Here is a 72,089-nt window from a genome sequence, read left to right on the forward strand (position 1 = left end):
ATGTTCCAAGATTTCAGGAGGAATTAAATTCCTGTGATGTATACACTGGCCCATTTTCAGTCTTTATGGTCCAGAGGACACCAAGGACCAGCATGGCTGATTTAATTGCCTTTATCACATTACTAGCTTTTTCTCCAGATTGGGCTGTTGCAAATACAGCCTTTGAATAAGTATCTACCACCACATGGACAAACTTAAGTTTACCAAAGGAGTTAATGTGGGTGACGTCCACTTGCCATAGCTTATTAGGAGCAAGGCCTCACGGGTTCACTCCTGCTTGTTGCAGTGGGCCTAACGGGGCGAGGGGTGCACAATTCTTGCAAGAGTGCACTAGGTGTTTGCATTGGCTCATTGTTAGCTCTGGGAAAAGCAATTTTATGCTGCTTGCTGACATATGAAATCTTTGGTGTAAAATACGGGCTTGTTCTAAGTGTCCAATGGAAGCTGTGTAGCAGGAGATAAGATGATCAACTTTTCTGTTGCCTCGGAAAATAAAGCCAGGTAACCCAGTATGTGATCGTACGTGTGATATATACCATGGGTATTTTCTGTTTTCAGTTAGCTCTTTAAGTGTTGTGAACATCTGGTCAATTGGCTTGTTGGTTGGGTTAAAGACTGCAAAAAGGATCGTCTTTGCTAACTGTACTGAGTATTTGCTGTCCAAAAATATATTTACCGGTCCATCTCGGCTAAGGAATAGAACCTTGACTATTGCTCTTATTTCTCCCAACTGTACTGATCCCCTGTGGGGTTCTACATGGATCTTATCTTTTCCTGTTAAAGATTTGATCACTATTCCAAAGAGTGACTTGTTGGCATCTGTAAACGCACATGGTGCCATGGGTATAGGTTGATTAGCAGGGAAAGCATGTTTTGGATAGTCTATTTCTAAGGTTTTTAGTGTCTGGAGTAGCCTGTCTGCTGGCAGGTGATTGTCAATCTGTCCTGGAAAATTTATCATTAAAGTTTGAAAGAGCGTGCTATTCTGCATCAATGTCGACAGTTCTAATTGTGCACAGAGGACAAGACTGGATACATATGAATATGGTAATGCTATTAATTCACCCAAGTCAGCAATGCGTTCTCTGTCTCCTTTCATTTATGAGGAGCACTGAGCCAATGATTGGTGGAGGAAACATTACAGAGCTCATGCATTTTATCCTCTTAGGATTCTCAGATTTTCCCAGAATCATAGAAGTGCTCTTTGTTATATTTCTCATTATCTATATTACAACTCTGCCCTGGAACTTATGCCTCATTGTTTTAATAAAGATGGATTCCAACTCTGTATACCCATGTCCTTTTCCCTCAGACATGTGTTATGCATAGACGTCTGCTGTGTCACATCCGAAGTCCCCAATATGCACTCCAGCCTCTTCCAGGAGCAGCACAGTATCTCCTTTATAGGTTGGATTATTCAGAACTTTCAACCTTGGGACTGATTGAGTCTTGCCTTATGAAAGCCATAGCTTATGACAGATATGCTGCCATTTGTAGCCCACTGCTCTGTTTGTCAGTCATGTCACCTAGCCTTTGTATTTGGATGGTGCTGACAGCTTTTGTGGCTGGACTCAGTGCTTCTGTATGTCAACTGTGTGCTTTGCATCAGCTCCACTTCTGTGAGCCTAATGTCATCAACCACTTCTTCTGTGACATGCCCTGTTAATCCTGTCCTGCCCTGAAATGTTCTTTGTGCTAGTCATGACTGCCATATTACCAATTATACTTGGCATAGTAAATGTCCTAGTAATCATGATATCCTTTGGCTACATCGTCATTTCCATCATGAAGATCACTTTGGCAAAAGGCAGGTCCAAGGTGTTCAATACCTGTGCTTCTCACCCGACAGTGGTTTCTCTCTTCTGTACTCCAGTGTCTTCATCTACTTGAGTTCTGGCTCTGGTGGTTCCTCCAGCATTGAAAGCTTTGCTTCAGTCTTCTACAGTGTGGTGGTTCCCATGTTGAATCCCTTGATTTACAGCCTGAAAACAAGGAAATCAAAGATTCCTTGAAGTGGTTGCAGAAGAGAAACCAGAACTACTGAGGTCACAGATACTGAGATTTCTGACAGATTTGACCTTTCAGAACCACCTTAACCCACAATAATATGCATATAAATGGAGTATTTAAAAACCCTACTGCCTTTGGACAAAGAAGACTTACTTTGATGTAGATTTTTATGCTAATACAGACCAACAACTGAGTTGATTCCATGGAAACACAGTATCTCTAAGTCATGTAGATTTACAATTTTCACACTACATCAGGGATGCCTCAGACAGTTATGAATATATTGAAACATATTGTGGGAAACAGCAAGGTCTGTGAATTTTTTTTCTTTTGGCTTCTGAGATTGAAGAGTGCTCAATTGTCCTTAGAAAAGAGATGCCTGGCAGAAATCCTGCCCCAGGATGCAGAAGCCTTGTCTCAAATATTCTGATGCAGCATAATAAATACATGGTGGCAAGCACTGATTATTCTGTGTTTATGAAGAGGTGTGAATGCACAGACAGAAGGGATCTGTGGTTGGAAAGAAATAGAGCTATACACTGGCCTGGTTGTGCTGCCTGAAAGTCTGAAACAGCTAAGTTTTGTCTTAGATCTCTTTCAGTGCTAATCATCTAATAATGTTTTGGGCATATCCTTGTCTGTAACATCTATAACCTAAAGAAGGAGGAGGTAATTTAAATCGTGAAGAGGGATGAAAAGGATATGGTCCCTTAAGTGTCGCTTACTGATTTATGATTGTGGATGATAGTCAACATGCAAGTTATAGGTAATACTTGATATTGTGAGACTGTGTCTCTCTTTTCCCCTCCATTAAACCCAGATGATTACATTTGGTTGACAGAGCCAGTGAAATCGCAGAATAATTTTTTTCCTGAGTTTTCAAGCATCCATTCAAGTTTGTTGTGGTGAGACTTATGTGAATTCATTTTAACAATAGAGTCACTGAATATTCAATGTGGCAGATGCTATTAACAAATATTAAGATTATTTATTTGAAAGGAAGAGTTACAGAGAGGTCGAGGCAGAGAGGGAGAGAGAGAGAGGGAGACAGAGAGAGAGAGAGAGAGAGAGGTTTTCCATCCACTGGCTCACTCCCCAGATGTCCACAATGGCTGGAGCTATGCCGATCTGAAGCCAGGAGCCGGGAGCTTCTGCCAGGTCTCCCACATGGGTGCAGGGGCAAAGGACTTAGGTCATCTTCTACTGCTTTCCCAGGCCATAGCAGAGAGCTGGATCAGAAGTGAAGCAGCTGGAACTTGAACTGGCACCCTTATGGGATGTCGGCACTGCAGGTGGCAGCTTTACCCACTACACCACAGTGCCAGTCTCATCTTTCTGATTGCCTATATTTAGGTGATTTGTTTCTCAAAGTTTCAGAGTTGTATGAAGTAATACAGTTGATGGAGTAGAAGTGTTACCATAATTCTGATATTTTCCAGGGAGCTCCAAGAACTAGCAGAGGAAATAGATAGTGATATGGACTGAACTCTCATTTCTGACTAGTTATCACCATATTGATGGGGTAAATAGAGCTTGTGGTTCTATCTCTGTGTTTATAAAGATGACCACAAAAAAATAGATGACCAAGATGAGTAACAACACTGACTACACATTTCTACTGATTTGCAGGGTTTCCTGGATTTGAATAAGCTGTGTGACTCTGGAGATTCATTAGATCCTTAATGTGTCTTGCAGTCTCAATTTTAATAAGAGCCACATTGATCTTCTGTTTAATTAAGGAATGTAAGTGAAGAGGTATCTGAAGGCCTTGCCAAATCTTCAATGAGTTTACAAATGGTTGGGAATAAAGATAAATGGGAATTATATTATTTCTGAGAGAATGTTAAGGTTTATTCAATGCCCAGGAAATTATGCAATATCAATAAGGGATAAGTGGCCCTTAATACAGGCATAGGTGTGTGTATGGTGGAATGAGAATGCCATGCCAAGATGGCTGCTTGCAATGGAAACTGCCTGGCAACAGGCTGTGATTGGTTAGGGCATAGACCACCCCTTGGCCAGATTGGCTGTCTTGGCTATTTAAGCTGCTGTACCAACTGAAATAAATGAGTCTGCAGGCTGCTCACATCTGGCCTGCTTTCACCCAACTCCCGGGGTCTGTGTGGTGACTCCGCGCCTCTTGCCCCCACCAAGCTCCTCCTCTCAGAATGAATCCACCTCAACGTCTGTGCTTTCAAGCACTGTTGATATAGATTGTGAAAGATGTTGTGTTTAAAGATGTGGCTAAAGATGTATGAGGAGGTTGCTCCTAAAAGGCTATGAAGGCTTCAGTATTAGACAAACCTGTGATAGGGCTAGGTTTCTATAATATTGCATAAATATACCTCTTAATTATCTCAGATACTCCATGGAAGTGATGAATAGAAGTTAAAAATAGGAATTTGAAATTTGCCCTCTGGAATGCGGATGGAAGTGTTTCCTGGAAATTGCTACCTTCTATGAACTGTCTTCTTGGGTTGCTATTGAAAACCATTATTTATAGGTACTAATGAGTGTTGTCATCAAAGTATCATTTTAAAGTACAAAACTGGGGAAAACAAAACATAGTTTTTCAGACTTATCTCTGAGTAGCATGTAGATCAATAGTCCAGATTTTTCTGTCAGCTGGGCCACATACTATAACCCAGGTCAGCATGTGGGACTGAAAAGACAGTTTAGCCCACCTAGGGCAATTGCACAGTGATTTGGCAATATGCTATATGCAGGTTAATAGTCAATCTGCCAGCCATCACTAAGGGTTTGTTAGGTAAAAGGATCAAGGTGGGTGGTAAGGATGAGAAGACAAATATAAAAGGGTTCCTGCTCTCATATCTAGTTATAGACAAACCATATATGGAATAGTAAATTCTATATGGGTAGTTCAGTGCAAGATGATTAAAAGAGGGAGGTGAGAAAAATTAAGAGCTCACTTGAATGCACAGGAATCATAGACAGTTCAGTTAAGAGAAGTTTGAGCTCATTTCTGTAGGATTAATTTGAGAAAGGAAAAATGCATTCCTAGTAGATGGGTAAGTAGCCAAGTTGAGTGAGCCTATGTACAAAGGAGTATCAGAGTTATGGAAAATAAGGATGGGATGTTGACCATGAATTAGTGTAACAATACAGAATTTCCCTTTGAATTTAGTGAGTAGCCAAAGATCCAGCATCACTGAGATCACAGAGGCCGATCATTTCTACTCATTCTCATACTGATTTTGACCCCAAGAATCTTCTTGAAACAGCCCTAACAGACTTTGTAAAGCACAGAATGCTTTTGTCTTATTAATGTACTTTTAATGATGTTTTGTTAATGTCTACAAAATAAGGGTTGAATCATTATTCATTAGGGTTATTTTAAGAAGACTTGTTTAGACCTTGAAATTAATTATGAGAATAGAAACTTGAGTCCCAAGGAAACCTGGTGTCATCTGATTTTGAAATCCTACTTTCTCACAAACTGCCAATTTGTATATAACAGAAATGGAGAAATAGAGTTTTAGGGAAGGTGGAACCCCTTTCAGACATGCATATCCTGCAGTTAATAGATCCCAATTCTGCAGGACTTTGGGTATTCCAGAAATATGTAGCTGACTCTGTGTACACTTAGATGAGAATTAAGCTTTACAGCCCTTGGGAGACTGGATGATTAAAATTGTGTTTTCTGCAATCCTACCAACATTGTAACTCATATTTTTTGAAGATGTTTAAATGAATATTTTTGGTAAGATTGTACATACTTTAATAGTTTATAATTTTGCAGAACTGAAAATACATTTAAGGATATATTTCTGGACAAGATAGCATATATTACTCTGGTGCCTTCTATATTTATAATTTCATTCCAAACAAAATGAAAATGATCTGTAAATGTTGCAAATAAGGAACAGTTGTTACTATCAATGAGGGATAGTGACAGTACAAATACTAGGAAATTTGAAACATTTTTAATGGCCTGTACTGATGATATTGGATTAAAGAGGCTTGTCTGGAAGTAAGTGAGGAGAAAACTTCATGATTCTTCATTTATCTAATATATTTAATGATGAAAGAGCACTACGTGGGTGAAAACTGAAGAGGAATCAGAAGAATTTGACAATAAAACTGAAACAAAACAAAACAATTAACAAATGCCATCCAAACAGAAAAAGGCACTAAAAGTGCAGAAGCAAAATGAGATGTAATAGTTAATATATTTAAGGTTAGGTGAGATCTCTGTGTTAGATTCACTACCAAGTAAACAAACAAAGCCATTGTCTCATTGAGTTAAAGACAAACCAACCCCGATGATATTCTGAATATTAGGAATGCTCCTAAGAGTAATGACTCAAAATAAGTGAATTTAAAGATGCTGGGGGAAATATAAATGCCATACAGACACAAAACCCAAATGAGTAGTAATATTAATGTGAATAAAGTAAGAGAAAGGGTGAACTGATCCTACTACCAACAAAGACCAAATTCATAATGATGCTGTAACAATCAAAAACCCACTGCATTGAATAGCAGCAAAAAATATGTGAAGCTAACTATAAAAAATAAAAAGTCTATACCTCTCTATAATAGTCTTGCAACAACATTGGCATGGATGGAGTATACTTCAGTACCTCTTCATCTTGAGCTTACCAGGTAACTTACTTTGGTTAATGGAAAGTTGGTAGAAGTGACTTACATCTAGTTCTGTGCCCAAGCTCTAAAAGACCTTAAGTGTTTACACTTTCCCACTTGTCCTGGATGACTACTGGTTCTAGGATGAGAATGAGAGACACTTGAGTCACATCTGTCTCAGCCAAGGTCAAATTATAGCAATTAATACACAGCAAAGTTACCAAAGTCATCCATTCACACCTAGTCTACATCAGCAAATAGCAGTGTACTCCTAGGTGACTGAATATGCCTGAGCGACTATAAATGAGTATTGCAGTCAACATTGAGTATTAGAGTTTGTTATGTAGTAATAATCACTAAAAAGGAAAACATTTCTTCTGAATCAAACTGCCTGGTTTCAAATCTAGGCTCTGCCACCCACTAGCTGCATGATGCTGGGAATCCTTCTGTGCCTCAGTTTTCTTGTCTGTAAAATGGGATTACTGTATATCTGTTTTGAGTTGGTTAGGATGACTATATGAATTGATCCTTGTCAAGCACTCAGAATAATTATTCTGCTGTATAAGAACTATATGTATTATTACTATTTACTGAGTGCTTTTGTGTTCAAAGAATTTTTAAAAAGATTTATTTATTTTACTTGAAAGAGTGACACAGAGAGAGGAGAGGCAGAGAGAGAGAGAGAGACAGGTCCTCCATCCAATGGTTCACTCCCCAATTGGCCACAACAGCTGGAGCTGTGCTGATTCGAAGCCAGGAGCCAGGAGTTTCTTCCAGGTCTCTCAAGCAGGTGCAAGGACCCAAGGACTTGGGCCATCTTCCACTGCTTTCCCAGGCCATAGCAGAGAGCTGAATGGGAAGTGGAGCAGCCGGGTCTTGAACCGGCACCCATATGGGATGCTGGCGCTTCAGGCCAGGGCATTAACCTGCTGCACCACAGTGCCAGCCCCTCAAAGAATTTTTTAAAATTTCATTTGTTATATGTATATTTGTTTAATATATTTCGTATATATACATTTAGGAATGTAGTGACACTTCCCTTCCTACCATCCCTCCAGCCCACACTCCAACCCTTCACCGTCCTTGGATTTCCACTCTTAATTTTTACAAAGATAATTTTTCAGTATACTTAATGATAGTATAGTTAACACTTCTCTAAGCAAAAGAGTTCAACAAATAGTATGAAGAGAAAAAGAAAAAAAACACTGTTTTTCAATGGAAGAGACAAGAGCTATAAACCATCATCGAAACTCAAATTGTCTATTTTACTCCAATACATTGCATTTCAGGTATTCTATTAGTTACCTAGGATCATGGAAACCATATGTTATCTGTCTTTTTGAGACTAGCTTATTTCACTAAGTATAATGGTTCCCAGTTGTATCCATCTTGTGGCAAAAGACAGGATTTCACTTTTTTTTTTTTTTTTTTACAACTGAGTAGTACTCCATAGTGTATATAGACCATAATTTCTTTATCTAGTCAACAGTTGATGGACATCTGGGTTGATTCCATATCTTTGCTATTGTGAATTGTGCTACAAAAACATGAGGGTACAAATAACACTTTCATGTGCTAATTTATTTTGCATTGTGGTCCAAGAAGACGCATGGTTTAATTTAGATTTTTTTTGAATTTGCTGAGACTTGTTTTATGTCCTAGCATGTGGTCAATTCTAGAGAAGGTTTCATTCATGCACAGGTGAGAAGAATGTGTATTCTGCAACCGTAGGATGAAAAGTTCTGTAGATTCTGATAGATCCATCTATACTGTCAAATAACTCTGCTGTTTGCTTGCTGATTTTTTGTCTGATTGATGTAATTCGTGGATTAAGCTGCACTTGCTATGCTGGCATCACATATCAGAGCACTAATTCAAGTCCTGTTTATCCTACTTCCAATCTAGCTCTCTGCTAATGCACCTGGTAAGGCAGTGGAGGATGACCCAAGTGCTTGGGCCCCTACTACCTACATAAGAAACATGATGGAGTTCCTGGCTGCTGGTTTTGGCTTGTCCCAACCCTGGAGATTTGGGGAGTGAAATAGTAGATGGAAGACTCTCTTATTCTGTTTGTCTGTCTCTTTTCAACTGCCTTTCAAATAATTAAATCTTTTTTTAAAAAAGCTGCATGACAAATGCTGAAGAAATAATTGTACCTGTAAAATAGCCTCAAAAATAGGAACATAAAAATGGATAAATTAAAATAATTATCACATTAGGAATAATAAAATTAATAATATATATTGAATATTTCAAGGCACTGAACACTGATGCCATAAACAAGAGTGTCAATTTGTTAAGTCAACAACAGGAGTCACTGTGTACTTACTTCTCATGTGGGATCTGTCCTTAATGTGTTGTTCAATGTGAAGTAATGCTATAACTAGTACTGAAACAGTATTTTTACACTTTGTGTTTCTGTGTGGGTGCAAACTGATGAAATCTTTTCTTAATATATACTGAATTGATCTTCTGTGTATAAAGATAATTGAAAATGAATCTTGATGCGAATGGAATGGGAGAGGGAGCAGGAGATGGGAGGGGTGCGAGTGGGAGGGAAATTACGGGGGGGGGGGAAGCCAATGTAATCCATAAACTGTACTTTGGAAATTTATATTTACTAAATAAAAAAAGAGAAATCTTTACTTAGCATAGAGTTGTTCCTCTGTATATAAAGTTAACCTAAAAATGAACCATAATGAAGAAGGGGGTGGGAGAGGGAGTAGGAGCTGGCTTGGGAGTCAAGGTGGGAGGACAGGTATGGGGGAAAGAACCACTATATTCCTTAAGTTTTACCTATGACAAATGCATTCATGAAATAAAAGCTTTAAAAATAATTAAAAGTCTGCAAAGAAAATTTGGAACTTTTTCCAATTAGGTCATGAGGGACATATTATTACAGTGAAGTAGAATCTACTGGGAACATTTCTCCATTTGTTTTCTCCATCCATCACTCTAGAGAATAATTACCTAAAAATAGTTCCTTCTGTTAATTGCTTCTTCTCTCTCCACACTAACCCTAAGGAAATATTTGAGAGAGTCTTCAGCTGGAAGCACCTCTGTTGCAGCAGTGGCCAGTAGCGGCCATGGCTCCAAGTACAGAGCCCACAGGGAAACTGAATGCTCAGGATATTTTTGTGGCTTCTACCTTCTGAAAGAATTCTGTGCACATTGGAGGACTTAGAACACTGACTAAGAAGACAGCTGTCGCTGCAGTACCTCCTAGATTTCACCAAGGGACACCATTAGGAGCTAAATACTGCAAGAATGCCTGGGTGGGTAAAATCGGAGGGAGGGTGATGTGGCTGTGCTTGAAACCAGTTCCTTTTTTTTTTTTAATTTTTTTCCTTTCTGTAACGTGGCTTTCTTTTCTTTTTCTTTTTCTTTTTTTTTTTTTTTTTACAGGCAGAGTTAGACAGTGAGAGAGAGAGAGACAAGAGAAAGGTCTTCCTTCCGTTTGTTCACCCCACCAAATGGCCGCTACGGCCGGCGCTGTGCCGATCGGAAGCCAGGAGCCAGTTATTTCCTCCTGGTCTCCCATGCAGGTGCAGGACCCAAGCACTTGGGCCATCCTCCACTGCCCTCCCGGGCCACAGCAGAGAGCTGAACTGGAAGAGGAGCAACGGGGACTAGAATCCGGAACCCCAACCAGGACTAGAACCCAGAGTGCAGGAGCCGCAGCGCTGGCCACGTGGCTTTCTTGTGCACTAGACTCAAAGACCTCATCCATTCACCTATGTTTATTTAAATTTTTTTTCATAAAATCATCCATGATTTCTCTTCCCTAATCCTACAAGATAATGTTAAATTTAATAGAATTTAAAATATTTGAGCTGAAAATTTTTAACATCAAATTTCAAACATTATAGAGGGTAACGTAAGGAATGACATAATCTAATTTGAAAGACAGAGTTACAGAGAGGCTGAGGTAGAGAGAGAGAAGGAGAGAGAGAGAGAGACTTCCAGTCTTCCATCTGATAATTCACTTCCCAATTGGCCACAATGGACACAGCTGTATTGATCTGAAGCCAGGAGCCAGGAGCTTCCTCCAGGTCTCCCACTTGGGTGCAGGGGCCCAAGGATTTGAGCCATCTTCTACCGCTTTCCCAGGCCATAGCAGGGAGCTGCATGAAAAGTGGAGCAGCTGGACTCCACCTGGCACCCATATGGGATGCTGGCACTGCAGGTGGCAGCTTTCTTTTTACCCACCACACCACAGCATCGGCGCCGTCATCGCATATTTCTGCACTTGATCTTAGCCAAAAGGCCGAGAAGCGATCATCATCGAATATTTCTGATAGCTTACCAACTGAACCATGGAATCTAATATTTTTACCATCAAATAATCACATTTTTCACTGTAAGATTTTCTGGTTATCTAAATTTCCTAAACATGGTATAATTATTATTCATATTAATATAACAGCTTTAATTTTTCATGAGTGTACTTGTTACTTTACATATTTTGCATGCCGTACTTATAAATAAACCCTCACTAAAGTTCTCTAATGTGATGATGATTCCTTCTTTACAGATGAAGAAATGGGGCACATAGAGATGAACAAATTTGCCAAAATCACAAAGTTAGTAAATAGTGGTACCAAATATACTCTGCCTCACAGTAATTAATTTAACTTCAGTTTTATTTACCAGAGATAAAACTTTGGTGTAGTTTGGAACAGAGTAGTGAAAGTGTTAGTGTAATTTTACTCCATTGCAATTTGATGGTATTATTTTGAATAAATATATAATTTTAATAGCTTTTTGGGATACCAGAATTGTCCTCTACTGTCATCATTACAGATCTAAGTAATATTAATCATTATATTAGTTAATGTAGGGGACAACTTTACCTACAATTTTATTGGGCCAATATGATCCTTTGACTTCACCTACTGTATCATGAAATTTTAACAACTTGTACATTAGTTAACTTAAATGGCATAATGCTAATGATTAGAAAAAAGAAGATGAAAAATATACAATCCCTATACATAAATTATAAAGACTGTAATTGTGAAATGCCTGAATCTGGAGTTATCTGAAAGAGTTTCCCCCTCTACATCTAATCGGCTTGAGACCATGGGAAAGTTGCATAACTACCTGTACTGTGGGGAGCAACTGGGAGCAACTCGGACTAGACTAAGTTACTGGAATTAAGACTTATTCAATGCATCTGCTTTCCCACAATATGGCGCTGAGAAGGGAAACAGCTTCTACACAGCTGCCTCCAGTTCAACCAATAAACTGTGGGACCTGCTCCTGATTGGAGGAGAGCAGCGTACTCGGCGTGTGGGTAGCAGAGTTGGGATTGGTGGAAGAGGACTATAAAGGAGGAGAGAGACGGCATGCACCAGGAACATCTAGGGGGAACATCTACCTGAAGGAACACCTGTGCAGCCCCCGAGAGAGCCGGCTGGCGGTGTGCCGCTCCCCCGCGGAAGTGGGGAAGGTGGCAGGGGGAACCGCCCTTCCACGGAGGTGGAAGGGACGGTAGCCAACCCGGGAAGAACCAGCAGCAAACCCGGGGAGGGCCGAGCAGACGAAAGAACAACGCAGAATCCTGTGTCGTTCCTCCACGAAGAGGGGGAGCGACATAATGGTGCCGTGACTCATATATGAAGCCTAGGCAGGGTTTAGTGTCGTTCCTCCATGAAGAGGGGGAGCGACACTGTACTTCATATTAAAATCGGGTTGCTGTGAGGATTAAATATGTGTGTTAGAAGGACTAGGAAGTAAGTGTTGAATACATATTATTATTATTTTTTATTGATGAAGACAGAAATGAAACAAAGGGTGGGAATATATGATGCTGTACTCTGAAAGTTACAGTTGATTTATCTGATGTTCAAAACCTGGCAGAATACAAACTCTAATGCATCCTTTTACAAAGCCTCCTTTTCTCCTCTATGGGGCCTGATTGATTAATAATAGGAATGGTAATTACCCTCTTTTACATGTGGGAAGGTTGATGCATAGAACCCTTGGTGATTATTTAGGGATAAGGATAACTGAACTATTTCCTCTGAAATGACTCGATATTTCAATTGGTTCTGTGCTCAGTGTGGACAGGAGATTTATTTCAATAAAAATTGAGATGACATTTGGTTTGGAGATTTATTCTCTTCTTTCCCTATAGATCCTAGGGTCACCAATACAATGACTGGAGAAAGGAACAGTACAACAGTTACGAAGTTCATTCTCTTGGGATTCTCCGAATTTCCAAAGCTCACCATTGTCCTCTTTTCAGTATTCCTAGGGATATATCTCATGACAGTGTCCTGGAATGTGAGCCTCATCACGCTCATCAGGATGGACTCCCATCTGTGCACACCCATGTACTTTTTCCTCAGTAATCTGTCCTTTCTGGACATCTGCTATGTTTCCACTATAGCCCCCAAGATGCTCTCAGACTTCTTGAAGAAGAATAAGTTCATCTCTTTTATGGGGTGCACCGTGCAGTACTTCTTCTTCTCTAGCCTTGGCCTGACAGAGTGCTGTCTTCTGGCAGCCATGGCTTATGACCGGTATGCTGCCATTTGTAACCCACTGCTCTACACATCCATCATGTCACCCACCCTCTGTGTGCAGATGGTGGCAGGATCTTGGATAACTGGATTCCTTGGCTCATCTATCCAACTGTGTGCTTTGCTCCAGCTCCATTTCTGTGGGCCAAATGTCATCGACAGTTTCTTCTGTGACCTGCCCAAACTGATAATCCTTTCCTGCTCTGACATCTTTTTCTTTCAAGTACTGATCTCTGTGCTCACAGTGATCTTTGGACTCGTATCTGTCTTGGTCATCATGGTATCTTACGGTTTTATTGTTGCCACCATTCTGAAGATCACTTCAGCAGAAGGCAGATCCAAAGCATTCAACACTTGTGCTTCTCACCTGACCGCAGTGACCCTTTTCTTTGGTTCAGGTATATTTGTTTATATGTTTCCAAACTCTAGTGACTCCCTGAGGCAAACCAAGCTGGCAACAGTCTTGTACACTATTATAATCCCCTTGTTAAATCCGTTGATCTATAGTCTGAGGAACAAGGAAATCAAAGATGCCCTAAACAGATGGAAGAAGAGATTTTTTTCCTGGTGTTACTAATTATGGAATTTATTTCAGATGCATAAACATCATAGGAAGAAGGGCATTTAAACATTTATCCTCAAGTCTCCAAATTATGGGAAAAACAACAGCTTCTATAAACTTCTAATGTTAACCCAAGACTGGCACAAAGCCAGGCTCAATATTCATCCTTCATCAGTTGTGATCTAATAAATCAGTAGACCAAGGAATCCACAATTACTTTTGTAGTTAATTAATACTGCCATTACTGCCTAATTTAGGGCTACATCCATGACCAGAGATGTCAATGTTGGTCAGGGCTTCAAGAAACCAACAAGTCTCTGTATTGCATTTTGTTTTAAGTAGCACAGATTATTGATAGTATTGGGAGATTGTTCAAAAAATAACCTAGCTAATTAAGTTATTTCTAACATTTTACCTATTTTTCACCTCTGGAAATTTTGGATTAATATTTTTTAAACTTTTATTTAGTAAATATAAATTTCCAAAGTATAGCTTATGGATTACAATGGCTCCCCCTCCCCAAACTTCCCTCCCACCTGCAACCCTCCCATTTCCTGCTCCCTCTCCCCTTCCATTCACATCAAGATTCATTTTCAATTCTCTTTATATACAGAAGATCAATTTAGTATATATCAAGTAAAGATTTTATCAGTTTGTACCACACAGAACATAAAGTATAAAATACTGTTAGAGTACTAGTTATAGCATTAATTCACATTGAGCAACACATTAAGGACAGAGATCCTACATGGGGAGTAAGAAACAGTGACTCCTGTTGTTGACTTAACAAATTGACACTCTTGTTTATGGCATCAGTAATCTCCCTAGGCTCTTGTCATGAGTTGCTAAGGCTATAGAAGCCTTTTGAGTTCACCGACTTCGGTCTTATTTAGACAAGGTCGTAGTCAAAGTGGAAGTTCTCTCCTCCCTCCAGAGAAAGGTACCTTCTTCTTTGATGGCCCCGTTCTTTCTACTGGGATCTCACTCACAGAGATCTTTCATTTAGTTTTTTTTTTTTTTTCCCCAGAGTCTTGGCTTTCCATGCCTAAAATACTCTCATGGGCTTTTCAGCCAGATCCGAATGCCTTAAGGGCTGATTCTGAGGCCATAGTGCTGTTTAGGACATCTGCCATTCTATGGGTCTGCTGTGTATCCCCCTTCCAATGTTGGATCATTCTCTCCCTTTTTTATTCTATCAGTTAGTATTAGCAGACACTAGTCTTGTTTATGTGATCCCTTTGACTCTTTTATTTATTTGAAAGGCAGACTTACAGAGAGACAGAGGGAATGAGAGAGAGAGAGACAAGTCTTCCATCTGCTGGTTTGCTCCCCAGATGGCTCCAAGAGCTGGGGCTGGACAGATCCAAAGCCAGGAGCCTGGGGCTTATTCGGGCCTTCTGTGCAGATGCATGGACCCAAGCACTGGGCCACCTTCTACTGTTTTCCCAGGCCATAGCAGACAGCAGGATTGGAAGTGAAGCAGCTGGTACTCAAACCAGCGCCCATATGGGATGTCAGCATGGCAAGTGGCAGCTTTACCTGATGCGCCACAGTGCCAGTCCCCTAATTTGACTCATGTGTTTGTCCAAGGCAAAAGTAGCAGAAGAAAGTTTTTCTAATTTTGCACTGATAAGAAAGTCTTTGTAATATGAATGCTTAAATTGTCTGCCACAGTTAAGGTTTGTTTGACCAGTTAGCTAATTAGGTATTCCTAGAAAATTTCTTAGATTATTGCTATAAAGTTGGCTCTGTTTCTCCTTCTATCTCCACCATGTAACCAGAACAGGAATCCAGAAACTTTCCCTCTGTCCCAGAGGTAATCTCGTCCCTGATTTTTGTAATTTGTTAAAACTATCTAAAAGGAATGGAACCTCTGAAAGCATAAGAAAGTCAAATTTAGTTATTTCCTTACTCACCTTATTTGGAATTGCTAATGGACATACAGAAATACTGGAGAGTTGAGATAAAATTATATCAACAAACGAAAAATATCAGGGACTAAAATTATAATTCTATTGTTTTTCACCTGATAAGATTCTGGTTTTGATAATAATCTTTGGATAGTGATCATGGAAACTTCCAGGAGATGATTGTAATACAAAAGCATCTTGCCAGTTCCTCCATATTTCATTGAGGAGGGAAAATTCCAAATCTACATGAGTATTTATGTGTTAAGAACTTAAGGCAAGTCTTTTGGGCAACTGTAGACACAACTGCTTGATAAATCCTGCTTCCTTTTTTTTTTAATATTTTTTAACTTTTATTATTTATTTATTTACTTATTTTTGACAGGCAGAGTGGACAGTGAGAGAGAGAGACAGAGAGAAAGGTCTTCCTTTTGCCGTTGGTTCACCCTCCAATGGCCGCCGCGGCCGGCGCGCTGCGGCCGGTGCACCACGCTGATCCGATGGCATGAGCCAGGTACTTACCCTGGTCTCCCATGGGGTGCAGGGCCCAAGCACTTGGGCCATCCTCCACTGCACTCCCTGGCCACAGCAGAGAGCTGGCCTGGAAGAGGGGCAACCGGGACAGAATCCGGCGCCCCAACCGGGACTAGAACCTGGTGTGCTGGCGCCGCAAGGCGGAGGATTAGCCTAGTGAGCCGCGGCGCCGGCCAAGTCCTGCTTCTAATGCTCTAGAGCCATGGAGCAGAATCTCCTTCAAGGAGCTGGCAAGTCAAAGGGAAAGTCTTTTGGAGAACAGCTGATTTGCAACTATTGATGAGAACTGTGTCAGGGGAGCTTCAAAAGCGGATTGCAGGCCTAGATTGTGTCTAAGGTCTTCCCCAATGTGATTATCCCATCCAGACTTCCTTTAGCTTCTATCTAAACCAGGATACTAGCTGACATCTGTACTGACGAGGAGTGAGGAGTAACTCCATACATGCGTTCATTTTACTTGGTTATCTCCTTAGTGTTTTTATGGTTGTAGATTATTAACATCCCTATAGCGCTTGGAGTCAATATCACAGCCAACAAAAATGCTCCATTATGTAAAATTCAATATTTTCTTATGGGTCTTAATTAAACAGATGGAGGTAATAGGATTATTAAATTGGAAGAAAAGGTGATTCCCTTGAACTGGAAGAAAAAAAAATTGGATGTTTGTCTTTTTTAAGCAAATGATTTTTTTAAATTAATTTTCACCTAAATCCCGCTAGAACTGGGAGGATTTGTAGTGAAAGGGACTTTGTAAAATGATATTAATGTTAAACTTGGAGAATAAAGGTTGACAATAATAAAGACTACTTTGAAAAAAACTTGATTAAGGAATATTCAATTTGAACAATAATTAAACAATGTGGAAATAGTGCAAAATAGAATAGTGGAAAAATAATTTACTTGAGAAAAGATCTATTTTAGATGAAAGGTAAAATTTAATAAAATAAACACCCACAAGTTATTGAGAAAAATATTATTAATGTGATTCTGAAACTAGTGAAACATTTTGGAATATAAAAATAAGTATGTGTTTGTTTCACAATATATAAAATGTATCTGTCATGTGAATTGAAAAGTAATGAATAAAACATATTTAAGCTACAGGTTCATACTAGAACAAATTGAATAATATTGACAAATGTATCTAAGGAATTACAAATGAATGTGATGTGTGAATGAGAAAGCTTAATAAGCTTAAACATCAGTGAAAGAAATCACAAAATGAAATAATTTGAGTCTCAAAAGACTTGAAATATTACATGATGTGAATAAAATTGGGTATCAAGCAGCTATTTGAGGAAAATACAACAACAAATTGATGATTGATAGAATTAAATTTTGATGGCAGATTCATTCACTCTCCCAAAAAACAGAGTATTACAATTTAATATAAAGTTGAGTAACAAGAATGAAACTGAGTTTAAACAAACATAAATATGTACATACATATATATTTAATAATTAAAACTCATAATAAATACATATGTATTACAATTACAAGTACCACATTTCACCTGCTAAAATAACAAAAGCTCTTTAAAGTACATTCATATTGAGTGTGATCTAATTGTTTTGGAAAACCCTTAATCAAATATTCCATTTTTGTTGAACTGCAGACCCCTCACAACTTAAAATTAATTTTTTTGACAGGCAGAGTGGACAGTGAGAGAGAGAGAGAGAGAGAGAGAAAGGTCTTCCTTTACTGTTGGTTCACCCTCCAATGGCTGCTGTGGCCCGCGTGCTGCAGCCGGCGCACCGCGCCATTCCGAAGCCAGGAGCCAGGTGCTTCTCCTGGTCTCTCATGGGGTGCAGGGCCCAAGCACTTGGGCCATCCTCCACTGCACTCCCTGGCCACAGCAGAGAGCTGGCCTGGAAGAGGGGCAACAGGGACAGAATCCGGCACCCCGACCGGGACTAGAACCCATTGTGCTGGCGCCGTAGGTGGAAGATTAGCCTAGTGAGCCACGGCGCAGGCCCATGAAATTAATTATATTTCCTTTCTTTGAGGGCAAAGAGATGAAATTGACCATTGTGATTATTAAGTGAACTTCATCAGGATCACTTTGCTCATTTCTCAAAGGATCAATTTCATCTCATAAAAAATCACTGTGTAATATTTAAGAATTATCTCTGTCAAAAAAGTCAGGATAATAAAAATGGAGAAATCTCCTTTATCACAATAGAGAGTATTTGCTTAAATTTCCAGGTAATAAAGACAACATTTCCCTCTGGAATGGAGATGGGCAAGGTGCCAGCAACCTCTTATGAGAATGGGGTATTGAGTGGCGTGTCAGTGTTCTACTTTGACAAAGATCCAGACTGTATGTGCATGATCCTCCTGGTTTTTTCCCCACATCTTTCTCAAGGGACCTGAGAGACTAGAGGAACTGTTGCAAACATGAAGCTCATGCTCCCTAAATCCATAAATCTTTCTAAATCCATTTGAGCTCCTTTTCCTTACCACCAAAATCTGTTGAAGTGTGAAAATCCAATTTGGAAGTTGCTACCACACAAGCTGCATAGAAATTACTTGACTGTTTGGCAACAGATAAATACCAGCCTATCAGAATGAAAGGCATCAGAACATCTCCCGTATGACCATGCCAGTATACACTAATTGAGGTACCAGACCTGCCAGTTAGCAATAATTATAATAGATTATGCTTCTTGAGCCTCTATCAAATGCCAAGTTCAGTTCCATGTGTGTTATAGTACCTATTCGCTTCATCCTCCAACCCTTGAGGGTTTCATTATTATTATGTAGTCATTTTTAACATGAGAAAATGGAGGCAAAAGGGCTTAAATAAGTAGCTGTCCCATGAGTAGTACAAACAAACAAGGCTGAAATCTGGACAGTCTACTGGCAGAATTAGCCATTCACTACAATGTGATTTCATTTTTTCACCTTTGCATGTGTTAGCACGATGATACGTACCAAAGTATTTAAACCTTTGTGCTGTGTTGAATTTCTTTGCTTAAATCTCAAGTCTTTCCCTAAACAGGAAAGTCAAATATTAGTTATCCATATTAAGGGAAAAGTTGTCACAATTTCTATATTGTTGTGCTTAAATGCTTTGTTTCAAATGCAAGACCAAAATTATTCATCATATGACAAACTTGATAAAACCAAATAAGAACCCTCCTTATCATATAGTAGAGGAAGTCAAGAGCTGGTTATGAATGAAAATTAGGATGTGTTTGGGAAACTTGTCCCTTGCTTCCAAATTGTTTTATGTTAAGCTGAAGGTCTAGAAAAATCTAAAAATATTTTGAGAATATAAAGTTGCAGGACTTATTGATGATCCTTATTGGGGCATAAGAAAGTAACACAAATCCCAGAAGGTCTCCTATTTTACCACATAAACCTTGAGGAAGCAGGAATAGGACATAAAGATCAGCAAGAAAATCCCAGGCTGAGAAAGTTGCTCTGAATTTTCTGTGCCTGCAGAGGCACAAAGAGGATCAGAAAATTTCCCATATACTCAAAACAGGGTATGAAAAGGCTGATGGACCGAGAGAGTCAGAGGGTCAGGAGGAGAATGAGGAATATGGGGACTAACAGCCAGAGATCATCAGGACCACAGACAGCTCAGCAGGTGTTTAGGACACAGCTGATAGAGATTAGATTCAAAAATCAAAGAAAGATATAGCCTGAAAATCATATGGAAATACTGTGCATTTTGAGGAAAGCCACATAACACAGATTTGAAAACTGAAAGTCCTCTCTTCAATAACCCTTCAGAACTTCACTAGCAACATGGAGTAGCAGGGAGCCAGTGAAAGATAAAAATCAGAATTGATGGGTTTAGATATTCAGAAAAAAATTTTTTAAAATCCCAAATTGAATGATTTTACTTGGAAGCAGTAATAAATATAATAGCTATATTTAGTAGCTGTCATCAGGTGGCATAAAGGCTTAGAATGGAAATTATATTAAAAAGACAATAAATGAGTTGCATTTTTCTCAGTATTCAATTCATGGCTTGAAAATACTATCTATCTTATTCTGCATTAAGTGGACAGGAATGAGTCACAACTCAATGGTCTACTTTTTCTCCGCATACTAGATTCTGAATTTACAGCATATCCATAGAACATCATAAAAAGGAGTGAAACGGAAGAAAGAATTAGCTACTCTTCCTAGAACTATATACCTTAAACTGCTTAGACTAGGTACCTACCCTTTGAATGGCTACCTCACGGAGGAAGAGAAGGGAGGAGGGGAAAGAAAGAGAAAGGAGAGAGTTAAGAATGTTTCAGTGGAGAAATGGCTTCAGAAATGCTAGCATTTTTTACAGTAAGGGAGCAAGGACTAGAATGACCAAACTCATATACCCCAGATTTTAGTGAGGGTTGTATACACCAGCAGTCTGGACTTTATTGAGAAGTGAAGTATGCATGAAGTTCTACTGCTATGGTCGCATTTTCAGCTCCTGCAGCCAAATACATTCCAGTGATTGTCTTCTGCTGTACTCAACAAAAAGATAACCAAAGCATGCCATGGCCACCAACATCCCAGAAATGAGTTCAAGAAGCCTTCTAATTTGTAGCTAATTTCTTGATTGCTTCATTTAGATGTTTGAGCAGCCATTGTGGTGGAAAGTTAACAATGCAGTGCTAGACTCTATTTCTCAATCCAGGTTTAGAAATATGGATTTAGAACCTTATTTGTGTTTGTTTGTGTGTCTAATTAGTTGCTCTTGGCTAAGTCTTTCAAAATAGGAGACTTCCTAGCAGTGGGTTCCTTTGGATGTGGTTTTGTGTCCTCTTTTCTTTTGGCCATATTACTATTTTATTTTATTATCATTTCTTGGTTGTTAGATATTCATTTATTGAAACATCTCCTTTGTTCTTCTTGACTAGCAGGGCACTCCACTGCACCACTCTTGATGCCATCTATGAAAGTGGCAGCCATCAACATTGCAGCCCCCAGAATGGGAAGTCCCAGGATCTTTATAATGGTTCTGGAGAGTTCTCTTGCTAAAGATGGTGGTGCATCTGCTGGGCAATGTTAACAATCTCATCAAAAGTGATGTTTCCACTGTGTTTGATGTTCTATTTCTTTTTGTCTCTGAGTGATTTCTTCAAGGCTTTGATGATTACAGAAGAGGCAGAAGGCACCACCTTAATCTGGGCTATCTATTCTGATTGGTCAGTTTCATTGTAATCCTCAGACACTTCTAGTCACCAGTTGCCTTGGCGATGTCATCATCAACCTTGTCTTGGAGACAGACGTAGGGGGCCTATCTCAGTGGCACCCAACTTGCTTCCAACTTCAGATACACAATTTTGATCTTGCTGTGGTTGAACCTGGGCAGCATGGCAGAGGTGCCTGGTGTCAGATGAATCTGGATTCAGGAGGACCGAAGAAAGTTGCACCTTGTCCTCCTTTGTGGCAAGACCCCAAAAGACCATCTTCTATTTTAGGTGGAAAATCTGAAAGTCTGTCAGAGTAAAACACACAACTATCTTGATTTTGGAGAAATTGATCTTGCAGGATATAAAGCTTATGGAATTTATTTATTTATTTATTTATTTTTTGACAGGCAGAGTTAGACAGTGAGACAGAGACAGAGAGAAAGGTTTTCCTTCCATTGGTTCACCCCCCAAATGGCTGCCATGGCCTGCACACTGCGCAGATCCGAAGCCAGGAGCCAGGTGCTTCCTCCTGGTCTTCCATGTGGGTGCAGGGCCCAAGCACTTGGGCCATCCTCCACTGCCTTCCCGGACCACAGCAGACAGTGGGATTGGAAGAAGAGCAACCGGGACAGAACCGGTGCCCCAACTGGGACTAGAACCTGGGGTGCCGGCACCGCAGGCAGAGGATTAGCCTAGTGAGCCGCGGTGCCAGTCAAGCTTATGGACTTTAGACCCTTACAATCTCTGCCTAGTTTAATATCTGCTGTATAAACTCCTAGAAGAAAGCCTTTGTAATCCCTTTGTCCAGACTGCTAGTAACAAACAGCAATTTTCTTGGGGAATAAGGTACAAAGTTCCAACAGACCCATACACAATAGATAAATGGGAAGATAAGACATGAGCTGTAAGGGTTAGCAGTATTAACAGTAGTTATTTCTGGATTGCAGGATAGGTCATCTTGTAGTGTTTGCATTCAAACTTCCCAAAATGACAACTTACTCATTTTGAATTGAATAATAATAATTAAAAAATGAAGGGAAACAGAAAAGTCTGAGGGATAAAGTGAAAATAGTGAAACATGCGTCTAAGTCTTCTCTACCATCCCATTGTTAATGCTGTTCTAGCGTTCTTAGGATGTTCAGTTTTCCTTTGGCCATTCAGAAAGGTTCTAAATGAACCTCTCTTATGTATTTGTGGTTGATGGCAATAATCACTGACTTATAGGTGGGTGAAGAGATGCATCCAAGGAAGGCCTAGCCAAAGAACATAGAAATATCTCCCTTGTATTCTTACCCACAGGAAAAAAAAAACAATATAAAACTCTTCAATCATCAAGCTCCACTGGCATTAATTCATTCATTCTTTCATTTATGTCAATAACATTCATGTGCACTCATGTGCCAAAGACTAAGGGATAAAGACGAGTAATAAAGACACCCTTCTTAGGAATCTTGCAGTTTAGTGCAGAATATGGTGTAAAAATAATTTCAATGCCTTGAGATAAAATGCAGCATATAAAAGTATATGCAAAGTGCATGATAATTTTGAATCCTCACTGTAATGCTTAAAGTTGAGACAGATCATCAAACCCAACTGACAGTGAAATTGGAATAAAGATGTTGGAAAATTAAGTTGTATTTTCATATTAATATATAAAGGATAAAATTTCCCTGTACTGTCAAAAGGAATTGTGGTCACTGCTTGATGTTTTGAGCTTTGAATGTCTTTTTTTAATATTAGGCTATTAAGAAGTATAGATAATGAAGAAAAATAACAAAATTAACTTTATATTATAAGGTTGAATTGACACCTTTTATTTTGAGATTTGTACATAATATCCGAGGAAAAGCATTCAAATCTAAGTGGAAAAAATGTAAGTTGTTTCATAACCCTTATATAAATATGATCAAGGAGTTATAAATTGTTGAAAAATCAAATTTCTTTTTAATTAAATAGAAAAGTAGCTAAGAAAAAGTAATTCCTTACATATAAATTGTAATAATTTTAGGCATGGGCATTTGGCACAGCACTTAACATGCCACTTACTATGTATGCCCACATCCTATATTGGAATTCCTGGATTCAAGTCCTGGCTCCACTTATGATTCTGGCTTCTGACTAATGCACACTCTGGGAGGCATCCGGTGATGGCTCAAATACTTGGATCTCTATCACTTAGGTGAAAGACCCAGCTGTAGCAGGAATTTAGGGAGTAAACCAGTGGATTGAAGATCTCTGAATCTCTCTTTCTTCCTCTATTTCAAATTAGTAAAAATTTAAAAAATAAATTCTAAGCCACGAAAAAGTCGAAGAATCATTGGTAAATATTTATTTGGCCTTTGCACTGGGAAGAAGCATTTCTTAAAATCAGTGTGAATGGGGTTGGTGTTGTGGTACAGTGAGTCCAGACTACTCCACTTCTGATCCAACTCCCTGATGATGCGCCTGGGAAAGCAGCAGAAGGTGGCTTAAGTACTTTGGCTCCTTTTACCTGTATGGGAGAGCTGGATGGAGTTCCAGGCTCCTGGCTTCGACTTGGCCCAGCCTCAGCCATTGTGAACATCTGGGTGGTGAACCTGCAGTTTGTTTTCTCTCTCTGTCACTCTACTTTTCAAATCAACGAATCTTAGAAAAATCAATGAAAGATGTTAGAACAATAAGTTCATTGTGAAAAAAGATCTTTTCTTAAATTTAATTTGAAAATTATATGTTAGTACATAAACATTATATACTAGGAAATCATAAATAAAATTTAATGAAAACAGAAAGGTAGGAAACTGCATTTGCAATAATACAGTATTGTTCCTTTCTAGGAATTTATTTTATGGAAATTTTCTGAAATGTTGAAACTGCCTTTTGATTTCAGAATTATTTTTTCAGAGCAACAGTTTAGATTCTACTTAAAATTCAGTAGAGGAAAAATTCAACAGTGGTGATTTGTTTAAAGTAGAACATTATACAATTATCAATACTTATCAATGTGATGAGTAATTTAAATATTATAATACATTGAATAATTACATACATAGTAACAAAAGATTAAAGCTACATAATGAAATATGGATTTCATATAAGGTGATATATCAGGCTCATTCCTATTCTAATGATTTCTTGATCTGAAAAATTTTGGAACTTGAGAGATCCCTACAGTGGAAATGTAATCATCAAGGGAGAGCACTCAGGTTATCACCACCACTTCATCACACCAGAGAACAATTACCTGGGCAGCTTAATTAATCATCCTCTTTCCATCCTGGAATGAGGAGGCATTTAAGTGAAGCCCAAGTGGACGTGCCTCTCTTGTCACAGGTGGCCTGCAGATTGCACGGACAAAGCAGACTTGCGAGGAGAAAGATCTTCCTGTAGGAATGCTCCTTTGGAAGATAGCTGAAAGTAAGTGTTCAATGAACTTCCTCAGGATCAGAGGCCCAGGAATCTTACCAGGGAAGGGAAGTGGATCCTCTGGGTTTCCCCAGACTGCAACAGGGGTAAAAGCCGCCAGTAGTCCACTTCCTCAGAGACATCTGGGTGAGACCTTGAGAAGCACAGCGCAGAGTGGGACAGCGTAGTCGTGTTGGCACTTCATCAGCTGGCTTTGATTTGGGAGCCTCCGTCGGCCATGTCTTCCAGCGTCATCCTGTTCACAGGATACATGCTTGGAGCTCAGGTCCTTTCTGCCAGGAAGTAAAATCTTTCCCTTCAATAGAGAATTCTAAAGGAAACAAAAAGATTCCATTGATTGAATGATACCTTGGATTTAGGAATTTTCCATTGTATGAAATAGAGTTTAGTATGAATTCTATTACCACTCCCTCTCTTCCTTGGTGTCTTTTTCAAAAAAAAAAAAAAAAAAAAAAAAAAAAAAAAGACATGGTTTTGTTTATTTTCCTAAGAGATGGGCCACAAATGCATAATGTGAAAGCTTAAAAACTACCATAAAACTGTGATAAGGACACTGCAAGAGAGTATATGCAGGGAGAAATCTGTGCATATTCATCTTAATAGCAGATGGTCAAAAATATTTCTTTAAATACTCTTGTTTATACTCAGGAAAACAGATTTGATAAACTGAACAAGTAGGAATCAGCCCCTCTTTGTGATGAAATAACAGATCTAAGAAGGCAATTTCAAAGAAAAAACTGAACTGGAAAAAAATCCAAATTAAAAAAAACCACTGCTATTAAGTTTTTATTTTCAATATGTTATGAGATATCTTGATTTTATATTTTCCAAAGCACTTGCAAGCCACATCGCCCAACCCTTCCAAAAGATCTCAAAGTCTCAATGCAGTTAAAATACTGGCTTACAGTTTTGTCTACTTTCTTTTTTTGGAAGCAATATAATGCTAATGACTTTAATGGTAATACATTCTCATCTAATAAAGCACAACACTTACAAATATTAGAAACTCAGTTTTGAAACATTTACATTAATTTTGAACTGGATCGGCAATTTGTGAGCTTTCTAAAAAGGCAGCAGTTCCACTTACAACATGCGCTTGAATAGATTTCTGCTGAGCAAAGGGGAAGACAGGGGAGTGAATGCTGCATTTCTCCATTGGTCCCAAAAGTGCTAGTTTCACCAAGAGGTACATTAAAAACAACCGTGCAATGGTGGTTTTAACACTTCTACTGCAGGGCTGGTGCTGTGGCATAGTGGGTAAAGCCACTGCCTGCAGTGCTGGCATCCCATATGGCGCTAGTTTGAGTCCTGGCTGCTCCACTTTTGATTCAGCTCTCTGCTATGGCCTGGGAAGCAGTGGAAGATGGTCCAAATCTTTGGACCCCTACACCTGCATGGGGCCTGTTAGAGGCTCCTGTCTCTAGGTTCGGATCAGGCACAGCTCTGGCCATTGCAGCCATCTGGGAATTGAACCAGTGAATGGAAGACTCTCTCTCTCTCTCTCTCTCTCTCTCTCTCTCTCTCCCCCTCTGCTTCTCTGTAACTCTGCCTTTCAAATAAATGAATAAATCTCAAAAAAAAACCTTCTACTGCAATATAACAATAAACAGTAATTAGACATCTATCAATTTCCCCCAAATAAAAATATAAATAGGAAAATAACTCTGCCTATACTTGTACATCTTTTCAAGTCATGTTAGAAGGGTTTCATATTCAATTTAATGATAAACAAATTCTAAAATAGCAGTAATTATTCTCATTTTAAGCAAAGGTTCCTTTTCTCCCCTTGCCCACTCCAAGTATTTATTTTGAAGAATTAGATTATTTACATATTAATTTTATACTTATGTGAAGCAGCAACAACAATCAATAATTTGGCATTTCTGTCTATAGTTGCTCCATTTTTTTTTTCAATTTCACAAAGCCATTTTCCAGTGTTGCCTTGAAACAGAGACTAAAATTCTAGGTAGCAAAGACTCTTTCAGAAACCAATATAAAGTCAAAAAATATAAAGCAGGGCATTATACTAAATTTCTGAGTCTAGTACACTAAAAAGAATGAAGCTTAGGAAAAGTTATAGGAAAAAGAAGCTATAGAAAGGCTAAAGGCATTGAAGTTTCCTACTGTGTTGTCGAAGAAATAAAGACCTGCAAAAGCTGATTTTTTGATTGTATAGTATTTTACACACTGTGTGGATTTGTAGCATCTGCTAGTTGAAGCAGACATGCAAGATATTTGTCCCTGTCCTATATCCTAGATCCCTCCCTCTCCACCATAACAATCTACCTCTGTGTACTGAGTATTGTAGATATGAGCCAAGTCATCCCAGACAATTCAGGGAACAAGGTTAGGGCAATGCACTGGTGTGACATATGAGATAAAAGAGTCCCTTTCAATCTTCATCAAAGCTCTGCTGTAGAGGGAAATCGGCAGCCAAGTTCTCATTCTTCTCACAAGCACAATATGCTCTCCTCACAAGTCCTTCAGGAAATCCTGAGATGTTACTTGAATGTAGTTCATAATGAGCACTTCCAGTGTCTACGATTCCAGCACTGTCACTTCCACTCCCTCTTCCTTGACTGCTTGCTTCTTGAAATGGTTAATTTAACAACTGAATAAAATGCTCCTAGTGTTGGCTAATTTGCCACATTATTGAGGATCCTCTTGACCTATCTGTTGTAGCAATGCTGAAAGCAGGGAAGGATTTTGTTGAATAATTTGTCTCATCTGTTGAAATTGAGGTAGATTCTATAAAAATTCAAGAGGCTACCCTCCAGAACTTGTTGTTTCAGCCGTAGTTGCTACACTTGCAGCCACTGCTGAACTATGAGTAGCATCAGTGGTAGCTGCTTTAGGGGACTCAACCACAGCCCAACTTTCTCTATCTCCATGGCTCTAACAGTTTTTGAAACTGGTTGTCAGGGCTCTAATTACTTGCTCTAGTTCATAGTCCAAATGATCTCAGTCATTATATTCTCATAAGACTGACCTGTCACAAGTGCACATGTTGCATCTTCCAAAAAGGTTTGCCCAAGATGAATCTCCTCATGTACTGTCAGTTGATGTTGGACTAGTAGCCATTAGCGTTTCTGCCAGCTCTTCTGCAGGTTTCTCGTGCTTAGTTACACTAGCAGGTGCAGGTTCAGAAGATGCTGTCTTGATGCTGGAGCAATGAATGCAGGCATAGAATTGGGAAGCAGAGTAAGAAGGGCAGGAGTTGAGGCTGGAGTTACAGCTGTTGCTGTGGAGGAGCTCACTGTGGTAGTGGTGGCAGGATGTGATTGCTGAGTGGCAGCCGATGGTGATGTCACTGCTTTGGGTTTGGTCATCATAACCACCACAAAGTTCTTCTCCTCATTTTTGTGTTCTTTGAGAGCAGTGTCACCACTGAGAATTTTGCCTGCACAAATTAATTTTTGACCTGCTACCGAAAAGGCATCTTTCCCCTTTTCAGATTCAATCTTATGTTTCATGTTTGCACCAAGTTTGAGTCCCGACTCCACTGCCAATTCCAGCTTCTTGCTAAGGTGCACCTTGGGAAGCTGCAGGATGCATTCATGTAGTTGGGTTCCTGCCACCCATGTGGAAGGTTCAAATTCACTTCCCAGCTCCTGGGTTTAGCCTGGCTCAGGACCAGCTAATTCATTCATTTGGAGGAATGAATCAGCAGATGGAAAAATCTCTCTCTCTCTCTGTAACTGTCATATAAATAAAACAAAAAACAATAAAAAAGCTTAAGTAAACTTTATTACAACACATAGTAAATTTTAATTATGAAGAGCAATAATAACAAGAACTATGCCTCAATTTTAAGGATTTTATACATATATATGTATATGTATGGTTCTACACAAATTTCAGAGAAATGTGTATTATTTATAAGCTATACAACTATTTAAAATTTTTTGCACCAAAATGAACATATTTTAATTCCATTTTTATAGAAACTTTCTGAAATACTCTCATATGTGTATACATATATGTGTGTGTGTGTATTGTACATACACACACGTACATGCATGTACCATGGTTCCCTGAAACACACTGCAAAGGCTAGCTGAAAAATGAAATGGCTTTCCTAGACAATTAACAATTAGTCTGTAATGAGACCAAGTACTTAAATGGCTTGATTTGTTTTTCCTGAATAGAAGAACCAAAAGTCGTCACCATTCCAAACATTTTTATAAATCTTATTTACCATTTGAAAAGTGCTGGAAATTTTTGACTGGCAACATTTATCTCTGGGTATATGCTTGCAGATAACAAGATTTTCAGACTCGTCCAGCTTTAGTAGCAGGGAAGGACAAAACGAAGCATCTGTCAGTGGACACAGATTTTCATACTTGGAATAGTTTAATGCCTACTTCATTCCAAGTATTTATTGAGCACGTTTTGTGTTTTATTTTTAAAAAGGTATAGAATTATTTTATCATAAAATGACAGGAAAATTCAGCCACATTAATTTCTGTGTGTTCTATTCATAGTTCAGTAGGGAAAGGGCTTAATCAGAGGTGTAAGAAAATGACCTTCAGGAAATTAGAAACTAGCTAGGAAAATCGTGACAGGTGATCTGTTTTATAAGGACATACGTAAGATAAATGCTCTGAAGTTTTGGCATAAATGGTGTAGTGGGAGAAGGTAAATAATAGAACATTTTAGAAAAACCTATTCTATCCAGATAATTTCTTAACACTATCAGTAACCATCACATAGCAACCTGTGACTCTGTGCCAAGAGTTGTTTAAGGCATTTTACCAGGGTGATTTCATGCTATTCGTACCATGGCCCTACAAATCTTTATTTCACAAAGGAAGAAATTGAGGTCATAAAGGTTAAATAACTTAGTCAAGGTCATATACTTAAAAAGTAACTACTGTTGACCCAAGCCTCTGGCCCTTTTCAAAATTTATTCTGCAGTTACATTTATTCAGAATATTACCTAAAAGCACTTTAAAAAAAGTCCTTCTCAGTTCATTGAGAGTTCATGATAACTGTTGGTATCTATCATGGAGTTAAGTACATTCTTGACATGTGCTTGTGACTCCCAGTAATGATGAAAGGGTATTTGTCATCTTTCAGTAATCATGATAAACGTGAAGATAATGTGTTTTAAGTACATTGTTGTGAAAGAATCATGGTGGCCAGTGCTGTAGTGGAGTGAGTTAAGCCACAGCCTGCAGTGCCCACATCACATGTAGACGCCAGTTTGAGTCACAGCTGCTCTTCTTCCAATCCAGCTCCCCGCTATGGCCTGGGAATGCAGTAGAAGATGGCCCAAGTCCTTGGGCCCCTGCACCCATGTGGGAGACCTGGAGGAAGCTCCAGGCTCCTGGCTTCAGATGGGCCCAGTTTCGGCTGTTGTAGCCATCTGGGGAGTGAACCAATGAATGAAAGGCCTCTCTCTCCTTCTGCCTTTGTAATTCTGCTTTTCAAATAAATACACAAATCTTAAAGAGAAAAGAATTATAAGAAGCAGATTTTGCAAAGTTACAATGTAACAGGAACTCAAAAATAAATTGAGGAAGTTACTAGCATTGTGACCATTTTACAAAATAAAGAAACAGACTTAAAGGAGTTCAGAAGCTTGTCTCTTAGCACACATATAGTGGGGGTGGGATTTGAAACAATATCTATCTAACTTGAAGGTCATTAAGCCGCTGTCTGTAAAATTGTAACTTCTTTCCTTTATTTCTCTATTTATTAATAACTATTCGGAGCATCATGCTCTTGGAAATATTTAGATAAAAGCCTCATTCTGTTGTTCCTGTCATTAACGTTTATTTCTATTCATAGTAATTATCTTTTTTGGAGCCTGCTTTCACTGAGAGGCTGAAAGCTCTTTGCTGACACAGCAATCAATTTTTGCTTGGATTTCAGCTATAGTTTTTTTTTTTGTAATTTTTGAAATTTATATAAAATGAACAAATTTCATGTACTTTATATATACAGATTTAGAAACTTACTGATACTTCCCACCCTACCTCCCCTCCTGACCACATTCCCACCCTCCTTCCTCCTTCCTTTCTTATTCTTTCTTTTAGTTTTTACAATGACATACTTTCAGTTTATTTTACAATCATAAAATTAACCCTCCACTACCAGTAAGAAGAAGAAGAAGAAAAAAACACTGTTCCTCAACAGTAGAGACAAGGGCTGTAAACAATAATTAATTTTCAAAATGTCAATTTCCCTCATATACATTACATTTTTTGTACTCTATTAGTTATCACAGATCAGGGAAAATGTATGGTATTTATCTTTTTGGGACTGACTTAGTTCACTAAGTATAATGGTTTCCAGTTGCAAAAAAACAAGATGTAATCAGCAATAGTTTTTATACTGCGTTCTGTCTCCTGCTCACTCTGATCCAATCACAAACACACCAGGTATTCCCAGCCTTGGGGTCTTTGCACAGGCTTTTCTTTGCCTTAGCATGCTCTTCCTTCAGCTATACACCTCTCTAAGCTTATTCAAATTGTACTCAGCTGTCACTTCTCCCTGCCGCCTACCCTTGACCACCTATTTGAATGTTAGCTCTTGTCATTATTATCTGATGTTTTACTACAGAGTATTTTCAAAGGTCTCACTTTGAAGTTCACCCTTTACTCATTGGCATGCAGAAGGTTAAACAGGGTTTGATTGTGCCTGGCACACACTGAGATCTATATAAGTAGTCTTTTAATGATTATAAAGATGATGATAATTACCTGAGCAAATAGGACAAATAATCCTGGGGTGACAAAACTCAAATCAGAAAGACTCAGGAAGATAGAAAATATGAGTTATGTGTAGGATGGAACTAGTAAATGGAAATTAGTAAAATATCAGGAATTGTTTACAATGAATGTATTTATGCTTGAAGTTATTTCTTAGGGATATATTCTTAAAATATTTTAGAATATTTCCCAAGAAGATATTTATAGAACAGTTATCAACTCAAAAGTTATGAAATTTTTATGATATTAGATGCTTGATGCCTAAGCAAGCTCTTCAAGATCTATCAGTAAATCAGTATCTTTAGGAAGCTAACATGTTTTTAAGCATTTTAAATAGTTTGTATTTGATGACATTTAGGGTTAGACATAATTTTGATGCCTATGACCTATTAAGACTTTTTGGACAATTATGCTTATGAAGCTTGTTATGACAGTAGTATTAATGCATTTCAACTTGTTGGCTAGCTTTGTGTTTCACTTATGTATTTGAATTTGAAACAAAATGAATGTAGCATGCACAATGGTGATTGCAGGGTATTTATCTTTTGGCTAAACGATTTAGAATGCAACTGATGGTTTAGATCTATTACATACAGATGTGAGTATTTAAAAAACATAAGCAGTTACTAGACAATGTGTACCCAAACATAAGCAGTTACTAGGACATTAACCAACTGTAGTGTGGCTTTGTGTGTTCACTTTCCTTTTGACCTTCTGAACGGTTTGAATCTCTTCATGTTGATCCCAAGATCAATCAGTTAATTGGATCTATCCACTCTTGAGACATTGCTTCATTTACTCTTCTTGTTAAAGACAAATTATATATGTTTGATGGAAGAAAGTAACTCGCTTTACAGAGAATAAGTACTTTCTCTACATTGTTCCAGAAGAGATATTTGAATGCATTACAGTTGTGCAAATATTTATTGCATGCATGTATCATTTGGTTCAGCCTTGGGTGTGAGCCATTGTTACATGAATGAGCACAATGGATCACATCTCTCTGTATCTGTGTCCTTGCACAATCTCCTTCCACATGAAGTCTTTCCTTGCCCTTGAGGCTTGGTTTGCCCAGTGAAGCATCAGCAAATGCAATGCAAACAGTGACCTAATAAGCATTTGCTATTAGGGCTTTGAGTCTTAGAATCCTGAGAATATTCTAGAAGAATCCAGGATACACAGAGAGAATATCAGACAACCTAGCTGTTCCAGCCATCCATGAGACTCAAAAGAAGTGAGTGAAATTATCTTGGGCCCATCCAGCTCCATCTGAACTGCCAGCAGACTGAAGCCACAAGAGGGATGCAAGTGAGGCCAGCTATGAACTTCCAATCAACCAAGAGAAACGTGACAAATGATGAATCATCAGTGTTTTTTATACAAATAAGTTTGAATTTGTTTTTGTTTGTTTGTTTTTTGACAGGCAGAGTGGACAGTGAGAGAGAGAGACAGAGAGAAAGTCTTCCTTTTGCCATTGGTTCACCCTCCAATGGCTGCCACGGCCGGCGCCCTGCGGCCGGCGCACCACGCTGATCTGAAGGCAGGAGCCAGGTGCTTCTCCTGGTCTCCCATGTGGTGCAGGGCCCAAGCACTTGGGCCATCCTCCACTGCACTCCCTGGCCACAGCAGAGAGCTGGCCTGGAAGAGGGGCAACCGGGACAGAATCTGGCGCCCCGACCGGGACTCGAACCCCGTGTGCCGGCGCCGCAAGGCGGAGGATTAGCCTAGTGAGCCGCGGCGCCGGCCTGAACTTGTTTTTACCGCAGCAAAAGGTAATCTATATAATAGCTGCTGAAGAAATATTTTAAAAATATTATTCCTGCGTGAAAGAAAGCTTTAATGGATAGTGTCATAATAGGAACAGTGAGACACTCACTATTCCAGAAAAAATACGGATGCCATGGGGGTGTAGAAGAAGGAATTCCAAATTCATAACAGGGAGACTTCCAGAATAGGCGAGAGAACTATGCTGTACTTTATAAATTGTGTGCAAATATTTCCCTCTTCATTTTAAATCACCTACCTCCTTTGCCTTTGCAAATGTGTGAGGAGCAATAATGAATTGTCCCAGGAACCATTTGAAATACTTACTTCATCTTCCTTCTACTGCTTCCCAAATGATAGTCTTGTTGCCTTGCAAGTGTTAGATATTCAACAAACAACACATTATCTGCTGAACAAAAGAGAAACATTTTCTGTGATTCTTACATGGTGATTTAATTCAGGCTTTACTATTAAAGAGAAATAAATTTAAACCATTTAGCTCATGGAATATAAAATTTTATTTAAGAGATATAAAATTTTATTATATTAAATTGAGGAGAAAGATGAAAAGCAAGAATTGGGGAATTGGTCTTAAATTAATAGTGAGGGGTAAAGACAGAAAACAGATAATGGAGTTAAGGTAACTTGAGGGATTCGTATGAAATATCTTCTCCATAGATTTTTCCAGTTATGTAATAACTTTTCTCAATTACTATGTGTTTTCCACCCCCCTTCCTCCAACATCTCCTCTAAATATTTTCATTTTCTTTTGTTCATCAGTGAATTAGAAAAAGTATATTATAATGCACATCTTACATTGTTTCTATCTTCTTATTAAGGTATCTTACCCTTTTTTAAAAATGTATCAAACCAAATTAACTTCAATGAAAGATTTTCCTCAGATATCAAAAATTATCTTATAGTTCCAAGACCTCCAGGACACAAGAATCCTGAGAACATATATGGCATATATGTATCACAGAAGTACCACAGCCACTAATACTTCCAAAGAATCTTTTGTTTAATTTCTTGAAACATAAAACCGATGGGATCTTTCTGTCTATTGAATGTATTCTAAGCATTATAACTTATGATCTTGATCTTACTATGGAAATACAGAATGGATCTTGTTGTGCTCTCATTAAATACCTTGACAGATGGTATTTAGGCAGCATAATTTTCTTTTTTTAGCTAGCTAAAATAATTCTCTTCTTTGGGTGTTAAAATCACATTAACAATGCTGTAGACAGATCACTCTTCTTTCACTGATTCTCTGCCTTGGCTGTTGCTTCCTTAAGCTTAAAAATATCTGTTTCTACAAGAACAGCTAGAATTACCTCATTTGGTAGATTAGGAAACTGATTATATAATATATAGGAACAGAGCCTGGAACCTTGTGACTTAATTTCTATCACTTGATACAGTGGCTTTCAAAAGGTTGATGATCTTCTTAGTATCATAATACTTACAAAATTTTAGTGTTATCTTTTCTATAACTTAGCAAACTGAGCAAAAATAAAATTGTTATTTTTTCCAAATTAATGAAAAATGAAATGCGAAAAGGTTATGTTTGATTTATTTTGATGGATTCATTATAAACATTTTCTGAAGACATAAATATAAGGGCATCAAAATTAACTCAAAGTGGAAAAATGAGAGAGCATTTACCCATTATCAAATTGTATATAATTTATTAATAAAAATATAATTATAAATAATTTAAAATATATGGTATAGGACTGGACAGATGGCATATGGACTGACAGATTAAAAATTGAGCAGAATAGCAAATACACAAGCAACTTTATCATAAAGGTGACTTTAACCAATGGAGAAATCATTAATTGTTTTGGAATAAGTGACAATAAGTCTGGAAAAAACAAAGCCAAAATAATGTCAAATATATACCTCATACAAAGCATTAAAATGTTCCAAAAACTTTAAATTGAAATACAAAAATACAAAAGAACAAAAAAAAATCATGGGAATCGTATTGGATTTTCTCCATATAACGCAAGGCTTAAAACCATAAATAGCACACAAAACTGATGATACAAAAGTGAAAAAAATCCAGATACCAATGCACATCACAAACAATACAGATAATAAACCCAAAAAAAGAAGAGTCATGGGGCCAGCATTGTGGTATAATGGGTTAAGCTGCTGCCTTTGATGCTGGCATCCCATGTGGGTGCTGGTTTGAGTCCCAGCTGGTCCACTGCTGATCCAGCTCCCTGCTAATGAGCCTGGGAAAACAACGGAAGATGGCCCAAATCCTTGGGTCCCTGAATCCATGTGGGAGACCTGGATAAAGCTGCTGGCTCCTGTCTTTGGCCTGGCCCAGCCCTGGGCGTTGCAGCCAGTTGGGGAGTGAGTCAGCAGGTGGAAGACTCATATTCATTCTCTCTCTCTCTCTCTCTCTCTCTCTCTCTCTTTCTCCTCCTTGGTCTCTGTAACTCTTTCAAATAAATAAATAAAATAAATCTAAAAAAAAAGTCACGAATGGCACCATTATATAAATAGCCTCTAGAAATCAATAATGAATAATCTAGTTAAAAAATGAAGAATAAATATATACACCAGTCTGCACACACATATATACATATATGAGAAGATCAATAAAGAAAAAAACAAAACAATGTGATAGATTTAGATTTTTTTTACCTGTATGATAGTCAAAGAATGACACAAAATAATTATGAGTGATGTTGATAATTATATGGTAAGGAATATTGTATTAAATCTTATAGGTATAAATTGGTACCAATGTTTAGGCATCAATTTGACAACATGTGTATGTGTGTGTGTGTGTGTGTGTGTGTTTCTGAAGAAAATAATTGCAAGAATATAACTCAATTATTACGTGTAATTGAGAAGTGAAATTTCCAATGGCTTTTAAAAATAATTGCTACAATTTTTATAATGTTGAGGATACTTTGTGGGTGTTTTCTGTCCAAATCCATGAAGCAATATTCAAAATAAGGAAGTTTCGTAATATTAAAAGTCAATTATTAACCCAAGGATCTTTCTACAGATTTAAGAACTTTCAAGATAATGACTGAAGGAAAGAACAATGCAACAGTCACCAAATTCATCCTTTTGGGATTTTCAGATTTTCCTAAGCTCAAGATTATTTTGTTTGTGGTATTCTTGGGGACTTACCTCTCGACAGTGACCTGGAACCTGGGCCTCTTCATTCTGATTCGGATGGACACAAACCTGCATACACCCATGTACTTCTTCCTTAGCAACTTATCCTTCTTAGATTTCTGCTATGTCTCCTCTGTAACCCCTAGGATGCTCGCTGACTTCTTTCAGAAGTGCAAGTCCATCTCTTTTATGGGGTGCACCATGCAGTACTTTGTCTTCTCTAGCCTGGGCCTGACAGAGTGCTGTCTTCTGGCAGCCATGGCTTATGACCGGTATGCTGCCATTTGTAACCCACTGCTCTACACATCCATCATGTCACCCACCCTCTGTGTGCAGATGATAGTTGGGGTCTATATAACTGGTTGCTTTGGCTCATTGATCCAACTGTGTGCTCTACTCCAAATCAATTTCTGTGGCCCAAACATAATCAACCACTTCTTCTGTGACCTGCCTCAATTATTAGTCCTGGCCTGCTCTGACACCTTTTTGCTACAAGTCATGAAGTTTGTGATGGCAGTGATTTTTGGCGTGGCATCTGTCTTAATCATCATGGTATCCTATGGCTATATTGGTGCTGCCATCTTGAAGGTTAGCTCTGTTGGAGGAAGGTCCAAGGCCTTCAACACCTGTGCTTCTCACCTGACAGCAGTGACTCTCTTTTTTGGGTCCGGACTCTTTATCTATATGCATCCCAGCTCTGATAACTCCCTGGGCTATGACAGGATGGCATCAGTCTTCTATACAGTGGTGATTCCTATGTTGAATCCTTTGATTTACAGTCTGAGGAATAAAGAAATCAAAGATGCCCTAAGGAGGTGTAAGAAGAGAGTACTCTCCCACTGCCATGCTAAATAAAGGTCCGGTCTACTAGTGGACCTGCTGACCGTGCAAGGGAAAGGCAACATTATTCAACCTCACTGACGCTCTGGCAGGATTGCAAGTGAGTCAGCCCACCCAAATGCAGAACTGGCTCCATACCATGCAAATTCTGTGACTTTAGTTTTGACAGTGGGCTTTCCTCTCCTACACAAGCAATTCCCTCACAATGCAGTTACTCTACTGATCTTCATGGAGTGGCATCCTCCAGTTTTTCAGTGTTGGCCCCTTATATGTTATTTAAGAATTTCTGACTGCAGGTCAAGAGCTGTGGTTTTTCTGACTTAAGATATCACAGGCAGGCAGGATAATGACAACTTTGTGCCACATGTCAAACCCTGAGGGTGCCCAGGTAAATTCTAAGTGATTGTGATGAGGATAGGGAAAGAAGCATAACTTGAGGTTTTGACCTAACTTCTTGGCCAAAAAATACACTATAGGTAGTTTGGTCTAGAATTTATTTTCTAAAATTTTATTTTTAGAACTAAACATCATATAATTTGTAAGTGAATGAACATGGTATTATGTTTCTGGAAAGCTAAAATACAAAGGAAAAGTGGTGATTTGGATTCTAAAATATATTGAAAATACTACATTTCTGTTATGATGGAAGACTGTATACATAAATGTACCCACTGCTGCAAAAAAACTAAAGATGTTAGAGGAAATTTTTTTAAGAAATATTTTACAATACATTTCTGACCAGGCAGGTAAATAAAGGAAATTTCCAAGTATCCAAATATGAAGTACTATCAGGAATTCTGAGAAGAAAGGCAGTTTTTCACAATTGGAGAAATTTAGTAAACTCTGCTAATATTGGACTTGAATTTGGACAAGCCTGATAGAGGACCTATATATACGTATTCCAATATGGAAGAAACAAAGAAACAAAATCCTGATTCACACACAAAAAGGATCTTGAGTATCAGACTTCATTCAGGTACAGGGAAAAGCAAACTGAGAATTTGTGACCACAGGCTCTAATGGAGGTTTGTGGTCTGAATTATACCACCCATGTAGTTCAGGGATCTTTAGATGATAATTGATTGTAAAATAGTCCCAGATTGTGGGGCCGGCTTTCTGGCGCAACAGGTTAACGCCCTGGCCTGAAGCGCCGGCATCCCATATGGGTGCTGGTTTGAGACCCAGATGCTCCACTTCTGATCCAGCTCTCTGCTATGGCCTGGGAAAGCAGTAGAGGATGGCCCAAGTCCTTGGGCCCCTGCACCCACGTGGGAGACCTGGAAGAAGCTCCTGAATCTTGCCTTCGGATGGGCACAGCTCTGGCCATTGCGGCCAATTGAGGAGTGAACCAGTGGATGCTTGAAGATCTCTCTCTCTCTCTCTCTAACTCTGACTTTCAAATAAATAAATAAATAAATAAATAAATAAATCTTTAAAAAAAGTAGTCCCAGACTGTGAGTGCCCTCAAACACCAGTCAGAAGCAGATGCAAATCCTCTCAATATTCTTAAGAGACAATCTTAACCCCATACCCAAATAATTCTCCCAAATAATCTCCAGAGAAAATGAGCCTGCAGACATCCTAAAATACATGAGGAAACAAGACTGTGTGGGAACAAACCAAGATGGCATGGCAATCTCAAGCTCACAAAGACTTCAGAAGCCTATGGTCATACCACCCTGATGATATGGCCTGACCGTGTCTGATCTTGAGGCTAAGCAGGGTGGGGCCTGGTTAGTACTTGGATGTGAGATTGCCTGGGAATATCAGGTGCTATAGGCTTTAAAAAAGAAGAGAACAGGTTAGATTTAGAGTAAGAAAAACAAAAAATAATTTTTTTTAAAAAAGATAAGAACAGAAAAATATTAAATTACCAAAATAAGAAACTTACTGATAGGTTAAAAATATTCTACATATTGACTATTGTGAATAGAAATGCAATAAACATGGGAGTACAGATATCTTGTCTGCATACTGATTTCATATTTTTTTTTTTTTGGCTAAGAATCCAGTAGGATTTCTGAATCATGGTAGTCTTATTTTTAATTTTTGAAAAAGATAGCATTTAAAAATAATTACTTATTTATTTGAAAGGCAGAGTTACAGAGATGCAGAGGCAGAGAGAGAGAAAGAGAGAAAGAGAATTCTTCCATCCATCCGCTAGTTTACTCCCCAGATGGCTGCAATGGCTGGAGCTGTGCCGATCCAAAGCCAGGAGCCAGAAGCTTCTTCTTCATCTCCCACATGGGTACAGGAGCACAAGGACTTGGGCCATCTTCTACTGCTTTCCCAAGTCATAGGAGAGACCTGGATTGGAAGTGGAGCAGCTGGGACTCAAACTGGTGCCCATATAGATGCCAACACTGCAGGCGGCAACTTTACTTGCTATGCCACAGTGCCGGCTCCAAACCTCCATAGCATTTTGCATAATGGCTATTCAAATTTACATTTTCACCAACAGTCTATCCTCATTTCTTCACATATGTGCCAGATTTTTTTTTTTGTCTTTTTGATAGTAGCCTTTCTGATTGGGGTAGGTGGACATCCATTGTGATTTGGCTTAGCAGGGTGACTGTATTAACAGTATTGTAACATGTATTTCAAGATAACTGGAAGAGAGAATTCTAAATGTTATTGCCATAAAGAAATGGTGAGCATTTGAGGTGACGGATATTCTAAACATTGTGATTTGATCATTACACACTGTATACATGGATTGAAATGTCACACTTTACTGAATATGTATGTACAGTTACTATGTGTCAATTAAAAACAAGAGTAGTGGATTACGCCACTACTTATAACACCAGCATCCCACATGAGCACCAGTTAGAGTTCTGGATGCTCTAATTCCAATCCAGCTCTCTACTAATGCACCTGGGAAGGCAGCTGAAGCACCCCTGCCACCCATGTGAGGGACTCTGGTGGAGTTCTCGGCTCCTGATCTAGGGCTGTCCCAGCCCTGGCCATTGCAGGCAGGGGAGTGAGCGAGCAGATGGAAGATTGATCACCTGCTCTCTGTCTGTCTGTCTCTCTGTAATTCTGCCTTTCGAATAAATAAATACATCTTAAAAACTGTAAAACAAAAAGAGGAAGAAGAACGAGAATTAAAAATGTGATTGAAAGAACCAGAGGCGTTTCCTGAGGATTTCCATTACTGGCAGGTTAGTGCATTATAGGATGTCTAAATGTCCCTCTTCTCTGGAACAAATGAAATGTTGGATTTGAAACAGAATCATCTTATAAATGTGTTTGAACTTCCTTAATAAAAATGAGAAATACACTAAGTCCCCAAATGAAGTGAAAAGAGGAAACCAGGGAAGTAAGCAAGTGACAAGAGCTGCAGTCCCCAACCTTTGGCTGTGGACCCCAGGCTTCTGCTCTAGGCTGTGACATTCTGCTGTAGACCACAATCTTCTGCTGTAAACCATGAACTTCTGCCATGGACCCTGAACTTCTGCTGTGGACCCCCAGTTTCTGCTATAGACCACGAACCTCTTCTGTAGACTCTGAATTTGTACTGTGGACCCCGAACTTCTGCTGTGGACTTCTTGAATGGCTCTGCAAGAGAAAACCAAGTTAGGGCCTCCCCTCTTCTATCTGGAAGGTGACCTACACAGAAAGCATGGAGGGCCATACTCTCAGTGTATATGAAAACTCTTAAAGATGATGTTCAGTAAAACAAATGCACAAATAATTTGTAGTTTAAAGCAATTACAAAAATTTCAGAATCAAGTCCCCATAACTGAATACCATCAGGGAAAAGAAAACAGGCCATATAAACATACCTGTGAAACCTTAAGATATTGGAATTATCATTAAATTGCATAAGGCAGTTGAGACTGGGTGTGGTGAAACACACATGTAATCTCCCCCCAAAAGAGATATGTCCTCCCCACTGAGGAAAATTCTGAAAATAGATCAGAGATCTGGTGGGGCTGAACACTGAAAATCAGTAAATTAAAAAGAAGAGGGTTGGTCTGCCCATAAGGGGAATATTATTTGGCCATAAAAAGGAATGGAGTGTTGACATGCTACAACATAGAAGAATCTTGAGAACACCATGCTAAGTGAAAGACCTGGTTATAAAGGAGTATAGATTGTATAATTGCATTTTAACAAGATCAGGAAATGGATGAGTGATTGCCTTGGGATACAGAGGCAGAGAGACACAGGGAGTGATTTTTCATGGTTATGAAATTTCTTTTGATGAAACTGTTCTAAAATTAGATCATGGCAATGTTTGCAAAACTATGAAATGCTAAAAGCCACTGAATTGTACACTTTAAATAAGGGGTGAATTTTATGATACATGAAATATACCTCAATACATCAGTTTAAGAGAAAGAGACCCAAATCTAGGCATATGAAATACATGAAATTTGTTTACCTTAAATAAAATAATTAAAGAAGAAAGAGAAAACAAGAGAGGCAGGCATGCCTGAAAGTTCACAGGCTCAAAGGTAGTAATCTTAGGGAAGCACCATTCCCGAGGCTGGTATTTCTCAGGGGTTTGGTCACAAAAGGAAAAAGAAGCAAGCTGTGGAAAGAAATGTCTTAACAGAATTTTAAAAATCAAGTGAATTAATAACCCATGTCTGTTCTTGAGTAAGTCACCAAATACAAAAGAAACTGCTCTTTCCTTTTAGCAACGTAGGACCACACACTGAAACTAGGAGACGTAGCAAAGTGCTCCAATCCCAGGTATTTGTGTGATGCCTGTATGACCCCACACAGTTTCAAATCTCAGCCTCTGAGAGCCTGTGATTTGCCAATACTTTCAGGCTTCCAGAAGTCCCTCAGTGTTGTGCTGTGTCATGGTCTGGTTTTATTGTTCTGCAATGAGACCTCTGTTGCAAAACTCCATATTCTTGGTACAGAACAGTCAAAAGAGGAAGAAAGAAGGAGATAGAGGCACTCCCTTTGGTGGAAATGAAGAGATTCACCCGGGGTTTTCTTGAAACGGTCATTTCTTCTTAATGCAGTTAAAACATAGTTTGACTTATACCAATCCAAGTTGCCTATGGGCTATCAGGAATATTCAAAGTATTTCAAAAGTTTGTGGAAAATGCAACCAAAAGATAAGTTTATTTTGGTGCAAAAATACTGAAATCCATGCATACAAGGAATCTTCAAAATGCATTGATGAAAGAAAGTGTGCATGGATTTCAGAAATTTTTGCCCCCAAATAAACTTACTGCTTAATTTTATTTCTCCACGAACTGTCTGAAGTGCTCTGGTACTATATAGCTATGAAGCAGACCAAATTAACCAATGAATGTAAAGTGATACGCAAAATAGAGCATTCTTGTATGTCTGGCATATTTGTTACAATGAAACACCAAAATGTGAAATCCTGTTAGGCTTTCAGTAACCAGTAGAGGGAAGCCAATCCCAAGATTCTGCAGCAACAGAAAAGTTAAGGCAACCTTGAAGGTCTGATTAGTGGTAGTGACAATTCTGTACTGACTTCCATGTGTATATCTTTACAGCTTGCATCTATAACTTTTAGGATTTTTGACAGCTTAGCTATGAACCCTTCATCTCATGGATGAGGGAGCAAAAATTTAGCTTGTACCTGCTGAAGGTGACCTTGTAAAGGAGGTGCAGATGAGGAACCAGACAAGCACGCGCACATCATCCTGACCCTGGGGACAGATGTTAAACCCCTCTCACAATGGTCCAGATGGGATTTTTTTTCCTTAATAGTTACCACTTCAGCATGGATGATCCCTATTAATATCTTGGCACGCATGTCTGAGAGAGGCTGAATAAATCCACTTCAGCATTATTCCCAGACTTCTCTTTGTCTCAAGGTCCCACAACCCATTATTCAGTTCCTTTTTTCTTTGGACAAATATAAGAAAATTATGACTATAAGAAAAATTCCTCCTTGAGCTAAGCATTAATTCTTTCCTATAATTTCAACATATTACTTCTCTTCTGCAAAAGGGACTTTAAAATATCCTCCCTCCCTATTTCACAAGATGCAGCAGTGAATATCCTTGTTGGGTGTGAGGCCACAGTTACACAGCTAAGCTCACAGGCAGCCTGAAGATATCACTGGAAAAAAGAACAAAATGGTGAGGGTGGTGGCAGGAATCATTTAGGGCTGAAATGATGGCTTAGGAATTTGGGAGGGTCTAAGGAGCAATAAATCATGAATATTTAAAATACATTCACTGGGAGTGGCAGTGTAGAAAAAACAGGAAGTCTTGGTAGAGGGACAATTTCAAGTTTGAGACTTTAAAAGTAAGCAGATTCCTATTGGGGTGAGGCCTGGGTTGAGGCTGTTAAATCATCTGATCAGGGTGGTACACAGTTTTAATTTGGTGGAAGGGTAGAGGTCAAGACAGTGTATAGTTAGGGAATTCCGAAGCACATTAACCTTGAAGCCATCTGATTTATCTTTCTTGTAGCCACCATACCAGGTACAGTGCTGTGTCACATGGGGGCTAAATCAATGTTGACTTGAGAAACCCACAGAAAAGTGAATCACTGGGAGGTAAAGTTGGTCCAGAAATGCTTCCTGCATTACTGAGCTTGAAATTTGGTCTTTTCTTTTTAAAATGTTTTTATTTGAGAGATATAGACACATGCAGTGAGAGACAGAGAGAGAGAGAGACAGACAGACAGACAGAGAGAGAGACATGGAGAGAGCTCCCATTGCGTGATTTGCTCCTCAAATGTTTACAATGGCCATGGGGTTGGCCAAGGCTGAAGCTGGGAGCCAAGAACACCATCTCCCATGTGAGTGGCAGGAACCAAGTTACTTGAACCACCAACTTCTGCCTCCCAGGGTCTGTGTTAGCAGGAAGCTGGAATCAGGAGCTGCAGTGAAGAATGGAACCCAAGTACTCTGATATGGAATGCCTGCATCTCAACCGCTAGGCTAAACGTCTGCTCCCTGAAATTTGGTCTTGAGGAGAGGCGGCTGATGGGTGAGCAAGAAGTGATTCCTTGTCATTATTAGCCAGACGTAGTAATTCCCATTTAGGTGTGGTTTCTTTTAAGCTGATTGCCCAAACCCACTGGTGACCAGTTTGAGAAGAATGATGTCCTGAGAACCCAACACAAGACACACTGTAGACAGTATCCAGAGAGAAGCTGTTCATTGTTTTTTTCTACCTTTCTCTATGTCCCACATGGCAAAGAGGATTTTGAAGACAATTTTAGATTTAATAAATTTATGTAAAATTAACAGATACTTGATAACCTATAGCTGTCCTCTGCTCTCTTCTTCTCCTACCTCCCCAAGCCATCAAAATCCATGTAGACTCAAGGATCCTCTGTTCATCTGACTCTTCATGGTCCCCTGTAGACAAGACCTTTCCCACCATCTGGGGCCTGTCTGAGTAGCCCTCTCCACTGACCATTCATCAGCCACACTGCCTGCCTCCAATCATTGTGGCCTCTTCTTGAAACAGTCCTGCCAACAAAATGCTACTTTTAAGAGTAAGCAAGTTCAGTATGGTCATACTTTTCCCAAATCACATTAGCACTGGATCATTTTCAGGTCTATTTTAAGGGACAACATGGTGTTACAATGCATGAGAATCAATGGGATGCATGATTCCCAATGGCTCCATGCTTCACTGTGTTCCTGGTCTGAGAAAGGCTTTTTCAAAGGATGGCTTTTTAAGGAAAAGAAAAGGGTGGGCTGTCTTAGTGGGGGATACCACAGCTTTGTGGCTTCCGAGAAGTGGCTCTACTCCTCCCCTCACTCCAAGCAGGATCAGAGGATCAGAAGAATCTCTTTAAATAATAGGCCACAGGCACTATGTATGGAGGGCTGCAGATGTCTGACAGATGTGGTTAGCTAACTGTTTTCTAGGTTTTACCATGCTAGTTTATAGATCTATTCTAAGACTGAGAACCGATTTCAGAAAACACTTTCTCCCATTTATCCTGGATCCAACAAAATAAATAAATGAACTTTCATGTTATTTTTAAAAAGCTAAAACAGTTATTTACAAAGACAGACAAGACTGGCTTTCAGCCAAAGTATAAAATTCTGTAATTTGTCCTCTGCTTCAGTATCTCCCATGTGGAGTCCCTGTCTCCTTGATTCTAGGTTTCTTGTTCTTCCCCCTGCTGCTTGCCTCGGAGCTCTTGTGTGACTTTCTCTCCATGACTTCAGGCACAGGCATAAATTCTCCCATCAAGCTAATAACTGGTTGTGTCTGGTGAGCAGCCACAGCTGAGACCACTGCCTTAGTCTCCAAACCTGTTCTAACTTTTCCAATCTAGAGAATTCCTTCACTCAACAGTGCCAGCCCCTGGACCCACTTTCTCATTTCTTTTTCTTATTTTGCTTCAAACCTGGCTTAACCCTTTCTTCAGTACTTGATATTACTCAGATTCCCTCCAAGCCCTATTCCAGATACCCCCAGCATTCTATTGAACTGTACTGGGGAAACCACACCTTTCTTGCCACATGCAATAACCTCTTGTTCATGTTTTTCCTCCGGTTTCTCTGCTGTGTTCACCAACCATCATGTGTGGTCAGGGCTTAGAGATCAGGATAAGGAATTTGGATATCTTTGGACCATTAACAAACAGCAATAATCTAATGGACATGGTTGAACAAGGAATGGCAAGACTGGATGTGTGCTTTAGAGTGGTCCACCTGCAGGTTAGGAGGAAAGATTGAATTGAATGGAGTCTAAAGGCAAAAAACCAGTTAGAAGATTGTGGTAGATCATGAACAGTAGATGACAATTGTCTGACTAAATAAAATTTTCTGGGGGTGGAGAAGGCATGAAAGGAGGTCTCATTGACTACTGACACCGTTTTAAGTAACAAAGAAAAAAGATAATCCTTAACTAACAAAGTGGGGGGAGGAATTGTAAAACAGTAAAGTCTTCTCAAATCATACCCTTATATATTTCACGTGGCAATAATGAAGGAGAACCCAGAGGTTTGTGTTTTTTTTTCTAGAAAAGCTTTAATTTTGTACAAACTACTGCATTGAGCATGGTGATCTTCACTCAACACTAAGTCTTTAGAGAGACCCCAAGAATGTAGGCATAACTCCAAGAGCAGGGGATTCAAGGAGGCGGTATAATTTGCTTAGCTTCACAGTAGGAGACTCAGACCCTGGCAGAAGCAAGGCTGGTGGGGTTGTGGGTGGAGACGGAAAGTGCAACAGATTTTTCTCATCTGGATGCAAGTTGAAGAGCTGCCAGCAGAAACAGGGTGTGGACACCATCTTTCACAAATCCTTGAAAGAAGCCACAGTCTCCTGTGGGTTTACACAATGCCCACTTCCTTCTGTTCCTGGCATGTCCTTCCCCAAGACACACAAATAGACTTCAAGTCTTTTCAAGTAGATATTTGATAAATAAAAAAAAAAGCACGTACATGAAGGAAATGTGGCTCTAGACAAAAAGCAAAAGGTTATTTTTCTTTCATACTCCCTGCACATAGATGTTTTGAATGATAACAGCTATCAAGTAATTTTTTTGAATTGTCGTCCTTTTTTTTTTTTAATATCCTTATGGGGGCAGTGGAGAATAGAGGATCCATCATGGGTTTGGCTTCAAGAAGACCTTATTTTAAATTCCAGCTTTGCCACAAGCTTTCTGTGTGATCCTTGCAAGCGACTTCTCAAAAATTCATTTTCTCAACTGAAAATGCATTTAAGAATTTTTCTTTTGGTGGTTACTGGGAGGATATTATGCCATAAAGTATACAAGAGGCCACTCTCCACAATCAAAAATATTTAATACCCGCCTATATCCTTTCCTGTTTCTTTATTTCATAGAATTAGAATCTCAAGATTTCAAGGAATCTACAAGTTGAACTAACTCTTTAAAATCATAAACCTCTTCACTGTCAAGTGCACAAACTCTGCTTCTATACTTCCAGCATGTCTGTAGTCAACTTGTTTTCCTTTTAACTTTCAGGTTGCTGCTTTGGCAATTCTAGACTCATAAGTCTGTGTAAACATGTGTTTGCATTAAAAGCCTCCCCACCGCCTTCCCTACTTCTGAAAAAAAATTTTTTTAGCACATTTCATTCTAGTTCTAATTCTTGGAAAATACCCAGAGGAGTTCTGTAAAATCGGTTGCTTTATAAAGGTAACTGCTGTTGTGTAATGTTGTTGCTTACTTTGGAGCCAAAAACCAGTCTTGGAGTTTATTGACTCCAGGGATATCTTACTGGAACGAGACCAGGGGTCAGGAATATAATGGAAGCAGGGCTTATGAAAATCAACTCTACCCAAACGAAGCTGTCATCCTCTTTACTCCTGAGCCCAGGCAGGCAGCCAAGCTGCCTGTTAGTACTCTCTGGGACACATCATAACTCACCATCGGGACAGATACCATGGCAATTGGGAGAGAGCTAGCCTTCCATTAAAGTTCCATAAAGTCCTTGCCATGGTGGACAATTTACCATAGCTACATCAAAATTTTATCTATTTCTTTGGTCAAGACCTGTACTCCAGGTGCTAGCAGAGCTGGGTTTTGTTACTGTTCCAAGCCTGTGATCTTAGCCATCCCACTGAAATGCGGAGTTCAATGATTTGTAGGTAAGTCTGTCTGCTGTTTTCCTTCCTTGGAATGGTTACTGGAGAATCCTAGAATCCCAGAATAGTGCAGTAAGAAAGACCCTTGAATGTGGGGGAAGCAGAGCAGGCAAGATGCTCTTCTATGCTCTGACTTTAACCAGAGGAAACTAAAATTTACCTATTTTGTATTCTGTAATTCTGCAAAAATTCTGTGGTCTTAAAAAATGTTTCTGTTATTTGCAAATAGAAATAAGAAAGGAAGAAAATGGACCAAAAAAGACTGACCTAAGCTAATTTTTCCATTTTTCTATGGTCTATACAGGATATGAGACTATTAAGATTCAGAGAGGGAAATATTTTCCCAAAGGTCACACAGTATAAAGGTAAGAGAAACAGGACTTGGATCAGAATTTTTTCCTTGAACTTTCGTACTGGTGCTTTTTGTGCAATTCTAGATTCATAAGATGTAGTTTGATTATGTCTGGATTCTCCCTGGTTATTTTTGGGACTCCATATTTTAAAACAATACAGAAAGAGCTACTTCTGGAAAACAAGACATTAATTATATTTTCACCTCTGGTACCAATGAACTGCACAAACACTCACTTTATCTCTGTTGGAATCAGTTTTATCATCTTTCATGGAAAAGATTAGGTTAACCAGTTTCTGACTCTGATATTTTACTATTCCAGTATTTTTGCTATATCCTCATAGTTTTCTGGACATTAATGCAATATTAAAAATAGGATAGGCCCAGTGATTGAGGAATTAGGACAAACTTACAGTCCCAGTGTGGTAATTACTGGATAACCCTTTGAGCACCTGTGATGTGCCAGGCACTGCAGCAGATGAGGGGAGAATGAATGATCAGGGTAGACAGCCCAGTTCTTGTCCTCATGTCAGGCTGTCCAGGTTTCCTTCATCATGCCCCACAAAATCACCCAAACTACCAATACACGCCACCCCCCAAATTCTTCGCTCACTTGGGAATCACCTCATTAGAACTTCATTCCTCTTTATCTAGATTTGTTGTTCCCACCATATCTAAAATATAAACAGCCCTGCTGAGGTTCAGGACAAGAAAGCTCTTCATCATCATTTTCAGACTGCACATAACCATTTTTCGTCCAGTAAGATGGGAGGGGAGAAGGAGCCTATCCAAGGCAATTATAGCTATTACAATTTGGCTCCACTGATTGCCCAGACCCAGGGTCATATTATTTTACTGAGTTCACAAAACAGGCTCTGGAGTCAATAAATTGGAGGTTTAGATCTTAACCCAGTCACCTAATAACTTCTTGAGCTTTTGCAGCCTCAGCAATCTTCTTGTCTGTAAATGCATGGAATAGTAATTTAATTCATTCGGCAAATATTGCTTAATGCCTGCTTTGTGATAAACCCTGGGTGAGGCTATGAGGCTCTAGTGGCCTCCCAGAATTTGCAGTTAAGGAGACAGAGAAGAAGCAAGCAAACAATAACAAATACAAAGTGTACCAAGTTTTACTAACTAAAGGTCATGTGGCGGATGTAGCATTTTGATTGCATACAAGTCCATGCACCAAGCTTAGGTAGCAGGTACAGTGCAGAGAAGACACTAAATTAGGGATGAAAAGACATGGGTTCATATTCTGCCACTGTAGGTCATTTGAGAAGTAATGAAAACTATTTTTCTCTCCAAAATTTTTTTATTTCATTTAATATTCACAATCTATGAGATAGTCTTATTATGGCCTCCATTTTACAATACAGCAAAATCACAACAGGAGATTAGAGTGATATACCCGCTTGTCCAAAGCCACAAAGCTGGTGAGCATGGATGCCAGGATTAGAGGCTAGTCTTATCTGGTATCAAAACCCTGCTTCTGGTGACTACAGTAAGGTAACAGATGTGAAAAGTCAAATGCACTGTAAAAATAAGCGGTGGTGGCTCAAACATCATACAAATATGTATATATAAGTTACTTTTAAAAGGAAATGTAACATATATGATACAAAATTTTTCTTTAATTTCACCTGCAGATGCCTCTGTTCAAAATAACCTGGCTATCTATGTCGTATTTATAGAAAATAACCAGCAGTTAGCTTTTTTAAAAAAAAGATTTTATTTATTTATTTGGGAGGTAGAGTTAGAGAGAGAGAGAGAGAGAGAGAGAGAGAGAGAGAGAAAGCTCTTCCATCTACCGATTTACTCCCCAAATGGCCACAACAGCTGTAACTGGGCTGATCTGAAGCCAGGAGCCTGGAGCTTCTTCCAGGTCTCCCACTTGCGTGCAGGCACCCAAGGACTTGGACCATCTTCCACTACTTTCCCAGGCCATAAACAGAGAACTGAATTGGAAAAGGAGTAGTAGCCTATTATGCCACAGGAACAGCCCCAGCAGCAATTCATTTTTATCATACTTTAAAAATTCATAGATTAGAAATACTAGACACATGGAGTTTAAATTAAAAAAATGATGAATCTTGGTAAAATGTACCTTTCATTCTAACTGTAGATGTGCAGAAATAAGTAGGAGGGTGGGGGAAATACTGCTTTTAAAGTTTCTCTTCCCTATTCTGTTACCTATTACGGGAGAATTTATTTCTAAAACTGTCTCGGTTCAAATCACTGACTTTCTTCTTAGCTTTTGAAGAAATTTTCTGGTCTTTCTTCTCAGTGTCCTTGCACTCCCAACCACTTCTACACTAGCCTATTATATTGTTAAAGATTTGTTTGACATCTGATCCCTGCTTGAAAAGAAATAAACAAAATTTTAAAAAGAAAGGAAAGGAAAACTTTTATGGTTCCTTCTTGTCCATAGGAAAAAGGTCAAATTCTTTAACATCAGCAAATAATTATTGATCACTTACTATGTACCAGGCACTAATATAGGTGTCTAGGATACTTCAATATCACAAAAGGGCCTGAGTGGTGGTGTAGTGGGTAAAGCCACTGTCTGTGACGCAGGCATCCCATATGGGCACCAGTTCTTATTATGGCTGCCACACTTCTGATGCAGCTCCCTGCTAATGGCCTGGAAGAAGGAGAGGAAGATGACCCAAGTGTTAGGACCCATACCATCCACATAGGAGACCTGGATGAAGCTCTAGGATCCTAGTTTCTGTCTGGCCCAGCCCTGGCCATTGTGGCCATCTAGGGGAGTGAAACAGCAGATGAGAGCCTTCTCTCTCTCTCTCTCTCTCTCTCTCTCTCTTTCCTCTTTCTCTCTCTCTGTAACTCTCACTTTCAAATTAATAAAGCTTAAAAAAAAACTATCAGAAGAAACAGATCCCTAAATATATCAAGCTATATTGGAGGGAAGAAGTCAATAAAGGAACAGGTTTTGCATTTAATGTTAGAAGACAATAGTACTATAAAAACAGATTAGGATAAAAGGGAAAGAAGTCCAGAGGTGAGGAGAAGATAGAAATTTAATATGAATACATGTGCACACATGTAATTATATATACAGTTTATGCAATTATGTGTTTGTAGGTTTGTGCTTATGCATATATATATATATGAAGCATACTACCATGTTTGCATCTTTGCTTCTGAAGATCTTTCACAATTTGTCTGCTGTCCTTTCTCAAAACTTGTCTTCTATTAATCCTGTTTATTGCGTGCTCCTGCCATGATATTTGATGTCCCTAAAACGCTATGCTCTCCTGTGCGTTTGGAAACACTTTACCTCCTTTGAATTTAGAGATCTCTGAACCAGCCACCTCCCAACTCCATCACACACCAAATTTTCATCCTGATATCCCTTTACTCATCTTTGGAATCCTCCTCAAATATGTCTTTTTGAAAAGACCATCTGCTTGTCCAGATTGCATGGAATTGTATGAACGATTCTCAGAGCTCCTGTTGCAGGATGATAAAATTGAATGGCCTGTCTGTCCCATGCATTAAGTTGAGCATTTTGAACTTAAAAATGTTCATTAATTTTTACATCATTGGCATCTAATCCTGTCAAGAACTTGAGGGTAGATATTTGATCAATTGGCTATGTTTGTGCACAAGCAGTGGTAGAATTTTAATGTCAGACATTTTTAGCCCTTATTTAGTCTCTCAAAGGGATGTCAGTTTTGCAAAGCTCTATGTACTTCACTCTCCTACTTAAAGGAGAAAAAACTAAACTTGACCTCATAAACCAAACTACATTTACAAGAAACACATCGGTCTCTCCAAGCATTTTGAGTTACGGTGTTTTTGTTCTCTTAGAAAATAATATACAGTGTAAATCTTAGTGATCTAATAATCTAATCCCAATTCTTGGAGCAATTGAAAACAGTAGTAGTTAGTGAAAGTGCCATTAGTAATTTCCTTCGGTAGCATGGTGATGTTGACAGCGAAGGTAACATCCAGGCAATGTAGAAATATTAAAGAATTTCTTCTGGAGTCTGTCAATTTTACGTAAACATATGCGTCAGAACAAGGTGACGGTGCTCTCCATGAAAGGCCCGACCATGGGGTGGAATGAGATTCTGCATTAGGGATAGGACATTTGCCTTATGGTGTCTCCTCTGATTCTGGGAGTGTATGATTCCCCTACAGACCCAGTTCCTTCACCTGATTGTCATTGCCCCAGGAAATCTCCCTTTGGGGCTCTGAATGCAGCAGAGAGTTGACACATGGATGTGGGAAGAAATGACAGCACAGTGACCAATTTCATCCTTTTGGGATTTTCAGAACGTCCTGAGCTGCAGGTTATGCTCTTTTTGCTTTGTCTGGGAATCTATTTCATGACTCTGGCTGGGAACCTGGGCCTCATTGTACTTATCAGGATGGATTCACATCTCCACTCCCCCATGTATTTCTTCCTTGGTAACTTATCCTTTGTTGATATATCATATACCTCCTCTGTAGCCCCTAAGATGCTCTGTGACTTCTTCCAGGAACAGAAAGTCATCTCCTTTGTGGGCTGTGCTGCTCAGTTTTTTTTCTTCCTTGGGATGGGAGGCACCGAGTGCTGCCTCCTGGCGGCCATGGCATACGACCGATATGCTGCCATCTCCAACCCTCTGCTCTACACAGCCCTCATGTCTCCCACCATCTGTGTGGGGATGGCCATTACAGCGTATGCCGGTGGACTCCTCACGGGGTTGGTCCAAACTAGCTCCATATTCCAGCTCCATTTCTGTGAGCCACGAGTCATTAACCACTTCTTCTGCGACCTGCCACCCCTGCTGGGCTTGTCTTGCTCCAGTACCTTCATCAGCCAGGTGGTGAACTTTCTAGTTGTGTGTGCAGTCGGCGGCACATCAGCTCTTGTTGTCTTGGTTTCCTATGGCTACATCATTGCCACTGTTATGAAGATCCATTCAACTCAAGGGAGGATAAAAGCTTTCAGCACCTGTGCCTCTCATCTGACCACAGTGATTCTCTTTTATGGCTCAGGGCTCTTCTCATATCTTCATTCCACTGTTGGGTACTCACGGGACCAAGATAAAGTGGCTTCCATGTTCTATAGTGCTGTGATCCCCATGCTGAACCCCATCATCTATAGTCTGCGAAACAAGGAGATCAAAGATGCATTGAAAAATATCAAGGAGAGGAGGAAGCAGTTATCCTCTCTGTGTTTTATAGTTCCTTAAGTTAAAAAAAAAAAGCTTTTCCAGTTTTGCTCAATCTAGATAAGCATGAAATAAATGGCATGTAGACTCTGAGAAGTATTAGAGACACTCTTTCAAAATAAAATCCCCAAGCTGCATGTCCACTGGACAATTAGGCTCAACAGAGGTTTGCTTTCTTTATGTACATGTTTTTCTCACGGCCTGATAGGATTTCAATTTTGGTCATTTGCAATAGAAAATAAATACACTTTCCTGTAAGGTTCCTTAGCTGTAAAACATCAGGTGCCTTAGAACCTGCTGGAATATGATTCCAGGACTACTGATATGAAGACCTCTTTACAATACAATACTTCTCCTACCAATCCATTTACTTTTTGGGACAAATCTTCTATTCCTCTTAACTTGGATCCTACCTAACCAAGGATTGGTACTGACCAGCAAAGCTGACTCTGGGTTAGAAATCTGAGCCCCCTATCTGAGGTCAGCAGTGTTTACCACAGGAGCAAGAGGAATCTGTTAACCATGTTTGAGAAGAGCCAAGGTCACATTTGGGGGCCATGAAATCCACTGGGGCCAGAAACAGGAGTCAAAACCCAAGGCGCCAAAGCTGTAAAGCCATAGCAAGCAAAAAACATGGAAAAGGTCAAATGAGAAACCCTAACAGGGAATAGTGTGCCATAAGGTTAATTTGCATGTCTGAAATCTCCCATGATGGGTGATGAGTGAGGCCACTTGGTTTAAGGAACAAGGTCAGGGAAGAGAGATTTCCTCTGGCAGCCCTGTTTGTGCATTTACTCCTGAGACTGGTTCTACTCTTGGCCTTATATGGCTATCTGACTCACTCTCTGTCTCACTCCATCCTCACTTGACTTTTATGTCACAAACTGCCAATTGTACACTGTCTGCTGTCCCCTGGAATTTGACCTTGGTTTGTCACATGATTCTGACATCCTTGTTTTCATTTTTATCCACTATCTCAGACAGGGATCCCAATCCATGACATGATCTGAGATAGGACAACCATGTCAGTGAGTGTGCATCAGAGCTGAATGTGAATTTTAAGTTGTCTTTGATCCCGTTTTGAAGATGACTCTTGAAGAAAGGATAAAAATTGTTTGTGTAAACCATAGTGAACCATGCAAACAAACCCTAACTCACATCTTCTACGGCCATAACTATTTCACCTTAGTCCCATTGTAATCAGCACAGTTCTCATTGATCAGTTATCTGACCACTTGGATTATTAGCAGTTTATGTAAGGGAGGGGTTGTGACTTAGACTGGAGATTCCTTTGTAAAGCCTTCCTTGATCCTGGCCTCCTTCAGACCAGATTAATTGTTTCTGAAATGCATCCCTATAGCATCCTCTATTTCACCTGTCATTACCTAGGACATTTTGAAATATTTTTCTTGTTTAATTGTTAACATCCTTGTCTAAACATCCCTCTATTCTTTCCCCAAAACAGGACATGGCTTAGACAAACTATGCACTTAATAGATAAATAAATCCAAATTCAGAGATTTATAGCAAACAAAGGGAATTAACACTTATGGAATGCTTATACTATGTCAGGAATTATGCACAATTTTTAAAAATTGCATTTTAATTTTATATCATAAACACTGATTTCTTGTTTAAAAAATGAAACCTATGGGTAGAAAATATCTCCTTCGACCATGGCACTCAGTGTCAGTCTATTCCCACACTCCCCAAGAAACCATGATTCCCATGCTGAACTACATCATCTGTGGTATGTAAACTTATACTTTTTATGCATGTTAACATTCACATGTATACTAGCTGAAATATATAATACTGCTTTGTGTATATTTATATAAATGGTGTTGAACTATATGATTATTCTATATTTTGTGTTATTTCATTCAACATTGTTTCTTGAAGTTCTCCTGGTGTTAAGAACATACATATCTACCTCAGTCTTTTTTTTCTTTCATAGAATTAAATACCAAAGTTAATGTACCTGTTCCTCCACTGGTGAACATTAAGGCAGTTGTCAAGTTTTGCCAATTACGTGATATCTACAGTATCCAGTATGACGTACACATATTTGTAGATGCCAGTTCATGCTCATAGCCACTTTTTAGTGTAGGAACTAGAGGCTGGATTGCTATTTAGAGGGTGTGTCTAGCCAGCTGTGTAATAGGACACCTAGCTCCTCATACCCTTGGGGAAGGGTGATATGATCAAGCAAGTTTATTCTCTTGGTAGATTCTATGTATTCTTTTAATACTTGAAACACAGTCGTTTACTGTCCTGATTTACATGAAATGTTCTGTATACTACAGACAGGTTTTTATAGGCATTATTTTTTTAGCTCTTAGAATCAGATTATGAAATAGGAATTTAGAAATTATTTTATTATTTAATTTCCTTTTAAATTGTAAAATAATAAGTGTATGTATTTATGAGGTACAGTGGTGGTAATGTTTTGATGTGTGTTTACAATGTCAAATGATTAAATCGTGTTGATTAAATCCATTTACTTTACATCCTTACCATGTTTTGTGGTGAAAACATTTAAAATCAACTCCCTTAGCAATTTTTAAATACACAACGCATTATTTATTAGAGTCACCATTCTGAAATAGAAATTTTAATTATTTTTCTCTGGGATGCCATGTATATGGCTCAGGAAGGAGATTAAGTTACATAAACATGGCACATGCTAGCAAGTTCAGGAAATCCTAAATGAATATTACATGATACTTAGAGAGTTAATCTGAACTACACATTCTTACATGCATCAATCAGAGACAAAGAAATAAAAGCAAATTCTGTCAAAAACTGCCTAGAACTGCCTAGAGGACTGTGCACTGTGGTATAGTGGGTTAGACTGCTGTGGAGCCCCAGTTCTAGCCCTGCCTGGTACTTCTGCTTTGGATCCAGATTCCTGCGAATGATTCATGGGAGGCAGCAGATGATGACTCAAGTGCTTTGACCCCTAACACCCATGTGGGGGACCCAGATGGAGTTCTAAGCTCCTTGCTTTGACCTGGCCCAGCCCTGGCTGTCGCAGGCATTTTGGGAAGCAAACAGATAGATCTCTGTTTCTCTCTCTGATTCTCTCTCTCTCTCCCTTTCATGTAGATGAAAACATACATTTTAAAAAACTGCCTAAATTTTTTTTGCAATAAAATTTTAATGACACAAACATTATAGATATGTATGGGGCACCATGTGATGTTTCAATCATGTATACATTGTGTAATGTTCAATTCAGGGTAGGTGTACTTATCTTCTCAAATATTTCTTTTCATGATGAAAATACTTTTTTCCTAGCTTTTTTGAAATACACTGTACATTATTATTACCTGTAGTCACCCTCCTGCACAATAGAATGCCAGAACTTATTTCTGTGATCTAAAAACACTCATTAGTCAATATTTCTCTATCCCTGACACTGTCCCTTCCCCCATCCCTTTACTCTTCCCAGCCTCTTGCAACTATTATTCTATTCTGCATTTCCATGAGATAAACCTTTTTAGATTTCATATATCTAAATATTTTCTTTAGTTAGAGTTCTTTAAGTGCACAATAGGGAAACAGAAGTGGCTCACTCCTGTTAAATATTTAGTTTGTTTCAATAATAGGAGAGATGAAAATTATTTAGAAAATATTTTTCAAAAATAGATTTCTTTGGGGGCTGGGGCTGTGGCATAGCAGGTAAAGCTGATGCAGTGCCAGCATCCCATGTGGGCGCCGGTGCTTGTCTCAGCTGCTCCACTTCAGATCCAGCTCTCTGAAAACTCCTGGGAAAGCAGTAGAAGATGGCTCAGACTGCTTGGGCCCCTGTACCAGTATAGGAGATCCAGAAGAAACTCCTGGCTCCTGGCTTTGGATTGGCGCAGCTCCAGCCATTGATGGCCATCTGGGGAGTAAACTAGTGGATGGAAGACCTCTCTCTCTCTTTCTCTCTCTCTCTGCCTCTGCCTCTCTGTAACTCTGCCTTTCAAATAAATAAATAAAATTTTTTAAAAAAGGGTTTCGTTTTTGTTTTTCAGCAAACAAATTAAGAATTAAGTGAAAACAAACACATTAAAGCAATGGAATATGTCAACTGAATACAAGTTGTCTTATATGTTCTGAAACCTTGAGAAAGGTGCTTTACTTATCTGAGGTAGATTAGGTTGGTCTGCTCTCAGGGACACTTCATTCATCCCAGAAATTTCCTTCTAATTTTGGTCAGTTTCCCAAATGTTGCCTTTCAACTTCAGGTATCCTATGTGAATAATGCCAACACCTTTCCTGTGCACCTCTGTGATTAAAAGCCCTCAGACCTGTTTCATCCTTTCTGATTTCTTTGCTAGAGGATGGTCCACTGTGAATTTTCTTAAAGACTTGAGACAAGTACCAGTAAGTTTAATGGAAAGAAAGAGAAAGTCAGTGTCCTGCTAATTATACCAAACATGTCTGCTTCTCCAGATTCTATCTAGTAACTCATAAGTAGCCCTAAATGGTGAATATTCATTATCACTGCACCATATACTCACTACTATTTTAAGGATAACAATTGTCAAACATATACTAGTGATTGGCATGATTTTCACTAAAGAGAAAAAATGCAATGTGTGTTTTATCACTTTGGCAACTTTTCATGGTGAAGTAGCTTTTTATAAAAATCACTGGAATACATTAAATCAAATAAACTTCATAGAAATATAAACCCAGGATATATAAATGAGCACATTTGAGCACATTTCCATTTTCTTCTTCCGTTGAATTAACAAATATTTAATACAAATAACTCAGACTCAAGTAGCATCTGCTACTGTAGACTGGTGAATAAATATTTTATTAATAGTCTGAATCCCTAGGTTTTGGTTTATATTAGCCAATCCCTTAACTGCCATAGGCATTGGCATTGGGGTTCATGAAGCTAACCAGCTGTTACCTTGCCGGAGGCTGATAGCTTTGATCCTATTGACTGGTGGATGGTCATGATAATCCTAGGACCAATGGCTATAGCTCATAATGGTAATAAGGTATCTTACTCCAGGGTATTTTTTTTCTTTTAGAAAAGTGGATTTCTTAACAGAACAATTTTATAATTGGTTTTATTCACAAATGAATAATATGAAACGAGAAAGGAACTAAAATGTTAAAATGAAGTAGAATTGAATTTATTATAAATTAATAATGATTTCCAAAAGTAATGATAGGAATGAGACCCCCCATCCCAGCTTATAGCATCTGTGTCTAGATTCAGCTAAAGGACTGACCACTAGGCAGCAGGCTCTGTAACAGGCAAGCTTAGCAGGGGTAGGAGTGAGTTGGATAACAAGGGGGAGACTGATGTTTTAAAGTTTACCATAAGATCAAGCCAGATGAGACTGCATTGACACACAACTATGCTTCAGAGTCCAGGAAGCATTGTTTATGCTGGAGGACTCCTTTGACAACTCTGCCTTCTCAGCAACTTTTCTGTTTTCCTTCTATCAATAAACTGAATTGTTTCATTGAAATGGAAACATGAATTCTTTCCACATTGGCCATTGAGCAGCTCTCAGTAAAATTCATTGCTCATCTGTAGCAAGAATTTGGGTCACTCTGGTAAGCACTTTTGTTGTTATTCTTGGTTTTATTCTGCACCACTATTTTTTTCACCAGTCTTTCAATTTGATTTTTTTATACTTATGTATCCTTGCAAGCTGCTTGCTTACACATTTTTGAGCAAAGTAAAAAATAAAAATGCCCAAGAGTCTGTTTTACTCATAAGGATCATGCATTCGAAAGTGAATTTGTCATAGTTCTTTTGGTCACAAATGTCAAAAAGCCAAATCTGTTGCTACTGTAAAGATAGAAATTGGGAAAAAAAGTCAATTAGCCTAGGAGTTATAAGAATTGTTCTCATTTATTTTTAAAAAATTTTATTAATATAAAGAGAACAGATTTCATTTATTTCATAAATATAATTCTAAGATAATCACATTTCCCTCCCTCTTCTCTCCTTTTCCTCCCTTCATTATTCTTTAATTTTTGCAAAAATATTTCAGTCCACTCTATAATCACAAGCTTAATGCACCACTGACCATAATACTCAATGAATAAAAAAACAGAAAGATCACAGTTCCAGAGGAATATAAAAAAATGGCTAAATCAACAATCAAATCTCCAGGTGTACTTTTTGTTCCTACTCATTTTTTTGTATTCTATATTAACTACTACATTGCAGAGAAAACATGATAGCTGGCTTTTTGAAAGTAGCTTATTTTATTAAGCATAATGGTTTCTAGTTGCATCCATCTTGTTGTAAAAGAAAGGATTTCATTCTTTTCTATGGCTGAGTAGTATTCCATAGTGAAAAGAAATTCCATTTTCTTTATTCAGTTATCAGTATATGGACATGTGGGTTGATTCCACATCTAAGCTGTCATGAATTGAGGTGCAATAAACATGGGATACAAATAACTCTTTCATATGCTGATTTCATTTCCTTTGGGTAAATTCCCATGAGTGGGATGGCTGGGTCATGTGGTAAATCTATTTTCAGATTTCTGAGGAATTTCCATGTTGTCTTCCATAATGGTTGTACTAGCTTACATTCCCACCAGTAGTGGATTAGAGAACCTTTTTACCCACATCCTCACCAGCACTTATTAATTTTTGATTTTTGGATGATAGCCATTCTAACTGGGGTGAAGGGAAACCTCATTGTGGTTTTGGTTTGCATTTCCCTGATGGCTTGTGATCCTGAGCATTTCTTTCATGTGCCTATTGGCCATTTGAATTTCATCCTTTGAAAAATGCTTGTTCATGTCCTTTGCCTATTTCTTAACAGGATTGTTGTTTTGTTATTGAGCTTCTTGCACTCTTTGTAGATTCTGGATATTAATCATTTATCAGTTGCATAGATTGCAAATATTTTTTCCCACTGTGTCAGTTGCTTCTTAACTTTATTGAGTGCGTCCTTTGCTGTGCAGAAGCTTCCTAGTTTGATGTAATCCCATTTGTCTATTTTTGCTTTTTATTATCTGTGCTTCTGGGGTCTTTCCAAGAAGATTTTGCCTATGCCAATGTCTTGCAGAATTTCTCCAATGTTCTCCTCTAGTAATTTCATGGCATCATGTTATAGATTTAGATCCTTGATCCACTGTGGGTTGATTTTTGTATAAGATGTAAGTTAGGGGTCTTGTTTCATACTTCTGCATGTGGAGATCCAATTTTTCCCAGCACCATTTGTTGAAGAGACTGTCCCTGCTCCAGGGATTGATTTTAGCTCCGTTGTCAAAGATTAGCTGGTTGTAGTTGTGTGGCTTTATTTCTGGGATTTTTATTCTGTTCCATTGGTCTGCATATCTAATTCTATGCCAGTGCCAAACTGTTTTGATAACTGCCCTTGTAGTATGTTTTTTAATCTGATATTGTGATGCTTCTGTTTTGTTTTGTTGTTTAGGAATATTTAACTCTTCAGGGTCTCTTCTGTTTCCATATGAATTTAGCATTGTTTTTTCCTAGATCTAAGAAGAGTTTCCTCAGTACTTTTATTTTTTCCATTTTTTAATGTCTTCCTTTATTTCTTCCTTTAATGTTCTGTAGTTTTCTCTGTAGAGAACTTTCACATCCTTGGTTAAATTTATTGCTAGGTATTTGAAATTTTTTGTAGCTATTGTGATTGGGACTGATCTTCCAAGTTCTTTGTTAGCCACAAGAGGTTGTTTTGTGTATACAGACTGTTGATTTTTGTGTTGATTTTATATCCTGCAACTTTACCAAATTCTCTTATGAGTTCCAGTAGTCTCTTAGTGGAGTCTTTGGTTACCCTATATCTAAGATCATGCCATCTGCAAATAGGGATAAACTGACCTCTCCTTTCCAATTTAGTATCCCTTTGATTTATTTTTCTTGCTTAATGGCTCTGGCTAAAACTCCCAGAGCTAAATTGAATAGCAATGGTGAAAGTGGAAATTCTTGTCTGGTTCCATATCTCAATGGAAATTCTTCCAATCTTTCATCATTCAATATAATGTTGACTGTGGATTTGTCATATATTGCATTTATTGTGTCAAAGAATGTTCCTTTTATACTTAATTTGCTTAAGGTTTTTATCATGATAGGATATTGTATTTTATCAAATGCTTTCTCTGCATCTATTGAGATAATTATATTTTTTCTATTCATCCATTTGTTAATGTGATATATCACATTTATTGATTTGCATATGTTGAACCATCCCAGTGTACTAGGTATAAAACCCACTTGATCCATGTGAATGATCTTTCTGATGGGTTGTTGGGTTTGACGAGTTAGTATTTTGGGGGGATTTTTGCATCTATATCTTTGCATCATGAGGTCTATAGTTTTCTTTCTTTGTTGTATCTTTTTCTTGTTTTGGAACTGATCTGATGCTGGCCTCATAGATGGAATTTTGAAGGATGTTCTCCCTTTCAATTTATGAAGAATAGTTTATGAAGAATTAGAAATAGTTCCTCTTGAAAAGTTTGGTAGAATTCACCATACATCCCTAAGCTTTTCTTTTTTTTTGAATTTTCAATTATCTTTATATACAGAAGATCAATTTAGCATATATTAAGTAAAGATTTCAACAGTTTGCACCCACACTGAAACACGAAGTGTAAAATACTATTTGAGTACTAGTTATAGCATTAATTAAACACCTAAGAGTAATTGTGTATTAATTACAGAGTTCAACCAATAGTTTTAAGTAGAACATAAAATGCAACTTTTGTATTGTTGTGGCTTCCCCCCACCCCAACCTCCCTCCCTCCCGTGGCCCTCCCCTCTCCCACTCCCTCTCCCATCCCGCCCGTCATCGAGTTTCATTTTCAATTACCTTCATATACTGAGGATCAACTTAGTATATACTAAGCAGGGATTTCAACAGGCTGCACTCACACAACCGCACAAGGTATAGGGTATTGTTCGACTAGTAGTGTTGTTTTTAAGTTTCATAGTTAAACACATTAAGGACAGAGATCCTACGTGGGGAGCATGTACCCAGTGACTCCCATTGTTGATTTAACAATTGGCACTCTTATTTATGACGTCAGCAATCACCCGAGACTCTTGCCATGAGCTGTCCAGGCTATGGAAGCCCCTTGAGTTCACCAACTCTGTACTTGTTTAGTCAAGGCCGTATCACAGTGGAGGTTCCTTCCTCCCTTCAGAGAAAGGCGCCTCTCTCCTTGATGGCCTGTTCCTTCTGCTGGGGTCTTGTTCACCAGGATCTTTCATTTAGATTGTTTTTTGCCACCGTGTCATGGCTTTCCATGCCTGTGAGACTCTCATGGACCTTTTAGCCAGATCCGAATGTCCCAAGGGTCGATTCTGAGGCAGGAATGCTGTTTTGGGAGTTTGCCATTCTGAGTCTGCTGTGTGTCCTGCTTCCCCCGCAGGATCATTCTCTCCCTTTTAATTCTATCCTTCATTATTTGCTTACACTGGTCTTATTTATGAAATCTCATTGACACATACCCTATCTTTTTGATCAGTTGTGTATTTATACTTATCACTTTACCAAGTGTGCTCCATCCCTAAGCTTTTCTAAGTTGGGAGTGTCTTTATTACTGATTTAATCTCAATCTTGGTTATTGGTTCTCTTATTTCTCACTTGATCAGTGTCTTTTTTTTTAAAAGAGTTATTTTATTTATTTGAAAGACTGAGTTACAGAGAGAGGTAGAGACAGAGAGAGGTCTTCCATCTGATGGTTCACTCCCCAGATGGCCACAACAGCCAGAGCTGCGCCAATCCGAACCTAGGAGCCAGGAGCTTCTTCCGGGTCTCCCACGTGGGTGCAGGGGCCCAAGAGCTTGGGCCATCTTCCACTGTTATCCCAGGCCATAGCAGAGAGCTGAATCAGAAGAGGAGCAGCCGAGAATAGAATTGGAGCCCATATGGGATGCCCGCGCTTCAGGCCAGGGTGTTATCCTGCTGTGCCACAGTGCTGGCTCCGATCTGTGTCTTTTTTTTTTTTTTTTTTTTTTTTTTTTTTTTGACAGGCAGAGTGGACAGTGAAAGAGAGAGACAGAGAGAAAGGTCTTCCTTTGCCATTGGTTCACCCTCCAATGGCCGCCGCAGCCAGCGCGCTGCGGCCGGTGCACCGCGCTGATCCCATGGCAGGAGCCAGGTACTTATCCTGGTCTTCCATGGGGTGCAGGGTCTAAGCACTTGGGCCATCCTCCACTGCACTCCCGGGCCACAGCAGAGAGCTGGCCTGGAAGAGGGGCAACCAGGACAGAATCCGGCACCCCGACCGGGACTAGAACCCAGTGTGCCGGCGCTGCAAGGCGGAGGATTAGCCTAGTGAGTCGCGGCGCCGGCCTCCGATCTGTGTCTTTTAAGATAAAGCAAATATCCCATTGTTTTAGTTTGTATAATGAAAATAAAAATAGATATTTTTATTTTTTATTTTATTTAAAGTATACAAATTTCATGTATTTCATATACACAGATTTAGGAACATAGTTATACTTCCTACCCTACCCTCCCTCCCGCCCATGCTCTCACAATTTCTCCTCTTCCCTTTCTCATTTCCTCCCTTAATTTTTTACAAAGAATTTACTTTCAGTTTACCTTTTAATTACCTGTATGAGTTTGAGTGAGACTCAAACTGAATGATATATATAAAAGAAATCTTATGAACTATAAAATGAATGAAATTTCAAATATAAGTAAAGGAACCCTCTAGTGTGCTTTTCACTTTTATATTTTTAGTGACTTCTTGGGTTCAATTAGCATAAGAAAAACAGTTTTTTCAAAAGACACCATAGTACAGCAACATGATAAGCTAATTTGTGATGACTCACCACTAGTCATGTGGAATAGTCCCTTGTTATCAGGATTATGACTGATAATTCTGCTAATGGTATTTCTTTTTAACTTGTATTTAAAAAATATAAATTTCCAAAGAACAACTTTTGGATTATAGGGGCTTTTTCCCCCCATAACCTCCCTCCCATCCACAACCATCCCCTCCTCCACTCCCTCTCCCATCCCATTCTTCATTAAGATTTATTTTCAATTATCTTTATATACAGAAGATCAATTTAGTATATACTAAATAAAGAGTTCAACAGTTTGTACCCACACAGAAAAACAAAGTATGAAGTAGTGTTTGAGGAGGAATCTGGAAAACATCATGCTGAGTGAAATAAGCCAATCCCAAAGGGACAAATATCATATGTTCTCCCTGATCGGTGACAACTAACCGAGCACCAAAAAGGAAACCTGTTGGAATGAAATGGACACTATGAGAAGCAGTGACTTGATCAGCCCTTGTCCTGACTGTCGAGGAACAACTTACTACTTTATTCCTTTTAGTATTTTGTTGTTCTACTTAATACCATTGGTTGAACTCTTTAATTAACAAACAAGAGTAATGGTATTTCTTTTTTTTATTTTATTTTTTTGACAGGCAGAGTGGACAGTGAGAGAGAGAGACAGAGAGAAAGGTCTTCCTTTGGTTCACCATCCAATGGCCGCTGCGGCTAGCGTGCTGCGGCTGGCGCACCGCGCTGATCCCATGGCAGGAGCCAGGTACTTATCCTGGTCTCCCATGGGGTGCAGGGCCCAAGCACTTGGGCCATCCTCCACTGCACTCCCTGGCCACAGCAGAGAGCTGGCCTGGAAGAGGGGCAACCAGGACAGAATCCGGCGCCCCGACCGGGACTAGAACCCAGTGTGCCAGCGCCGCAAGGCGGAGGATTAGCCTTGTGAGCCGCGATGCCGGCCCTAATGGTATTTCTAATAGGAACACCATTCCCTTTATGTAACAAAAACTGCAGAAAAAGGTAAGTGGCTAAAACTCTGATAATTTAAAAGGACAATAGTGCAGTGGGACATTTAAATTATAGCACATTGGAAAACAGTGTGCTTTACTACAGTTCTATTTTCCTGGCTCAACCCTGCAGCTCTACAGGTAGCAGAATGTGTTGGTTGCTTTGAAGAAAAAAGTATTTGTTAGAGTTGCTCACAACCTTTTGAACAGATCCTGAGCAATCAATAAGGAGGGCCCTTATTTGCTCTGTTGCAAGTTGATTTTATGCTTTGATTTAGGAATGGATTCAAGGATTTAGCATTTTTGAGTAGATTAAGAAACTAAGATTGCTGGTCACCATTGGAAGCTGTCCCATTGCACCATTGTTCTCACTGACAGTTTGCCGAGGAACAGAATATATCAGAAGAAGGTGGCTATTATTAATAATAGAGAATTTCACTCAGTAATTTTCAAGAACACAGTTTGGGCTAACTAATCAGTGAGGAATGAGTTAACAGATCTTAAAAGATTCTCCAGTAGATTTTTTTTAAAAAAGATTTATTTATTTACTTGAAAGTCAGAGTTACACAGAGAGAGAAGGAGAGGCAGAGAGAGAGAGGTCTTCCATCTGCTGGTTTACTCCCCAGCTGGCTGCAATAGCCAGAGCTGCGGCAATCCAAGGCCAGGGGCCAGGAACTTCTTCTAGGTCTCCCACATGGGTGTAGAGGCCCAATGACTTGGGCCATCCTCTACTGCTCTCCCAGGCCATAGCAGAGAGCTGGATTGGAAGTGGAGCAGCTGGGACTTGAACCGGTGCCCATATGGGATGCTGGCATTGCAGGCAGTGGCTTTACCCTCTATGCCAGCATACTGGCCCCCTCCAGTAGACTTTACTGTTCATCCTCACTGTCAAGTGTTATCACTGCTGTCCATAAAGAACCTAAATCCTAAATCCTAATCCATTTTTGGGAAGGAAATCCTAAATCCACCCATGTGAAGGCTTTAACTAAAGGGCACATGTATTTGAGACTTTTGCCGTCATTTATCAATCATGGTAGTGGTGCTCTACAAAATAGCCCCTCTAGTCCCTGGAACCTGTGAATGTGCTACCTTATGTGACTTAGAGGACTCTGTAGTGAGAGATGGGATGATGGAAGCAACAGTTTGGAGAGATCTAAAGAAGATGCCAGAAGTTAAGAATACAGTTGGCTTTTCTAAATGAAAAAAGCAAGAACAGAGATTTTCTATAGCTTCCAAAGGAATGGATTTATGAAGACACTTTGAGTTTAGAATCTGGATCTCCAGGCCACTAGAAGAAATTACCTTTGTTGTGACATAATAGGAAATTAACACAATGGTATCCAAACAGACCTGATACATCCTCAAGGAGCATCCTGAGGGATCTCTTAAAAAGAGATATTGTATAATTTTTACGTTCTGGAGTAAAATCTTACATTCCTTTATCATTGTCCTCAGCATGAAGTCCACAGCCCTGATCATAGGTTATATACAATATTTGACAAAACTCACAGCTATTAGTCCAACACGTACTCAAACTACACCCATCCCCAGAGTCTGTAGTCATCCTAGACTTCTTCCTCATCCTCTCTGCCTCTACATCTTTCTTTTTCTCTATCTATGTTCTCTCTCCGTATCTCTATTTTTGTGTTTCTATCTCTGTCCCCTGTATGTATATCTTTATCTCTAACTCCTTTTCTCTTTCTCTTTGTGTGCCCTTATCTGTCCCTGCATCTGGGAGGACCACCCTGAACCTCGCAACCAAGAGCCTATCTAAATTCTCTTAGCATTCTGTTCTTCCATTTTGTCTAAAGCATCTTATTCAATGTTTGTCTTCCCATTAGACTAATCTCCATGATAGAGCAAGGGATATCTGACATATAGCAATGTTCAGTAAATTTTGGTGTAGTAAACCATTTGATTATAACTCAGAAACATTTCTAGAGCTATTAGTGACATCCCGGTAAAAAGTTTATTCACTCTCCTGCAGTGAAATTATTTGTGAATGTCTTACAGCTGGTTAACAAAACATCTGCTTTCCAGCCCAGCAATCTTTCCACTTAACTACACAACAGCTGGCCATGGCTTGTTGATCACTTACTCAAAAGGAGGTGAAAGGTTCTAGAAAGAAGAATGCATGCAGTATGGTCTGCGAACTCTTGCTTCACAGTTCGGCAACTAACTTCCTGTTTTCTGGGAAATCATGCTACATCAGTTGAATTCCCATGAGTCTTATAACTAAGGGAAATTTTCTCTTTCTCAGCCTAGCTAGAATGCCTAAACTGTAGAAAATTCTAAGATAACATACCAACTTCAGTTTTCAGATCATGTTCCAGGGAATCCCAGGCCTCTGCCCAGAGGAGGAAACTAAGACATTGGCCTTTGGAGCCTGCCCCCTGTTCAACCAAGGCAACTCGTCTTTTAAACACTTTATGTCTTGGCTTGTATGTAAGCCTGTGTTTGAAAATAAAGTTTCCAGTGCCAAAATAATGCCATAATCCAGTTATATAATTATATGAATGAGGAAACTGGAGATCAAAGAGAGAAAGCAATTTGCAAGAGAGTGGCAAAGACTGATTTCCCTTGATTCCTTAGATCCTCATCACGTACTTCTCTCTCCATGAAGAATTTGCTCATATTTTCACACACACAATCAAAGTAAAGGGGAATGGGAAAGATCTTGTTAGCTGGATGCTAACAAGAGTAGTAAAGTCAGTCTCTAAAATGTTCATCTAAGCTGGTGCCATGGCTCACTAGGCGAATCCTCCACCTAGCGGCGCCGGCACACCGGGTTCTAGTCCCGGTCGGGGTGCCGGATTCTGTCCCGGTTGCCCCTCTTCCAGGCCAGCCCTCTGCTGTGGCCAGGGAGTGCAGTGGAGGATGGCCCAAGTACTTGGGCCCTGCACTCCATGAGAGACCAGGAGAAGCACCTGGCTGTTGCCATCGGATCAGCGCGCGGCGGCCATTGGAGGGTGAACCAATGGCAAAGGAAGACCTTTCTCTCTGTCTCTCTCTCTCTCACTGTCCTCTCTGCCTGCCAAAAAAAAAAAAAAAAAAAAAAAAAAAAAAAATTCATCTAGGACTCAGCATTCTTCATTTCTCCCTTGCTTTATCTCATTTATGCAGTAACCAGCTGCTGTCTCTCCATCCCTTCTCTGTGCAATTCTTCTTTTTGGACAAAGAATTCTGGACTTCAGTTTTGGACTTACTAGTGGAAGGATGTGATCACAGAAAAGTTCGTTTCTCAAAGTCGTGATGCACCGAACTATGTGTGACCACCAGTTAGATCTACTCAAAGATTAACCATAACTAAAGAGAATTTAGCTGGTTAAGCTGACGCATGGAAACTCCCTTCCCCAGGCACTCAGGCAAACAAATCACAAAAACTCAAGCTAAAAACCAAAAAGGGGAAATATTTGATTGCCACAAATAGAGAACTCAAAATTAGTGCTCTAAGTGAAAGGTGAAGCTCTGTGGCTAAGGGGTTTTCTGAGACAGATGTAGATCTAAAAGTAGGGTATGGGGGTGATAAGGAATGGGACGAGGGGTCCAGGCTACTGTCCCTAGGTATTGTGTTCAAGATATGCTAGAGCTATCTGGGGAATCAAGAAGACCTGAGGCCACATACATGTGAGGTCTTAGTTCACACTGACCCCAAACCAAAAACTACTACAAACAGTGAGTCAGTGAAAGGCCTCAGCAGAAGCAAAACAATAACCACCTTGAAACAAACTGGCCTCTCACAGCAAATGACCCCAGCAGAAAAGGACCCCAAGACTAATAAATTGCACACAAGGAAGTAAGTCACCAGGGGGAAGTCTCAGCAGCAACAACAAATTGGAAAATTTGCACACTGTAATGTATATGTGACAGAGAATTCTCAAGTTATTTTAGTAGAGCATCTGTCCTAGTTTTTATTGAAGTGGGTTGTTGTAGAAGCTGGATCACAGAATAATGAAGCATGCATCGTGGATACCTGATAGGACCTCAGTGAACCCTGTTGTTTTACAAGTGGGGAAGCAGAGACTCAGAGAGGGGAAATGACTCATCCGTCGTCACTAACAGGTGAGTGGCAGATTGAGGAACAGAATCCAAGTGTCTAGATTCCTAGCCTGGTGCTGATTTTCTGTCCTGTGATGTATTTATTTTCCAAACTAGGAATTAAAACTCTTGCTTCAACAGAGGCTAGGAAAAAAGGAGGAACAGATAGGCCTACCTAGGTCTAAGGCAAACCCGGAGCAAGAGGTCCTGATTCTTGTTACCAGAGCTCCAATTTGACTCTATAATAACTGAGATTTTTCAACAAATACTCCTATATTTTTATTTGCACAGTGTTGACTTGTTTCCCTTTCCAATTAATCCCCTAATTTCCTTATGCCTTCTTATGCCCATCTGCATGGTAAAATGTTATTACAACTGCGATAGGTTGGGCTCTTTGGTAGTTCCTCCTCCCTTTCCAACCTGTGTCCAGTCCTGCTTATGCAGTCATGCATTGCATAAAGACATTCTGGTAAATGGTGGCAGGCATACACAATGGTGGCTCCATAAGATTATAGTGAAGCTGAAAAATTCCTATCCCCTGGTGACATTATCGCTGTTCTAACATCGTAGCCACCATATCGCAGGGATACACATTACTCACGTTTGTGGTGATCCTGCTGTAAACACACCTACAGATGCTGCCAGTATTATAAAAGAACAGCACATACAATTATATACAATATATAATACTTGATAATAAACAATGATGTTGCTGGTGTATTTCCTATACTTTTTATCATTATTTTAGAGCATACTGCTAAATATAAAAATGTTTATTGCAAAACAATATGGCATGTCACGCTGGCAATAGCCTTATACATCTTGTGCTTACTGCGTCTCTTGACTGTATCATAGTATCTTGTGCTAGATTTAATCTCAATTTTTTTTTATTATGAGACCTAAACACACAAAATCCACTGGTAGGGGCATGTGGGGACCCTGGATGGAGGTCTAGACTGCTGACTTAGGCCTTGCCCAGCCTCAGCTGTTGAGGCTATTTGGGGAGTGAACCAGTGGATGAAAGATCTCTCTCTATCTCTCCCTCCCTCTCTGTCACTCTGCCTTTCAAATAACTAAGCACATCTTTAGAAAAATACATAATCATGTTGCTTGGGCTTGAATGTTCATCCACAACTACACATAGCCTGCTTTCCAGGGAAATGTTTGATAAATAAGTGCTGTATTAATTTCCTTGACTCATTTATTTGTGTATTCAATATTAATAAGTACTGATTGAATACCTACTATGTACCAAACACTGTGCTATATGCTTCAGGAATAAAATGTTGAACCAGAGACAGTGTCCCAACGCTTAAGGAGTTTATGTTCACTGGAGGAGAAGTCAAACATAAAGTCACTTGAAATATACAGTAATAAATGCAAATGCCATTGGAGTACCTAAGAGGGTCATAATTAATGATCCATATTAATTAATATTCTATTGAAAGGTACAATCCTAGGGCAGTAAAAGTAAGGGAACTGGAACATAAGGGACATAAGATAGGGTAGGAGACAACACAAATCTAAGAGGGTGTGTTGCTGAGCTGATCGCAGCTCAATAAAAAAAAAAAGAGCAATTGTTTAATCATGCAAATGTCTCCAAACAGACTGCCTATAACCATCAGGTCTCAGGATAGCCCATTGGAGGGAGACAGGAAGAGCAAATTGTCTCCCTGGTCCCTTCTCTCTCTCTCTCTCTCTCTCTCTCAGATTTATTTATTTTATTTGAAAGTCAGAATTACAGAGAAAGAGGGAGAGACAAAGATAGACAAAGAGATTTTCCATCCATTAGTTCACTCCCCAAATAGCCACATGGGCCAGGCCAAAGCCAGGAGCCAGGAGCTTCTAATGGGTCATCCACATGGATGCAGGGGTCCAAGGACTTGGACCATCTTCCATTGCTTTCCCAGGTGCGTAAGCAGGGAGCTAGATTAGAAGTGGAGTAGCTGGAACTCAAACCAGTGTCCATATTGGATACCAGCACTGCAGATGGAGGCTTAACCCTCTGCTCCACAGCGCTGGCCCCCCTCCTATCTCTTGTTCCTTGTTCTTCAAAGTTTCCTGCCATGTGTAAAATTAAATTTTCTGCACTTTAAAAAAATCTTCCACCTGAGCAGATTGTGGAAATATCAAAATGTTTTCTTTTTAGGTTAACAAGTGTGGGGAGCAACTCGGACTAGACTGTTACTGGAATTAAGTCTTATTCTATGCATCTGCTCTCCCACAATATGGCGCTGAGAAGGGAGTAACAACTTCTACGCAGCTGCCTCTCTCCAACTTGAGTGATGACCTGCAGGAGCTGATCCTGCTCCTGATTGGAGGAGAGCAGCGTACTCGGCGTGTGGGTAGCAGAGTTGGGATTGGTGGAAGAGGACTATAAAGGAGGAGAGAGACAACATGCACCAGGAACATCTAAGGGGAACATCTAAGAGGAACACCTGAGCAACCCCCGAGAGACCCGGCTGGTGGTGTGCCGCTCCCCCGCGGAAGTGGGGAAAGTGGCAGGGGGAACCGCCCCTTCCACGGAGGTGGAAGGGACGGTAGCCAACCCAGGAAGAACCAGCAGCAAACCCGGGGAAGGCCGAGCAGACGAAAGAACAGCGCAGTGTTCTGTGTCGTTCCTCCGCGAAGAGGGGGAGCGACATAATGGTGCCGTGACTCGGATATGAAGCCTAGGCAGGGTGTAGTGTCATTCCTCCATGAAGAGGGGGAGCGACATAATGGTGCCGTGACTCGGATATGAAGCTTAGGAGGCATAATGGTGCCGTGACTCGGATAGGAAGCCTAGGAGGGAAGAAGCGGGAAGAAATGGGAAAATACCGGAGAGAGAGACTAGCAAAGAGCCTAGGGAAAAGCCAGACGGAAAAGGTGCCGGAAGAAGCTATCGAAAGCCTAGGCATAGACTCGGATACGGACTACGGGGGGAAACTGGGAGAAATCTCTAAGGTCGAAAGCGAAAGTGAAAGTTAGAACAAACAGACTTGGATACGGACTGTGGGGAGAAGCCAGGAGAAATGAGAGGGGAATGTTGTTGGAAGAAAAGTTAGGAAACATACTGGGTAGAGAAAAA

The 72,089-nt window shown here is 39.4% G+C and overlaps 3 protein-coding genes and 3 pseudogenes across 3 annotated transcripts; 4 read left to right on the forward strand and 2 right to left on the reverse strand.

The window, feature by feature from the left end:
- The first annotated feature begins 1,119 nt into the window (after positions 1 to 1,119).
- LOC108178483 (olfactory receptor 5AN1-like) lies at positions 1,120 to 2,044 on the forward strand (annotated as a pseudogene).
- Positions 2,045 to 12,774: 10,730 nt separating this feature from the next.
- On the forward strand, positions 12,775 to 13,719 carry LOC100353903 (olfactory receptor 5AN6-like). The gene has a single exon (XM_002709177.4). It carries the CDS (start codon positions 12,775 to 12,777, stop codon positions 13,717 to 13,719), a length of 945 nt encoding a protein of 314 aa, XP_002709223.4.
- Positions 13,720 to 20,550: 6,831 nt separating this feature from the next.
- Positions 20,551 to 21,481, reverse strand: LOC108178728 (large ribosomal subunit protein uL11 pseudogene; annotated as a pseudogene).
- A 5,500-nt stretch (positions 21,482 to 26,981) lies between these two features.
- Positions 26,982 to 28,344, reverse strand: LOC100346858 (lysine-specific demethylase RAD23B pseudogene; annotated as a pseudogene).
- Positions 28,345 to 36,220: 7,876 nt separating this feature from the next.
- Positions 36,221 to 37,171, forward strand: LOC100346601 (olfactory receptor 5AN6-like). The gene has a single exon (XM_002708997.1). It carries the CDS (start codon positions 36,221 to 36,223, stop codon positions 37,169 to 37,171), a length of 951 nt encoding a protein of 316 aa, XP_002709043.1.
- Positions 37,172 to 46,190: 9,019 nt separating this feature from the next.
- On the forward strand, positions 46,191 to 53,246 carry LOC100346346 (olfactory receptor 5A1-like). Its single transcript, XM_089304861.1, has one exon. The coding sequence runs from the start codon at positions 52,284 to 52,286 to the stop codon at positions 53,244 to 53,246; it is 963 nt and encodes a 320-aa protein (XP_089160987.1). The 5' UTR covers positions 46,191 to 52,283.
- Positions 53,247 to 72,089: the final 18,843 nt, after the last annotated feature.

The sequence above is a fragment of the Oryctolagus cuniculus genome, chromosome 1 (genome assembly GCF_051225735.1).
Source record: "Oryctolagus cuniculus isolate XC-2025 breed Fujian yellow rabbit chromosome 1, ASM5122573v1, whole genome shotgun sequence".
In the NCBI taxonomy this organism is placed as follows: domain Eukaryota; kingdom Metazoa; phylum Chordata; class Mammalia; order Lagomorpha; family Leporidae; genus Oryctolagus; species Oryctolagus cuniculus.

Bases quoted from the DNA above. Each gene is read 5' to 3' on its own strand.
- LOC100353903 (XM_002709177.4), top strand. From the start codon at position 12,775: ATGACTGGAGAAAGGAACAGTACAACAGTTACGAAGTTCATTCTCTTG.
- LOC100346601 (XM_002708997.1), top strand. From the start codon at position 36,221: ATGACTGAAGGAAAGAACAATGCAACAGTCACCAAATTCATCCTTTTG.
- LOC100346346 (XM_089304861.1), top strand. From the start codon at position 52,284: ATGGATGTGGGAAGAAATGACAGCACAGTGACCAATTTCATCCTTTTG.